Source organism: Bombina bombina, chromosome 4, assembly GCF_027579735.1.
Source record: "Bombina bombina isolate aBomBom1 chromosome 4, aBomBom1.pri, whole genome shotgun sequence".
In the NCBI taxonomy this organism is placed as follows: domain Eukaryota; kingdom Metazoa; phylum Chordata; class Amphibia; order Anura; family Bombinatoridae; genus Bombina; species Bombina bombina.
In genome coordinates this window covers 265,965,236-266,037,324 of record NC_069502.1, presented here as the reverse complement: position 1 = coordinate 266,037,324, position 72,089 = coordinate 265,965,236, and positions in this window count along the sequence as shown.

Genomic DNA, 72,089 nt, shown 5'->3' with positions numbered 1-72,089 from the left:
TTTTTTTTTTAAACATTTCTTAATACAGATTTTTTTTTAAGTCTTTTGTGGCAACATTTTTGGGTTTAAGTCTACTTTGCGGTTTAAGTCGACCGCTGTTACTGGTACCAGTTTATATTGGATCTTCTCCCTGAGCAACGGTTTCAATTGCTGCTTGTTTGACTTTTAGTTTCCCTGTTGTGTTTGTCTACAAGTGTGCCATAACTTTATACTAATAAGCTTCTTAAAATCTAACAATATAGGGGGAACTTTCAGGTGGAGTCCATCTTTGGACACAGTATTCTGTGCTGCTCCAGCTCTTCAGGTTCATCTGCACAAAATCTTTATTTTTTTCTAAACATCCAATGCTAGGTGTTGTAGATACAATTTCAGCACAGGATACCTCTCAGTTTGAACCCACTCTTGCTCATGAAGACAGCCCCAGTATTGCAGAGCTATATAAGAGGTTTAATGCTCCCACCCAACCACCCAGCAGAGCTCCTTTGGATCTTTGCTGTATCACAGCACCTGATGTGTTCTGCTCATTTACCTTCTGTCTTAGAGTCAAGAATCTAAAATCTCAACAGTTTTAAATGATTTCTGCAATGGCGACAACAATGGATTTGATTTTGACAGACCTGCGAGCAAGCCTTGAGGATCACTTTCAGGTCTTCAGGCGGGAAATAGAGGCCCTGCGTGTTCTGATCTTTCCTACTGCTGAGGCCGATGCTGCTGTGAATTCCCAGAACAGGGATGATCTGGCTCTGAAAAAACTGTTCAGCAGGACCTGTCCCCACAACACCCTATACTTTCCTCTGGCTCTTCAGCTGAGAATCTGCAGCAGGTGGTGGGGCCTGTCCCGTCCTTCCTTGGAGTGTGAGTTCAGTAGTTGGTGAAGTGCAGTGTTTGGAGGACTCCAAAATAACAAGAGTCCTATATTCAGCATTTAGCCAGCTTAGGTAAATACACCTACTCTGTCTACTCCTGTTTGTTCCTGTATTTTAAAGCTATAGCACAATAAAGAATTTAGATTTTACAAACGGACTGTCCGCACCTTTTGTATTACTCCTATATTCAGCACACATAAAGTCGACAGCAGGGAACTTGATGGTTGTGGCCCTTGGTTTCAGAGGATCTTTCCACGGGGCTGCACAATATACAGTAGATTTATTTCTCTTGGCTAAGTCTAAACCTTTATTTCACTCCTGCATTCTCTCTGAAAACCGGAGCTGGATGACTTTTTGAGACATAATCAGTGTGATGTGGGTTTAGTCCTCTCTTGACATTGACTAACATGATTTCTGCTCCCAGACAATTATCTGAAAACTGTATTTTGAGAATATTTACCCTTGATAATTATTGACCAGAGAGCTTGCATTAAATTATGCCCCTCTTGAAATAAACTATCTATGAATGCTCCAGATGGTGTTGGAAGGTGTTTACTCTATTTGGCAACCATGGGGAGACTATTATTCACAAGCCTAAATATTTGCTGATTACCTGAAAGCTATCATATTGCGTGAGGGCTAACTTTAGTGGCAGTTTGTGTTTTCTCAATATATATTGTATTTACTTTATAGTTGTTTGTATTTCTATGATGTTTTGGCTATTATTTCCTTATACCTTATTAGGTCATCAATGATTGCCAGTGAGCCTGATGTACTGCAATGCTGGGAGTATAGTCTGATGCTCATGACTTATTAGTAAAAAGCAATATAGTTTGATAACCCTGTGCTCCCCTAAATTTGGGTGTTCCAATAGAATGGGCAAAAGACAGAATTCCAATTATTTTAATTTCACCACAGAGCTAACTCTATAGTCCTCTAGATAAGCCTCATATAGATGTTTACACTATTGTTTTCAAGCTATGCCTTTTATGTTAAATATAGATGCACTGCCTTTAGCACTATGGTCTTGTGACTACATAGAGTTTAACTCTAAAAACTTTTCTGTACTTTTAAATTTATCTAAGTTACAGAATGTATTACAGGAGTGGATAGGCTGTCTCATGCTTCCTATGCCGGTCTCCTATAGCTTTGTTTAAAGGGACATGAAACCCACATTTATTAGTTCATGATTCCGATAGAGAATATATTTTTTTTAAAGTTTCCATTTTACTTCTATTATCAAATTTGCTTAGTTTATTATTATGTTATTTATAAAGCGCCAGCGGATTACGCAGCGCTATACAAAGAATAAAACATTACAGGGATACAGTAATACACAAACAGTAGGGGTGCATTACACTTGTAGGTGCAATCATTGAGTTGTACAAAAGGAGAGGAATGCCCTGCCCTTGAGCACAATCAGTAGTAGTTCTCTTAAATACAAAGTGGCCTACAGGTAGAGTGGCTCTGAAGCTTACAATTTCGTTTCTTGTTATTATTTGTTGAAGAGATATCTAGATAGGTAGTGTGCACGTGGGGCACTACATGACAGGAATAGCGCTGCCATCAAATGCTCAAGCAAATGTATAACATTGCAAAACTGCTGCAGATATGTGAAAACTCCTGAATGTACCTTCCAGCATTTCAACAAAGGATAACAAGAATACAAAGACAATTTGATAATAGAAGTAAATTAGAAAGTTGTTTAAAATTATATGCTCTATCTGAATCATGAAAGAAAAAAATTGGGTTTTATGTCCCTTTAAGGTTTTTGTGTCATTAAATATCTCTATTAAGCTGTCTTAGAGATAATGGATATTTCCTTCTTAATATGAGGAGAGTCTACAGCATCATTCCTTACTGTTGGGAAATACTGCACCTGGCCACCAGGAGGAGGCAAAGACACCCCAGCCAAAGGCTTAAATACTCCACCCAATTCCCTTATATCCCAGTCATTCTTTGCCTTTCGTCACAGGAGGTTGGCAGAGACGTGCCAGAAGATTCAGAGTAGTTCCTTATGGAGGGTATTAAGTAGTCTTGTCAGCCTCTCAGTGAGAGCATTGACGAATGTTAGAGTCTGGAGATGCAGGGAGAGTCTTTCTGCGAACGCATCAAGACTCATATTAACAGCTCCTAAGCAATCAGTGTTGACGAGTTTCACTGCCTGCTTCCATCACTCAAGTTCATATCAGGAACGATGCTACAAGACTGTCAAACTTGAGGGGCTGTGTTTCTGTTCCACGGCATAGATTCCGGTAAGATTGTTTCATTTTATGTACATATGATAACGCAAGAAGACAGGGTCACAGAGTGGCTCCTTTTATCTGTATGGAATCAAGGGTTAATATCTCCGGAGGGGGATTATTGAACAGTGGGGATTAATCACATAAGTTTATTTAATTATGCTGCAACATGTGTGAGGTGAGGCTCAGGCAGATATTGGAACGTACAGGGTTTTCACTTTCGTTTTTGGGAGCTGCGCAGCCTGAAAAGCATGGCACTTTTTTTTACTAGTGTAGCAGGGGCGGTCCTGCATTGTGCACCACGTGACCGGGTGTGGTCACACTTATTTCCTCTTTCTTGATAGTGCGGTTTACCGGAGAAGAAGTGTTTTTTTCTGGCCTGGGTCATAGGAGGTGGTGAGTGCCCCAGCCACTAGGGGTATAAAGGTGCTGTTAGAGGATTCTGATGCGTTAGTGGTTACTCCCTCTTTACCTAATTCTAATACCTGTCTATATTGTGAGGAGGCCACGGTATACCCGCCTGCTCAATTATGTTCCACAAGCCTTGATAAAGTAATCATGTTGAAGAAAGTTAATATGTTTGATACCACTGAGCCATCCACCTCTGAAGAGTCTCCGTCCCGTGTGGTGTGCACCCTACAAACATCTCCTAATACACATGCTGCTTCCTGTAGCACACCTAATCCTCCATCTGGAGGGGCCCTTTTACTGCCAGACTTTACTGAGCAGTTACAAATGGCAGTGTCTGCGGCCTTTAGTGCTTTACCTCGCCATGCTAAGTGCAAGCGAAAGGTCAAATATTGCTATCCTTCCCATTGGTCATCTACTAGCTTATTGGATTTATCTGATACAAGATTATCTGATGATGAAGGTGCCTCTGATACTTCAGAGGGTGCTCTTTCTGGGTCGGAATCTGCTGCCTCTAACCCTCCAGCTGCGGAGGAACCAGACTTTAGATTTAGGATTGAGCATTTAAGCTTTCTGCTGAAGGAAGTTTTGTCTACGTTAGAGGTTTCAGAGCCCAAATTGGCCGAGGAACCTTTGATTCTGATATTAGATAAGCTCTACGAGGACAGGGTTGTACCACAAACTTTCCTGGTTCCCATAAAGATGGCGAACATTATTAAGAATGAATGGGAAAGAATTGGTTCTTCTTTATCCCCTTGTTTCTTTAAAAAATTGTTCCCGGTCCCGGACTCTGAATTGTACTTGTGGGGTTCCATCTATATCCCGCACTTGCTAAACGCACTAGTATCCCACTTGAGGATAGTTCATCGTTTAAAGAGCCCATGGATAAGAAGATTTAAACTCTGTTAAGATATTTGTTTCAACCGGCAGCGGCTGTTGCTGCGGTTGATGGAGCGGCTACCTACTGGTGCGACTCCTTATCTGAATTGATCGAGGTGGAGGGTCCCCTCAACGTGATCCAGGAAAGAATTAAGGCCTTAAGGGTGGCTAATTCTTTTATTTGTGATGCAAATATGCAAATTATTTGCCTGATTGCCAAGGATTCAGGTTTTTCCGTTCATTTTTTCATTTTTATTTTTTGTAACTTAGTTCTTTTTTATTTTTTGTACTTTAGTTAGTTTATTTCATTGTAGTTATTTGTAGGTATTGTATTTAATTAATGTATTGATAGTGTAGTGTTAGGTTTAATTGTAGGTAATTGTAGGTATTTTATTTAATTAATTTAATGATAGTATAGTGTTAGGTTTAATTGTAACTTAGGTTAGGATTTATTTTACAGGTAATTTTGTAATTATTTTAACTATTTTAGCTATTAAATAGTTCTTAACTATTTAATAGCTATTGTACCTGGTTAAAATAAATACAAAGTTACCTGTAAAATAAATATTAATCCTAAAATAGCTATAATGTAATTATAATTTATATTGTAGCTATATTAGGATTTATTTTACAGGTAAGTATTTAGCTTTAAATAGGAATAATTTATTTAATAAGAGTTAATTAATTTCGTTAGATTTAAATTATATTTAAGTTAGGGGGGTGTTAGTGTTAGGGTTAGACTTAGCTTTAGGGGTTAATACATTTATTAGAATAGCGGTGAACTCCAGTCGGCAGATTAGGGGTTAATAATTGAAGTTAGGTGTCGGCGATGTTAGGGAGGGCAGATTAGGGGTTAATACTATTTATTATAGGGTTAGTGAGGCGGATTAGGGGTTAATAACTTTATTATGATAGCGGTGCGGTCCGCTCTGCAGATTAGGGGTTAATAAGTGTAGGCAGGTGGAGGCGACGTTGTGGGGGGCAGATTAGGGGTTAATAAATATAATATAGGGGTCGGCGGTGTTAGGGGCAGCAGATTAGGGGTACATAGGGATAATGTAAGTAGCGGCGGTTTACGGAGCGGCAGATTAGGGGTTAAAAATAATATGCAGGGGTCAGCGATAGCGGGGGCGGCAGAATAGGGCTTAATAAGTGTAAGGTTAGGGGTGTTTAGACTCGGGGTACATGTTAGGGTGTTAGGTGCAGACGTAGGAAGTGTTTCCCCATAGCAAACAATGGGGCTGCGTTAGGAGCTGAACGCAGCTTTTTTGCAGGTGTTAGGTTTTTTTTCAGCTCAAACAGCCCCATTGTTTCCTATGGGGGGAATCGTGCACGAGCACGTTTTTGAGGCTGGCCGCTTGTGTAAGCAACTCTGGTATCGAGAGTTGAAGCTGCGTTAAATATGCTCTACGCTCCTTTTTTGGAGCCTAACGCAGCCTTTATGTGGACTCTCAATACCAGAGTTATTTTTATGGTGCGGCCAGAAAAAAGCCGGCGTTAGCTTTTCGGGTCGTTACCGACAAAACTCTAAATCTAGCCGTAAACATCCTAAATTGGATGGGGCTATTTCTTCTTTAACTAAATGTTCTACTTTTTTTTCTTGAGGATAGTACCTCTTTTGAAGATTTTATGGATTTTGAAATCTTTTCATAGAAAGGCTTTTCAGCAAGCAGGTTTTCTTTTTAGGCCAGCAGTTAGTATTGAATAGCTGCAGCTTCTACTCTTTACTGTAAAGGTTTATCTGGCCAACTGTCTGAGGAATCTGCTGCTGAAGAGTTTTCTAATCAATTAAAACTCTTGAAAATAGCTAATGTTTAAGTTGTGATGCGGTTGTTGATATTATTAAGGTTAGTACTAAGGATATGGCTCTGGTAGTCTTGACTAGGAAGGTTTTGTGGTTAAAATCAGGTTCTGTCTCTTCCTTTTAAGGGGAAAGTATTGTTTGGGTCTGGTCAGGGCAAATGTTTTTCTATGGTCACTGTAGGGAAAAGAGCTTTTCTCCCTCATTATAAGAAGTCTAAGGGTTATCCTAGAGCTTAAGAGTCCACGAGCACCCATCCAATTTTTTTCTGGTGGAAGTTTAAGTATGCACCTCTCTTTTCCCTGCTCCTTTTTATTGCTCTTATTTTCTTTCCCTACTTTCTTCTTTTCTAGCTTGTCTATACGTCATACTAGTTTCTAGTAGTGGTATGGGTTTTAAGGGCCCCTGGATATTTGTGATCTTTGCCTCCTCCTAGTGGCCAGGAGTATAATTCCCAGGAGCAGTGGATCATGGTCTCTCACCACCATGAAAGAAATTAATTTATCAGCTAAGCATAAATTATATGTTCTGCAATCCGAAACATCTATCGCTTAGGGAATACCAAGCCCAAAATTCTATAAGATATTACCAAAGAATTCATCCATCATTGCCTTTAACAGAACATGTCTATCCATGCGCAATATATTCCGGGGCTCTCCAATATAGCCATGGACTGGGGTTCTGAATATCTAATCAATTCCATCATTAATATTTTGCTTCAGATTCATATGCTCAGATGTCCTCTGATTCTGGATCTTTTTGCCTCTCGTTTGAATTAACAGATTTGTCCCTTATTAACTTGGAAACTGGATCCAGAAGCTCAAGAAATAGACTTCTTTCTTGCGATTTTTTCCCCTTTTTCTTTTCCCTTACCTATTTTATATATTTTATTGTTGTTTATTATCAATTAATCAAATTATTTTTATATGATTTCCAAGCTCTAAAATCTTCAATCAAGGACTCTAATTTTTGAAAATCTTTTTCAAGACACAAGGATTCACCGCTTCAGGATTATTTAAAAGTTTTAACGGTTCGCTCCTGTTCTTACACATCTCCTTTCAACCTATCCATATTTTGTTCAAAACTTCTCATTTTGTGACTTTATTCTTGTATTTGTATTCTGTCTTTTGTTGGACTTTTCAGTTTTATTTCAAGGATTGCAACATTTTTTCTCTCTTAACCTTCAAAGGAAAAGAAGAGGTTGTGCAGCTTACTGGTCACTATGGTCAGTGTGACATCTATGATTGGTCACTCATATCTATGACCACTCAAACTCTATTTTCATTGGTGTCTATTTTATCATTGTTTTTTGGTTGTTTTATTAATATTGTTTATGTACGTTTAAATGCTCTCAGCACAGTAAAGAGAAAGGTTTAAGCAAAATATTTGCCTCTGCCTCTAATAAAATCAGTGGGTTAAAAGTATGTATAAAACACATATGCTCATATGCTCAATGGTATTAAAACCTTTCACTTAAATCAATCAAGGCATTTAAATTTAAACATACATAGCATAAGCCAAGGAATGCCTAACCATTAGGTATGTTTATAAGTGCAGATTATACATGAGGTGAGGGAAGAGAAAACTAAAATCTTCCAAAGAGTAATGTAGGTGAGGTAGATAGTTGTAGATAAATTTTACTGTGATGCGTTATGGAACTTGTAATAGGGAACTGCTCTAAAAGTCATTTAGGCCCAGATTACAAGTGGAACACTAAATATTGCTTTCATGAAAGCGATATTTACGCTCCACTGTGTAATACCAGCACATGCTAATGTGCGCTGGTATTACAAGTTCACAGCATTGCGGACTTCAGCACAGCGAAGGGGGTAAGTAGCGCAGCAATTTTAAATATATGTGACACATAAAAAGAAAACTCTGCTGAATTAAGATGCCTCCAAGGGGAGCAATGTTTTTCCTGCAATGTAGAAGGTCCAGACACCACTAGTGTCAAGGTTGTGTCGCGTTAGGTCCACAATAAACTTTAAAGGAAGTCAAAATATTAGTTGGTACAGCAGAGCTGCTGCAAGTCTGCGGCCCACCCGCGGGAAGTCCCAGCATGCAATTTTTAACAACTTTCTAATTTACTTCCGTTATCAAAATTTTCGTTATTCTCTTGGTATCTTTTTGAAAAGCAGGGACGTAAGCTCAGGAGCGTGTACATGTCTGGAGCAGTATATGGCAGCATTTTTGCAAGAATGTTATCCATTTGCCAGCACTATTTCCTACCGTGCAGTGCTCCAGACAACTAGGTAGATACCTCTTCAACAAAGAAAGCCATGAGAACAAAGCAAATTTGATAATAGAAGTAAATCAGAAACTTTTTTTTTTTTTACAAAAAATATGCTCTGTCTGAATCACATTAAAAATCTGTTTAATTTCATTTTTTCATCATTTATAGAATGGTTTTATGGTACCAGGGGAAGGGATTAAAAAATAGTATTGAAAATGTTCTTGTGAACTGCTGGAGCAATGCTGCCCCCTGCAGATTCAAGGCCAATCGGCCGCTAGCAGGGGGTGTCAATCAACCCGATCGTATTTAAGCTGGTTGATTTCTGTCCGCCGTCTCAGAGCAAGCGGACAAGTTATGGAGCAGCGGTCTTTAGACCGCTGCTTTATAACTTCTTCATAACTTCTGTTTCCAGCGAGCCAACAAGGGGCATCAAGCTCCATACAGAGCTTGATAAATATGCCCCTTAGAGAGTATTTAGGGCTAGATTACAAGGGGCTGGTTATTGCTCAAGCTCGCAGTAGCAATTAGCGCTTATAAAATAAACCAGAGATCAGATCTGTGGTTAATTTTATAAATATGCCACAAAATACAATGTAGTGTATTTATAAAAAAATTCAAAATTGTACCATTTTTATTTTTCAATAAAATAACTGCACTATTTTGGGGGTAAAGTTGGCGGGAGTGCCTTTACATTGTTGTCTATGGGGGAACTGTGTGTTCCCAGTAAATATTTATGCATATGCTTATATACATATATATTTATTTGTTAATATACACACATTAACACATACATATACATATAAGATCTGCTGCCATCGCTGCGCTACTTACCCCCTTTGCTGCGGTTAGGTTTTTTGCCTGTATATGATGGAATAAGAACGAGGCTCCCATTGGAGCCTATGAAATTGCACTCATTAGCTAGCACTGGTATTACTCAGTAGAGCGCTAATATCGCTTGCGTGCAAACGATATTTAGCGCTCCACTTGTAATCTAGCCCTTAATTTTATCATTACTTTTGAAAAAACATTCCGTACTATTTTAACACGTTTTTCTTACATTTAATACTCAATAGCTCATAGTTTATACCCACAGCCTAATATCTCTCATAGATTTCAAAATATCCAATTCGACATTTGAATATTGCGTTTAACAGTTAAAGGTTGCTTCTGTATTCTGTTGCATTTAATATTAAAAATGTATGGGAAATTTGAAGCTGAGAGTATTAAGCATCAATCACAAAAACTTATCAATATAGACTACTGAAAAATAGTTTTATTGTTGGTCTCTAGTAAAATATTTGTAAGGCTTCAAAGCTGTGTTGAGTTAGCTCCTTACATGTCTTACTGTAGCTATAAATTCCATTTCACTAAACAGTGTTTATAGTAAGTTTCACTTTTGACATCTATAAACAGTTCTACCATTTCAGTAAACAGTCTTGAAGTTAAAGGGATAGGAAAGTTAAAATTATATTATTCAAATAGAGCATGTAATTTTAAGACACTTTTTAATTCACTTCCATTTTCAAATGTGCTTCGTTCTCTTGGTATCCCTTGTTGAAAATTAATATGCACATATCCTACACTAGTCGGCGCCAGCTGCTGATTGGTGCCTGCACACATTTGTCTCTTTTGATTGGCTAACAAGATGTGTTCAGCTAGCTGCCAGCAATGCAATGCTGTTCATTCAGAAAAGAATAACAAGAGAACAAAGCAAATTTGATAATACAGAAAATTTTAAAGTTGTTTAAAATTGTATGTTCTATCCAAATCACCGATACATTTTTAAAGGCCGAAATAGCTGATTGTTTGTTGTTTTCTATCTTGTACATGAGACTGGCATTTGTTTGTTTTGTATGAGAAAGGCAAGGAGGTGATTGCTTTTGTTTTCTTGTCATTTTATGTTATGCATTTCAACATTATATTTAAACATATACCAGCTTATTGTTTAGACACACTTGAAAGTCCCTCTTAAAAGGACAGTCTAGTCAACATTTTCATTATTCAGATAGGACATGTAATTTTAATCAACTTTCCAATTTACTTTTATCATCAAATTAGCTTTTTTCTCTTGGTATTCTTAGTTGAAAATAAACCTAGGTAGGCTCATATGCTAATTTCTAAGCCCTTGAAGGCTGCCTCTAATCACATGCCTTTTAAATTGCTTTTCACAACAAAAGACTTGATAGTTCGCGTGAGTCATATAGATAACACTGTGTTCAGACACAGAAAGTTATTTAAGATTTAGCACAACACAATGCTAAATGCAAGTCAATAGATTATAAATAGTCAAAGTCATGTGATCAGGGGGCTTTCATGAAGGTTCTTAGATACAAGGTAATCACAGAGGTAAAAAGTATATTAAAGGGACAGTATACACTCATTTTCATATAACTGCATGTAATAGACACTACTATAAAGCATAGGATGCACAGACACTGATATAAAAATCCAGTATAAAACTGTTTAAAAACTCACTTAGAAGCTCTCAGTTTAGCTCTGTTGAAAAGGTAGCCCACTGCAAGTGGGAAATAAGACACTCCCCCCTCCCCCTTCTTTTGCATATGAAAAGACCCTTTACATAAACAGGAGCAAGCTGGAGTAGGTATCTGACGGTATTCTCATAACACTTTGGGGATTGGTTAGGAGTCTGAAAATCAGAGCAATGTTATTTAAAAATAAGCAAAACTATACATTTAAAAAAACAACAACTTTATGGGCTTTATAAAAAGATCATCTACAAAACATATATGCAAAGAAAAAAAATGAGTGTATAATGTCCCTTTACTATAACTGTGTTGGTTATGCAAAACTGGGGAATGGGTAATAATAGGATTATGTATCTTTTAAAACAATACAAATTCTATTGTAGACTGTCCCTTTAATATGTCTTACACTGTCCAAAATGCATCCTATATATACACAAATGTATTGTAGTTAATTGTACTTTTTTACAGAAAAACATATTTCTTAAAGCAGTAATTATGCATTGTTTTAACATTTAATTGTAGTTAAATAAAAAGAACATAAGTTTATATAGCATTTTTATTTTACAAAAGTATAAGCATAGTTATTGGCTATGTATTCCATCTATCTGTTTTAGAGGTCACACAAATGATTGATTTGATGATGATGATGATGATGGAGAACCAGCATGATACATATTAGTACCTATGTGCTGGGACCTCTGGTTTGTGACCATAATGTCTGTCATTGTTTTGTGTCACATTCACACCCCTTCTGTCTGGAATCATTGTGTCTGTTCAAGGGCTTTTCTTGTTTGCATTCATCTGTTCTGCCATAACAAGAAGCTTGCTGACTATTTTATTTAATCTTTTTTTCATTATTAATTGCTCAGCCCCACTGATTTTAGAGTAAAGCTGCCTACCTCTCTCACATTACACATTTTTTTTAATGTCTCTCTTTTTAAACCTTCTCTTTCTGTTCCTGCGAATGATGTGGAGGAATCCAGCCTGGATTCTTGTCTCCATTTGCTATATCTTATCAAGGGTTATGCTTCTAAATATAATTCTTGGGAGACAGTTTTCAACATTAATGTTTTTCCGCTCTTGCCAAGGCTTCATGATGATTATCCTGGGCCTGTTGGAATACTGTGTCTATAGAAGGGTCATTGTCAGGACCTACCTGTTGACACCTTGGCTGTTAGGACCTCTGGTTTATATTGTCAAATTGTTGTATCCTTTTTGCATTGCTTTCACCATGTTTGTGTCTATTTGTGTGCTTTGCCATGTTCTCATGCCTTTTGTCTTCATGTCCTTAATGCATCTAATAATGCTTATCCTGTGCTACACCCCCTGATTTTTTAGCTTCTCTTCTGAACAAAGTCCAAGTATCAGCACACACACAAATAATGTAAGTAACGTGCATAAAAAGCCAGTGCAACACCTTTAGACCCCCCTCACTGGATCCCAGTCAGCATACATAGAAAACAAAAAAGGTGGCACTCAGGTAAAAGACAATACCTTTATTAAAAAGGGCAACATTTCGGGGCACCTGACCCTTTCTCAAGCTTCTCTTAACATTTTGAACTTATGCGGCATACTCTGATCCTTGACTTGTCTGAGTGTGCTGCTTGTCCTGGTCCATGGCCTGTTGGAATTTAAGTTTTATAAACAAAAATGTTGCCACACTCCAAAAAGTCTTAAACATCTATGAGTAAGTGCCATGGTTGGGCGTGAAACGTGTAAGATGCTTTGTGGAACTCCTCTGTGTGTGTGTATGTATATATATATATATATATATTTTTTTTTTAAACATTTCTTAATACAGATTTTTTTTTAAGTCTTTTGTGGCAACATTTTTGGGTTTAAGTCTACTTTGCGGTTTAAGTCGACCGCTGTTACTGGTACCAGTTTATATTGGATCTTCTCCCTGAGCAACGGTTTCAATTGCTGCTTGTTTGACTTTTAGTTTCCCTGTTGTGTTTGTCTACAAGTGTGCCATAACTTTATACTAATAAGCTTCTTAAAATCTAACAATATAGGGGGAACTTTCAGGTGGAGTCCATCTTTGGACACAGTATTCTGTGCTGCTCCAGCTCTTCAGGTTCATCTGCACAAAATCTTTATTTTTTTCTAAACATCCAATGCTAGGTGTTGTAGATACAATTTCAGCACAGGATACCTCTCAGTTTGAACCCACTCTTGCTCATGAAGACAGCCCCAGTATTGCAGAGCTATATAAGAGGTTTAATGCTCCCACCCAACCACCCAGCAGAGCTCCTTTGGATCTTTGCTGTATCACAGCACCTGATGTGTTCTGCTCATTTACCTTCTGTCTTAGAGTCAAGAATCTAAAATCTCAACAGTTTTAAATGATTTCTGCAATGGCGACAACAATGGATTTGATTTTGACAGACCTGCGAGCAAGCCTTGAGGATCACTTTCAGGTCTTCAGGCGGGAAATAGAGGCCCTGCGTGTTCTGATCTTTCCTACTGCTGAGGCCGATGCTGCTGTGAATTCCCAGAACAGGGATGATCTGGCTCTGAAAAAACTGTTCAGCAGGACCTGTCCCCACAACACCCTATACTTTCCTCTGGCTCTTCAGCTGAGAATCTGCAGCAGGTGGTGGGGCCTGTCCCGTCCTTCCTTGGAGTGTGAGTTCAGTAGTTGGTGAAGTGCAGTGTTTGGAGGACTCCAAAATAACAAGAGTCCTATATTCAGCATTTAGCCAGCTTAGGTAAATACACCTACTCTGTCTACTCCTGTTTGTTCCTGTATTTTAAAGCTATAGCACAATAAAGAATTTAGATTTTACAAACGGACTGTCCGCACCTTTTGTATTACTCCTATATTCAGCACACATAAAGTCGACAGCAGGGAACTTGATGGTTGTGGCCCTTGGTTTCAGAGGATCTTTCCACGGGGCTGCACAATATACAGTAGATTTATTTCTCTTGGCTAAGTCTAAACCTTTATTTCACTCCTGCATTCTCTCTGAAAACCGGAGCTGGATGACTTTTTGAGACATAATCAGTGTGATGTGGGTTTAGTCTCTCTTGACATTGACTAACATGATTTCTGCTCCCAGACAATTATCTGAAAACTGTATTTTGAGAATATTTACCCTTGATAATTATTGACCAGAGAGCTTGCATTAAATTATGCCCCTCTTGAAATAAACTATCTATGAATGCTCCAGATGGTGTTGGAAGGTGTTTACTCTATTTGGCAACCATGGGGAGACTATTATTCACAAGCCTAAATATTTGCTGATTACCTGAAAGCTATCATATTGCGTGAGGGCTAACTTTAGTGGCAGTTTGTGTTTTCTCAATATATATTGTATTTACTTTATAGTTTTTTGTATTTCTATGATGTTTTGGCTATTATTTCCTTATACCTTATTAGGTCATCAATGATTGCCAGTGAGCCTGATGTACTGCAATGCTGGGAGTATAGTCTGATGCTCATGACTTATTAGTAAAAAGCAATATAGTTTGATAACCCTGTGCTCCCCTAAATTTGGGTGTTCCAATAGAATGGGCAAAAGACAGAATTCCAATTATTTTAATTTCACCACAGAGCTAACTCTATAGTCCTCTAGATAAGCCTCATATAGATGTTTACACTATTGTTTTCAAGCTATGCCTTTTATGTTAAATATAGATGCACTGCCTTTAGCACTATGGTCTTGTGACTACATAGAGTTTAACTCTAAAAACTTTTCTGTACTTTTAAATTTATCTAAGTTACAGAATGTATTACAGGAGTGGATAGGCTGTCTCATGCTTCCTATGCCGGTCTCCTATAGCTTTGTTTAAAGGGACATGAAACCCACATTTATTAGTTCATGATTCCGATAGAGAATATATTTTTTTTAAAGTTTCCATTTTACTTCTATTATCAAATTTGCTTAGTTTATTATTATGTTATTTATAAAGCGCCAGCGGATTACGCAGCGCTATACAAAGAATAAAACATTACAGGGATACAGTAATACACAAACAGTAGGGGTGCATTACACTTGTAGGTGCAATCATTGAGTTGTACAAAAGGAGAGGAATGCCCTGCCCTTGAGCACAATCAGTAGTAGTTCTCTTAAATACAAAGTGGCCTACAGGTAGAGTGGCTCTGAAGCTTACAATTTCGTTTCTTGTTATTATTTGTTGAAGAGATATCTAGATAGGTAGTGTGCACGTGGGGCACTACATGACAGGAATAGCGCTGCCATCAAATGCTCAAGCAAATGTATAACATTGCAAAACTGCTGCAGATATGTGAAAACTCCTGAATGTACCTTCCAGCATTTCAACAACGGATAACAAGAATACAAAGACAATTTGATAATAGAAGTAAATTAGAAAGTTGTTTAAAATTATATGCTCTATCTGAATCATGAAAGAAAAAAATTGGGTTTTATGTCCCTTTAAGGTTTTTGTGTCATTAAATATCTCTATTAAGCTGTCTTAGAGATAATGGATATTTCCTTCTTAATATGAGGAGAGTCTACAGCATCATTCCTTACTGTTGGGAAATACTGCACCTGGCCACCAGGAGGAGGCAAAGACACCCCAGCCAAAGGCTTAAATACTCCACCCACTTCCCTTATATCCCAGTCATTCTTTGCCTTTCGTCACAGGAGGTTGGCAGAGACGTGCCAGAAGATTCAGAGTAGTTCCTTATGGAGGGTATTAAGTAGTCTTGTCAGCCTCTCAGTGAGAGCATTGACGAATGTTAGAGTCTGGAGATGCAGGGAGAGTCTTTCTGCGAACGCATCAAGACTCATATTAACAGCTCCTAAGCAATCAGTGTTGACGAGTTTCACTGCCTGCTTCCATCACTCAAGTTCATATCAGGAACGATGCTACAAGACTGTCAAACTTGAGGGGCTGTGTTTCTGTTCCACGGCATAGATTCCGGTAAGATTGTTTCATTTTATGTACATATGATAACGCAAGAAGACAGGGTCACAGAGTGGCTCCTTTTATCTGTATGGAATCAAGGGTTAATATCTCCGGAGGGGGATTATTGAACAGTGGGGATTAATCACATAAGTTTATTTAATTATGCTGCAACATGTGTGAGGTGAGGCTCAGGCAGATATTGGAACGTACAGGGTTTTCACTTTCGTTTTTGGGAGCTGCGCAGCCTGAAAAGCATGGCACTTTTTTTTACTAGTGTAGCAGGGGCGGTCCTGCATTGTGCACCACGTGACCGGGTGTGGTCACACTTATTTCCTCTTTCTTGATAGTGCGGTTTACCGGAGAAGAAGTGTTTTTTTCTGGCCTGGGTCATAGGAGGTGGTGAGTGCCCCAGCCACTAGGGGTATAAAGGTGCTGTTAGAGGATTCTGATGCGTTAGTGGTTACTCCCTCTTTACCTAATTCTAATACCTGTCTATATTGTGAGGAGGCCACGGTATACCCGCCTGCTCAATTATGTTCCACAAGCCTTGATAAAGTAATCATGTTGAAGAAAGTTAATATGTTTGATACCACTGAGCCATCCACCTCTGAAGAGTCTCCGTCCCGTGTGGTGTGCACCCTACAAACATCTCCTAATACACATGCTGCTTCCTGTAGCACACCTAATCCTCCATCTGGAGGGGCCCTTTTACTGCCAGACTTTACTGAGCAGTTACAAATGGCAGTGTCTGCGGCCTTTAGTGCTTTACCTCGCCATGCTAAGTGCAAGCGAAAGGTCAAATATTGCTATCCTTCCCATTGGTCATCTACTAGCTTATTGGATTTATCTGATACAAGATTATCTGATGATGAAGGTGCCTCTGATACTTCAGAGGGTGCTCTTTCTGGGTCGGAATCTGCTGCCTCTAACCCTCCAGCTGCGGAGGAACCAGACTTTAGATTTAGGATTGAGCATTTAAGCTTTCTGCTGAAGGAAGTTTTGTCTACGTTAGAGGTTTCAGAGCCCAAATTGGCCGAGGAACCTTTGATTCTGATATTAGATAAGCTCTACGAGGACAGGGTTGTACCACAAACTTTCCTGGTTCCCATAAAGATGGCGAACATTATTAAGAATGAATGGGAAAGAATTGGTTCTTCTTTATCCCCTTGTTTCTTTAAAAAATTGTTCCCGGTCCCGGACTCTGAATTGTACTTGTGGGGTTCCATCTATATCCCGCACTTGCTAAACGCACTAGTATCCCACTTGAGGATAGTTCATCGTTTAAAGAGCCCATGGATAAGAAGATTTAAACTCTGTTAAGAAAGATGTTTCAACATACAAGATATTTGTTTCAACCGGCAGCGGCTGTTGCTGCGGTTGATGGAGCGGCTACCTACTGGTGCGACTCCTTATCTGAATTGATCGAGGTGGAGGGTCCCCTCAACGTGATCCAGGAAAGAATTAAGGCCTTAAGGGTGGCTAATTCTTTTATTTGTGATGCAAATATGCAAATTATTTGCCTGATTGCCAAGGATTCAGGTTTTTCCGTTCATTTTTTCATTTTTATTTTTTGTAACTTAGTTCTTTTTTATTTTTTGTACTTTTAGTTAGTTTATTTCATTGTAGTTATTTGTAGGTATTGTATTTAATTAATGTATTGATAGTGTAGTGTTAGGTTTAATTGTAGGTAATTGTAGGTATTTTATTTAATTAATTTAATGATAGTATAGTGTTAGGTTTAATTGTAACTTAGGTTAGGATTTATTTTACAGGTAATTTTGTAATTATTTTAACTATTTTAGCTATTAAATAGTTCTTAACTATTTAATAGCTATTGTACCTGGTTAAAATAAATACAAAGTTACCTGTAAAATAAATATTAATCCTAAAATAGCTATAATGTAATTATAATTTATATTGTAGCTATATTAGGATTTATTTTACAGGTAAGTATTTAGCTTTAAATAGGAATAATTTATTTAATAAGAGTTAATTAATTTCGTTAGATTTAAATTATATTTAAGTTAGGGGGGTGTTAGTGTTAGGGTTAGACTTAGCTTTAGGGGTTAATACATTTATTAGAATAGCGGTGAACTCCAGTCGGCAGATTAGGGGTTAATAATTGAAGTTAGGTGTCGGCGATGTTAGGGAGGGCAGATTAGGGGTTAATACTATTTATTATAGGGTTAGTGAGGCGGATTAGGGGTTAATAACTTTATTATGATAGCGGTGCGGTCCGCTCTGCAGATTAGGGGTTAATAAGTGTAGGCAGGTGGAGGCGACGTTGTGGGGGGCAGATTAGGGGTTAATAAATATAATATAGGGGTCTGCGGTGTTAGGGGCAGCAGATTAGGGGTACATAGGGATAATGTAAGTAGCGGCGGTTTACGGAGCGGCAGATTAGGGGTTAAAAATAATATGCAGGGGTCAGCGATAGCGGGGGCGGCAGAATAGGGCTTAATAAGTGTAAGGTTAGGGGTGTTTAGACTCGGGGTACATGTTAGGGTGTTAGGTGCAGACGTAGGAAGTGTTTCCCCATAGCAAACAATGGGGCTGCGTTAGGAGCTGAACGCAGCTTTTTTGCAGGTGTTAGGTTTTTTTTCAGCTCAAACAGCCCCATTGTTTCCTATGGGGGAATCGTGCACGAGCACGTTTTTGAGGCTGGCCGCTTGCGTAAGCAACTCTGGTATCGAGAGTTGAAGCTGCGTTAAATATGCTCTACGCTCCTTTTTTGGAGCCTAACGCAGCCTTTATGTGGACTCTCAATACCAGAGTTATTTTTATGGTGCGGCCAGAAAAAAGCCGGCGTTAGCTTTTCGGGTCGTTACCGACAAAACTCTAAATCTAGCCGTAAACATCCTAAATTGGATGGGGCTATTTCTTCTTTAACTAAATGTTCTACTTTTTTTTCTTGAGGATAGTACCTCTTTTGAAGATTTTATGGATTTTGAAATCTTTTCATAGAAAGGCTTTTCAGCAAGCAGGTTTTCTTTTTAGGCCAGCAGTTAGTATTGAATAGCTGCAGCTTCTACTCTTTACTGTAAAGGTTTATCTGGCCAACTGTCTGAGGAATCTGCTGCTGAAGAGTTTTCTAATCAATTAAAACTCTTGAAAATAGCTAATGTTTAAGTTGTGATGCGGTTGTTGATATTATTAAGGTTAGTACTAAGGATATGGCTCTGGTAGTCTTGACTAGGAAGGTTTTGTGGTTAAAATCAGGTTCTGTCTCTTCCTTTTAAGGGGAAAGTATTGTTTGGGTCTGGTCAGGGCAAATGTTTTTCTATGGTCACTGTAGGGAAAAGAGCTTTTCTCCCTCATTATAAGAAGTCTAAGGGTTATCCTAGAGCTTAAGAGTCCACGAGCACCCATCCAATTTTTTTCTGGTGGAAGTTTAAGTATGCACCTCTCTTTTCCCTGCTCCTTTTTATTGCTCTTATTTTCTTTCCCTACTTTCTTCTTTTCTAGCTTGTCTATACGTCATACTAGTTTCTAGTAGTGGTATGGGTTTTAAGGGCCCCTGGATATTTGTGATCTTTGCCTCCTCCTAGTGGCCAGGAGTATAATTCCCAGGAGCAGTGGATCATGGTCTCTCACCACCATGAAAGAAATTAATTTATCAGCTAAGCATAAATTATATGTTCTGCAATCCGAAACATCTATCGCTTAGGGAATACCAAGCCCAAAATTCTATAAGATATTACCAAAGAATTCATCCATCATTGCCTTTAACAGAACATGTCTATCCATGCGCAATATATTCCGGGGCTCTCCAATATAGCCATGGACTGGGGTTCTGAATATCTAATCAATTCCATCATTAATATTTTGCTTCAGATTGATATGCTCAGATGTCCTTTGATTCTGGATCTTTTTGCCTCTCGTTTGAATTAACAGATTTGTCCCTTATTCACTTGGAAACTGGATCCAGAAGCTCGAGAAATAGACTTCTTTCTTGCGATTTTTTCCCCTTTTTCTTTTCCCTTACCTATTTTATATATTTTATTGTTGTTTATTATCAATTAATCAAATTATTTTTATATGATTTCCAAGCTCTAAAATCTTCAATCAAGGATTCTAATTTTTGAAAATCTTTTTCAAGACACAAGGATTCACTGCTTCAGGATTATTTAAAAGTTTTAACGGTTCGCTCCTGTTCTTACACATCTCCTTTCAACCTATCCATATTTTGTTCAAAACTTCTCATTTTGTGACTTTATTCTTTTATTTGTATTCTGTCTTTTGTTGGACTTTTCAGTTTTATTTCAAGGATTGCAACATTTTTTCTCTCTTAACCTTCAAAGGAAAAGAAGAGGTTGTGCAGCTTACTGGTCACTATATGGTCAGTGTGACATCTATGATTGGTCACTCATATCTATGACCACTCAAACTCTATTTTCATTGGTGTCTATTTTATCATTGTTTTTTGGTTGTTTTATTAATATTGTTTATGTACGTTTAAATGCTCTCAGCACAGTAAATAGAAAGGTTTAAGCAAAATATTTGCCTCTGCCTCTAATAAAATCAGTGGGTTAAAAGTATGTATAAAACACATATGCTCATATGCTCAATGGTATTAAAACCTTTCACTTAAATCAATCAAGGCATTTAAATTTAAACATACATAGCATAAGCCAAGGAATGCCTAACCATTAGGTATGTTTATAAGTGCAGATTATACATGAGGTGAGGGAAGAGAAAACAAAAATCTTCCAAAGAGTAATGTAGGTGAGGTAGATGGTTGTAGATAAACTTTACTGTGATGCGTTATGGAACTTGTAATAGGGAACTGCTCTAAAAGTCATTTAGGCCCAGATTACAAGTGGAACACTAAATATTGCTTTCATGAAAGCGATATTTACGCTCCACTGTGTAATACCAGCACATGCTAATGTACGCTGGTATTACAAGTTCACAGCATTGCGGACTTCAGCACAGCGAAGGGGGTAAGTAGCGCAGCAATTTTAAATATATGTGACACATAAAAAGAAAACTCTGCTGAATTAAGATGCCTCCAAGGGGAGCAATGTTTTTCCTGCAATGTAGAAGGTCCAGACACCACTAGTGTCAAGGTTGTGTCGCGTTAGGTCCACAATAAACTTTAAAGGAAGTCAAAATATTAGTTGGTACAGCAGAGCTGCTGCCAGTCTGCGGCCCACCCGCGGGAAGTCCCAGCATGCAATTTTTAACAACTTTCTAATTTACTTCCGTTATCAAAATTTTCATTATTCTCTTGGTATCTTTTTGAAAAGCAGGGACGTAAGCTCAGGAGCGTGTACATGTCTGGAGCAGTATATGGCAGCATTTTTGCAAGAATGTTATCCATTTGCCAGCACTATTTCCTACCGTGCAGTGCTCCAGACAACTAGGTAGATACCTCTTCAACAAAGAAAGCCATGAGAACAAAGCAAATTTGATAATAGAAGTAAATCAGAAACTTTTTTTTTTTTTACAAAAAATATGCTCTGTCTGAATCACATTAAAAATCTGTTTAATTTCATTTTTTCATCATTTATAGAATGGTTTTATGGTACCAGGGGAAGGGATTAAAAAATAGTATTGAAAATGTTCTTGTGAACTGCTGGAGCAATGCTGCCCCCTGCAGATTCACGGCCAATCGGCCGCTAGCAGGGGGTGTCAATCAACCCGATCGTATTTAAGCTGGTTGATTTCTGTCCGCCGTCTCAGAGCAAGCGGACAAGTTATGGAGCAGCGGTCTTTAGACCGCTGCTTTATAACTTCTTCATAACTTCTGTTTCCAGCGAGCCAACAAGGGGCATCAAGCTCCATACAGAGCTTGATAAATATGCCCCTTAGAGAGTATTTAGGGCTAGATTACAAGGGGCTGGTTATTGCTCAAGCTCGCAGTAGCAATTAGCGCTTATAAAATAAACCAGAGATCAGATCTGTGGTTAATTTTATAAATATGCCACAAAATACAATGTAGTGTATTTATAAAAAAATTCAAAATTGTACCATTTTTATTTTTCAATAAAATAACTGCACTATTTTGGGGGTAAAGTTGGCGGGAGTGGTGTGTTAGAAAAAAACAAAACAGCACTGAAAAGTGCCTTTACATTGTTGTCTATGGGGGAACTGTGTGTTCCCAGTAAATATTTATGCATATGCTTATATACATATATATTTATTTGTTAATATACACACATTAACACATACATATACATATAAGATCTGCTGCCATCGCTGCGCTACTTACCCCCTTTGCTGCGGTTAGGTTTTTTGCCTGTGTATGATGGAATAAGAACGAGGCTCCCATTGGAGCCTATGAAATTGCACTCATTAGCTAGCACTGGTATTACTCAGTAGAGCGCTAATATCGCTTGCGTGCAAACGATATTTAGCGCTCCACTTGTAATCTAGCCCTTAATTTGATCATTACTTTTGAAAAAACATTCCGTACTATTTTAACACGTTTTTCTTACATTTAATACTCAATAGCTCATAGTTTATACCCACAGCCTAATATCTCTCATAGATTTCAAAATATCCAATTCGACATTTGAATATTGCGTTTAACAGTTAAAGGTTGCATTCTGTATTCTGTTGCATTTAATATTAAAAATGTATTGGAAATTTGAAGCTGAGAGTATTAAGCATCAATCACAAAAACTTATCAATATAGACTACTGAAAAATAGTTTTATTGTTGGTCTCTAGTAAAATATTTGTAAGGCTTCAAAGCTGTGTTGAGTTAGCTCCTTACATGTCTTACTGTAGCTATAAATTCCATTTCACTAAACAGTGTTTATAGTAAGTTTCACTTTTGACATCTATAAACAGTTCTACCATTTCAGTAAACAGTCTTGAAGTTAAAGGGATAGGAAAGTTAAAATTATATTATTCAAATAGAGCATGTAATTTTAAGACACTTTTTAATTCACTTCCATTTTCAAATGTGCTTCGTTCTCTTGGTATCCCTTGTTGAAAATTAATATGCACATATCCTACACTAGTCGGCGCCAGCTGCTGATTGGTGCCTGCACACATTTGTCTCTTTTGATTGGCTAACAAGATGTGTTCAGCTAGCTGCCAGCAATGCAATGCTGTTCATTCAGAAAAGAATAACAAGAGAACAAAGCAAATTTGATAATACAGAAAATTTTAAAGTTGTTTAAAATTGTATGTTCTATCCAAATCACCGATACATTTTTAAAGGCCGAAATAGCTGATTGTTTGTTGTTTTCTATCTTGTACATGAGACTGGCATTTGTTTGTTTTGTATGAGAAAGGCAAGGAGGTGATTGCTTTTGTTTTCTTGTCATTTTATGTTATGCATTTCAACATTATATTTAAACATATACCAGCTTATTGTTTAGACACACTTGAAAGTCCCTCTTAAAAGGACAGTCTAGTCAACATTTTCATTAATCAGATAGGACATGTAATTTTAATCAACTTTCCAATTTACTTTTATCATCAAATTAGCTTTTTTCTCTTGGTATTCTTAGTTGAAAATAAACCTAGGTAGGCTCATATGCTAATTTCTAAGCCCTTGAAGGCTGCCTCTAATCACATGCCTTTTAAATTGCTTTTCACAACAAAAGACTTGATAGTTCGCGTGAGTCATATAGATAACACTGTGTTCAGACACAGAAAGTTATTTAAGATTTAGCACAACACAATGCTAAATGCAAGTCAATAGATTATAAATAGTCAAAGTCATGTGATCAGGGGGCTTTCATGAAGGTTCTTAGATACAAGGTAATCACAGAGGTAAAAAGTATATTAAAGGGACAGTATACACTCATTTTCATATAACTGCATGTAATAGACACTACTATAAAGCATAGGATGCACAGACACTGATATAAAAATCCAGTATAAAACTGTTTAAAAACTCACTTAGAAGCTCTCAGTTTAGCTCTGTTGAAAAGGTAGCCCACTGCAAGTGGGAAATAAGACACTCCCCCCTCCCCCTTCTTTTGCATATGAAAAGACCCTTTACATAAACAGGAGCAAGCTGGAGTAGGTATCTGACGGTATTCTCATAACACTTTGGGGCTTGGTTAGGAGTCTGAAAATCAGAGCAATGTTATTTAAAAATAAGCAAAACTATACATTTAAAAAAACAACAACTTTATGGGCTTTATAAAAAGATCATCTACAAAACATATATGCAAAGAAAAAAAATGAGTGTATAATGTCCCTTTACTATAACTGTGTTGGTTATGCAAAACTGGGGAATGGGTAATAATAGGATTATGTATCTTTTAAAACAATACAAATTCTATTGTAGACTGTCCCTTTAATATGTCTTACACTGTCCAAAATGCATCCTATATATACACAAATGTATTGTAGTTAATTGTACTTTTTTACAGAAAAACATATTTCTTAAAGCAGTAATTATGCATTGTTTTAACATTTAATTGTAGTTAAATAAAAAGAACATAAGTTTATATAGCATTTTTATTTTACAAAAGTATAAGCATAGTTATTGGCTATGTATTCCATCTATCTGTTTTAGAGGTCACACAAATGATTGATTTGATGATGATGATGATGGAGAACCAGCGTGATACATATTAGTACCTATGTGCTGGGACCTCTGGTTTGTGACCATAATGTCTGTCATTGTTTTGTGTCACATTCACACCCCTTCTGTCTGGAATCATTGTGTCTGTTCAAGGGCTTTTCTTGTTTGCATTCATCTGTTCTGCCATAACAAGAAGCTTGCTGACTATTTTATTTAATCTTTTTTTCATTATTAATTGCTCAGCCCCACTGATTTTAGAGTAAAGCTGCCTACCTCTCTCACATTACACATTTTTTTTAATGTCTCTCTTTTTAAACCTTCTCTTTCTGTTCCTGCGAATGATGTGGAGGAATCCAGCCTGGATTCTTGTCTCCATTTGCTATATCTTATCAAGGGTTATGCTTCTAAATATAATTCTTGGGAGACAGTTTTCAACATTAATGTTTTTCCGCTCTTGCCAAGGCTTCATGATGATTATCCTGGGCCTGTTGGAATACTGTGTCTATAGAAGGGTCATTGTCAGGACCTACCTGATGACACCTTGGCTGTTAGGACCTCTGGTTTATATTGTCAAATTGTTGTATCCTTTTTGCATTGCTTTCACCATGTTTGTGTCTATTTGTGTGCTTTGCCATGTTCTCATGCCTTTTGTCTTCATGTCCTTAATGCATCTAATAATGCTTATCCTGTGCTACACCCCCTGATTTTTTAGCTTCTCTTCTGAACAAAGTCCAAGTATCAGCACACACACAAATAATGTAAGTAACGTGCATAAAAAGCCAGTGCAACACCTTTAGACCCCCCTCACTGGATCCCAGTCAGCATACATAGAAAACAAAAAAGGTGGCACTCAGGTAAAAGACAATACCTTTATTAAAAAGGGCAACATTTCGGGGCACCTGACCCTTTCTCAAGCTTCTCTTAACATTTTGAACTTATGCGGCATACTCTAATCCTTGACTTGTCTGAATGTGCTGCTTGTCCTGGTCCATGGCCTGTTTGAATTTAAGTTTTATAAACAAAAATGTTGCCACACTCCAAAAAGTCTTAAACATCTATGAGTAAGTGCCATGGTTGGGCGTGAAACGTGTAAGATGCTTTGTAGAACTCCTCTGTGTGTGTGTATATATATATATATATATATATATATTTTTTTTTTTATTTTTTTTTAAACATTTCTTAATACAGATTTTTTTTTAAGTCTTTTGTGGCAACATTTTTGGGTTTAAGTCTACTTTGCGGTTTAAGTCGACCGCTGTTACTGGTACCAGTTTATATTGGATCTTCTCCCTGAGCAACAGTTTCAATTGCTGCTTGTTTGACTTTTAGTTTCCCTGTTGTGTTTGTCTACAAGTGTGCCATAACTTTATACTAATAAGCTTCTTAAAATCTAACAATATAGGGGGAACTTTCAGGTGGAGTCCATCTTTGGACACAGTATTCTGTGCTGCTCCAGCTCTTCAGGTTCATCTGCACAAAATCTTTATTTTTTTCTAAACATCCAATGCTAGGTGTTGTAGATACAATTTCAGCACAGGATACTGCTCAGTTTGAACCCACTCTTGCTCATGAAGACAGCCCCAGTATTGCAGAGCTATATAAGAGGTTTAGTGCTCCCACCCAACCACCCAGCAGAGCTCCTTTGGATCTTTGCTGTATCACAGCACCTGATGTGTTCTGCTCATTTACCTTCTGTCTTAGAGTCAAGAATCTAAAATCTCAACAGTTTAAAATGATTTCTGCAATGGCGACAACAATGGATTTGATTTTGACAGTCCTGCGAGCAAGCCTTGAGGATCACTTTCAGGTCTTCAGGCGGGAAATAGAGGCCCTGCGTGTTCTGATCTTTCCTACTGCTGAGGCAGATGCTGCTGTGAATTCCCAGAACAGGGATGATCTGGCTCTGAAAAAACTGTTCAGCAGGACCTGTCCCCACAACACCCTATACTTTCCTCTGGCTCTTCAGCTGAGAATCTGCAGCAGGTGGTGGGGCCTGTCCCGTCCTTCCTTGGAGTGTGAGTTCAGTAGTTGGTGAAGTGCAGTGTTTGGAGGACTCCAAAATAACTCCTCCTATATTCAGCACACATAAAGTCGACAGCAGGGAACTTGATGGCTGTGGCCCTTGGTTTCAGAGGATCTTTCCACGGGGCTGCACAATATACAGTAGATTTATTTCTCTTGGCTAAGTCTAAACCTTTATTTCACTCCTGCATTCTCTCTGAAAACCGGAGCTGGATGACTTTTTGAGACATAATCAGTGTGATGTGGGTTTAGTCTCTCTTGACATTGACTAACATGATTTCTGCTCCCAGACAATTATCTGAAAACTGTATTTTGAGAATATTTACCCTTGATAATTATTGACCAGAGAGCTTGCATTAAATTATGCCCCTCTTGAAATAAACTATCTATGAATGCTCCAGATGGTGTTGGAAGGTGTTTACTCTATTTGGCAACCATGGGGAGACTATTATTCACAAGCCTAAATATTTGCTGATTACCTGAAAGCTATCATATTGCGTGAGGGCTAACTTTAGTGGCAGTTTGTGTTTTCTCAATATATATTGTATTTACTTTATAGTTGTTTGTATTTCTATGATGTTTTGGCTATTATTTCCTTATACCTTATTAGGTCATCAATGATTGCCAGTGAGCCTGATGTACTGCAATGCTGGGAGTATAGTCTGATGCTCATGACTTATTAGTAAAAAGCAATATAGTTTGATAACCCTGTGCTCCCCTAAATTTGGGTGTTCCAATAGAATGGGCAAAAGACAGAATTCCAATTATTTTAATTTCACCACAGAGCTAACTCTATAGTCCTCTAGATAAGCCTCATATAGATGTTTACACTATTGTTTTCAAGCTATGCCTTTTATGTTAAATATAGATGCCTTTAGCACTATGGTCTTGTGACTACATAGAGTTTAACTCTAAAAACTTTTCTGTACTTTTAAATTTATCTAAGTTACAGAATGTATTACAGGAGTGGATAGGCTGTTTCATGCTTCCTATGCCGGTCTCCTATAGCTTTGTTTAAAGGGACATGAAACCCACATTTATTAGTTCATGAATCCGATAGAGAATATTTTTTTTTAAAGTTTCCATTTTACTTCTATTATCAAATTTGCTTAGTTTATTATTATGTTATTTATAAAGCGCCAGCGGATTACGCAGCGCTATACAAAGAATAAAACATTACAGGGATACAGTAATACACAAACAAGTACAGTAGGGGTGCATTACACTTGTAGGTGCAATCATTGAGTTGTACAAAAGGAGAGGAATGCCCTGCCCTTGAGCACAATCAGTAGTAGTTCTCTTAAATACAAAGTGGCCTACAGGTAGAGTGGCTCTGAAGCTTACAATTTCGTTTCTTGTTATTATTTGTTGAAGAGATATCTAGATAGGTAGTGTGCACGTGGGGCACTACATGACAGGAATAGCGCTGCCATCAAATGCTCAAGCAAATGTATAACATTGCAAAACTGCTGCAGATATGTGAAAACTCCTGAATGTACCTTCCAGCATTTCAATAAAGGATAACAAGAATACAAAGACAATTTGATAATAGAAGTAAATTAGAAAGTTGTTTAAAATTATATGCTCTATCTGAATCATGAAAGAAAAAAATTGGGTTTTATGTCCCTTTAAGGTTTTTGTGTCATTAAATATCTCTATTAAGCTGTCTTAGAGATAATGGATGTTTCCTTCTTAATATGAGGAGAGTCTACAGCATCATTCCTTACTGTTGGGAAATACTGCACCTGGCCACCAGGAGGAGGCAAAGACACCCCAGCCAAAGGCTTAAATACTCCACCCACTTCCCTTATATCCCAGTCATTCTTTGCCTTTCGTCACAGGAGGTTGGCAGAGAAGTGCCAGAAGATTCAGAGTAGTTCCTTATGGAGGGTATTAAGTAGTCTTGTCAGCCTCTCAGTGAGAGCATTGACGAATGTTAGAGTCTGGAGATGCAGGGAGAGTCTTTCTGCGAACGCATCAAGACTCATATTAACAGCTCCTAAGCAATCAGTGTTGACGAGTTTCACTGCCTGCTTCCATCACTCAAGTTCATATCAGGAACGATGCTACAAGACTGTCAAACTTGAGAGGCTGTGTTTCTGTTCCACGGCATAGATTCCGGTAAGATTGTTTCATTTTATGTACATATGATAACGCAAGAAGACATGGTCACAGAGTGGCTCCTTTTATCTGTATGGAATCAAGGGTTAATATCTCCGGAGAGGGATTATTGAACAGTGGGGATTAATCACATAAGTTTATTTAATTATGCTGCAACATGTGTGAGATGAGGCTCAGGCAGATATTGGAACGTACAGGGTTTTCACTTTCGTTTTTGGGAGCTGCGCAGCCTGAAAAGCATGGCACTTTTTTTTACTAGTGTAGCAGGGGCGGTCCTGCATTGTGCACCACGTGACCGGGTGTGGTCACACTTATTTCCTCTTTCTTGATAGTGCGGTTTACCGGAGAAGAAGCGTTTTTTTCTGGCCTGGGTCATAGGAGGTGGTGAGTGCCCCAGCCACTAGGGGTATAAAGGTGCTGTTAGAGGATTCTGATGCGTTAGAGGTTACTCCCTCTTTACCTAAGTCTAATACCTGTCTATATTGTGAGGAGGCCACGGTATACCCGCCTGCTCAATTATGTTTCACAAGCCTTGATAAAGTAATCATGTTGAAGAAAGTTAATATGTTTGATACCACTGAGCCATCCACCTCTGAAGAGTCTCCGTCCCGTGTGGTGTGCACCCTACAAACATCTCCTAATACACATGCTGCTTCCTGTAGCACACCTAATCCTCCATCTGGAGGGGCCCTTTTACTGCCAGACTTTACTGAGCAGTTACAAATGGCAGTGTCTGCGGCCTTTAGTGCTTTACCTCGCCATGCTAAGTGCAAGCGAAAGGTCAAATATTGCTATCCTTCCCATTGGTCATCTACTAGCTTATTGGATTTATCTGATACAAGATTATCTGATGATGAAGGTGCCTCTGATACTTCAGAGGGTGCTCTTTCTGGGTCGGAATCTGCTGCCTCTAACCCTCCAGCTGCGGAGGAACCAGACTTTAGATTTAGGATTGAGCATTTAAGCTTTCTGCTAAAGGAAGTTTTGTCTACGTTAGAGGTTTCAGAGCCCAAATTGGCCGAGGAACCTTTGATTATGATATTAGATAAGCTCTACGAGGACAGGGTTGTACCACAAACTTTCCTGGTTCCCATAAAGATGGCGAACATTATTAAGAATGAATGGGAAAGAATTGGTTCTTCTTTATCCCCTTGTTTCTTTAAAAAATTGTTCCCGGTCCCGGACTCTGAATTGTACTTGTGGGGTTCCATCTATATCCCGCACTTGCTAAACGCACTAGTATCCCACTTGAGGATAGTTCATCGTTTAAAGAGCCCATGGATAAGAAGATTTAAACTCTGTTAATAAAGATGTTTCAACATACAAGATATTTGTTTCAACCGGCAGCGGCTGTTGCTGCGGTTGATGGAGCGGCTACCTACTGGTGCGACTCCTTATCTGAATTGATCGAGGTGGAGGGTCCCCTCGACGTGATCCAGGAAAGAATTAAGGCCTTAAGGGTGGCTAATTCTTTTATTTGTGATGCAAATATGCAAATTATTCGCCTGATTGCCAAGGATTCAGGTTTTTCCGTTCAAGCCCGCAAGGCACACTGGCTGAAGTCCTGGTCTGCGGACATGACTTTTAAGTCAAGACTTCATTCCCTCCCATTTAAGGGAAATATTCTATTTGGTCAAGGCCTGGAGTCTATTATCTCCATGGTTACTGGAGGCAAAGGTGCTTTTTTACCGCAGGATAAGAAGAACAAGCCTAAGGGACAAGGTCCTAATTTTCGTTCCTTTCGTTCAGATAAATCCCAACGTTAGCAGCCCAGAGCAATCCAAGGGGACTTGGAAGCCGGCTCAGTCCTGGAATAAATCCAAGCAGAGCAAGAAGCTCGCAGAGACAAAGTCGGCATGAAGGGGCGGCCCCAGATCCAGTTTTGGATCTTGTAGGGGGCAGACTGTTGCTCTTTTCAGTTGCTTGGTTTGGGGACGTGCAAGACCCGTGGGTCCTGGAGGTCATCGCTCAGGGATACAATATAGGTTTCATATCTCATCCACCCAGGGGCAGATTCCTCCTCTCAAACCTGTCTTCAAGGCCAGAAAAGAGAGAGGCCTTTCTGAGGTGCGTGAAGAATCTCTCCTCCCTAGGAGTCATTGCCCTGGTACCTCTTGCAGAAAGAGGTCTGGGGTACTATTCAAACCTTTTTGTGGACAGGATGGGAAAGGAGGGAACTTTCCTCTCGATTCTGGACCTAAAGGGCTTAAACAAATTCCTATCTGTCCCCTCGTTCAAGATGGAGACAATAAGGCCCATCCTTCCTTTAGTTGAGGAAGGACAGTACATGACCACTTTAGAGCTGAAGGATACTTACCTTCACGTTCCAATACACAAGGATCACTTCAAGTTCCTAAGGTTTGCGTTCCTAGACAAGCACTTCCAGTTTATTGCACTTCCGGTTGGTCTAGCTACTGCTCCAAGAGTTTTTACAAAGTTTCTAGGGGCTCTGCTTGCAGTGGCTAGAACCAGAGGTATAGCAGTAGCGCCATACTTGGACGATATTCTGGTTCAAGCACCATCCTGTCGTCTGGCAGAAGACCATTCGAGATCTCTTCTGTTTCGTTTTCGATCTCGTGGGTGGAAAATAAACTTATAAAAGAGTTCTCTTATTCCCAGTACCAGGGTGAAATTCCTGGGTACTATAATAGACTCCATATCTATGAGGATATTCCTTACAGATCAGAGACGTTACAAGCTAACTTCGCTTGTCTTGCCCTCCAGACCTCCTTGAGGCCCTCTGTGGCTCGGTGTATGAAAGCGATTGGTCTCATGGTGTCCAGCATGGCCATCATTCCCTTTGCCAGATTCCATCTCAGACCACTTCAGCTGAGCATGCTGAGACAGTGGAACGGCGATCATTCAGATCTGTCTCAACAGATTTCTCTGGACAACCGGTTGAGAGGATCGCTCTCCTGGTGGTTCTGTCCAGATCACCTGTCCCAAGGGACATCCTTCTTGAGACCATCCTGGGAGATTGTGACTACAGACGCAAGTCTCTCAGGATGGGGAGCTGTTTGGAGTGCCAGGATGGCACAGGGCCTGTGGACTCAAGAGGAATCCCTCCTCCCGATCAACATTTTGGAACTTCGAGCAATCTTCAATTCTCTGAAGGCTTGGCCTCTTCTGGGTTCGTCCCGGTTTATCAGATTCCAATCAGACAACATAACCTCAGTGGCTTACATCAACCATCAGGTGGGAACAAGGAACTCCCTAGCAATGAGGGAAGTATCTTGGATTCTGGAGTGGGGGAGACCCACAACTGCTCGCTGTCAGTGATCCACTTACTTATTCTGGTGTGAAGAGCGTGGTTTAGCCTGGCATAAGGTTAAGGCTGCTAGGATTCTTTCCTTTCTCCAGTAGGGTCTGAGGAAGGGCCTTTCTGCCAGTTCCCTGAGGGGACAGATTTTGTCCCTTTCTGCTTTGCTGCACAAGAGGCTCGCAGAGCTCCCTGATGTGCAATCTTTCGCTAAGGCTCTGATTAGTATCAGACCTGTGTTTAGATCTAATGCTCCACCTTGGAGTTTAAATCTTGTTCTTTCTTCAAATTGTTGTCTTTTTCTTTTGATTATTGCATTGGCACGCAGAGTTTCTAAAATGTCTGCCTCGCAATGTGAGCCTCCTTATCTGGTGTTCCACACCGATAAGGCTATCCTTCCTACCTGCTTGGGTTTTATACCTAAGGTGGTGTCTGATCGTAACATCAACCAGGAGATTGTGGTTCCTTCCTTATGTCCTATTCCTTCTTCTTCAAAGGAACATTTACTTCATAATCTGGATGTGGTTCGAGCTTTGAAGTTTTATCTTCAAGATACTAAGGATTTTAGGCAAACTTCTTCCTTGTTTGTTATCTATTCTGAGAAGCGTAAGGGTCTGAAGGCTTCTTTGACTTCCTTATCCTTTTGGTTGAGGAGTGTTATAAACTTAGCTTACGAGTCAGCAGGACTTAAACCTCCTCAGAGGGTTACGGCTCATTCCACTAGAGTGGTGGCTTCCTCTTGGGCCTTTAAAGACGAGGCCTCTATGGATCAGATTTGTAAGGCGCCTATCTGGTCCTCCATACATACTTTTTCAAAATTCTTCAAGTTTGACGTTTTTGTTTCGACTGAAGAAGCTTTTGGGAGAAAGGTTTTACAGGCTGTGGTGCCCTCAGATTATGGTCCGCCTTTTCCTTACCCCTCCCGTTATCATTCAGTGTCCTCTAGAGCTTGGGTATAGTTTTCCCAACAGTAAGGAATGATGATGTGGACTCTCCTCATATTAAGAAGGAAAACATAAATTATGCTTACCTGATAATTTAATTTCCTTCTGTATGAGTAGAGTCCACGGCACCTGCCCGTATACTCTGATGTGCGGACCAAAATGTGTTTTTCTCTTCCGGCACCATTTATACCTTGATATTTCTTCTACTGTCCATGGTTCTGAACCAAAAATGTGCTGGCTCCTTAGCTTAGATGCCTTCTTTTTCAAATAAAGATAGCAAGAGAACGAAGAAAAATTGATAGTAGAAGTAAATTAGAAAGTTGCTTAAAATTGCATGCTCTATCTGAATCATGAAAGAAAAAATTTGGGTTCAGTGTCCCTTTAAGCCTGGGTGTCTTTGCCTCCTGGTGGCCAGGTTCAGTATTGCCCAACAGTAAGGAATGATGCCATGGACTTTCCTCATACAGAAGGAAATGAAATTATCAGGTAAGCATAATTTATTTTTTTATATTCTTTATGCAAGTTACTTTGAGCCTTAATTATATTCTAGCAAATGTTTTTTATTGTATCTAATGATTTAGTTGAGATCCCTAGATATGTTGAGGTTTTGCCATCTTTCCAAAGGTTGTTAAAATGTAAAATGTACTTGTGTATGCCATACATCTCACCTTTTGTAATGTCATTTGTATCACATAATGTACAATATTTCTTAGTCACAAAATGAGGCTTAGCTGAATAAGAAAGTATAACCTTATATGCTGTACTTTTGCATCTAACCTTTAAGTTGAATATGATACAGCAATTGGTACATTTTCTAAACAGGTCAAAGCTTTAGCATTGAACCAAATGTTGTTAAACTGTACGGATGTAATCAATGCATCTCACATTTTGTATTGTCATTTGTATTTTTCTGTTTGTCTAATACCTCAAGAAAAATATATTAAAATTCATTCAAGTTTCTAATTATTTTAAGAACATATAGGAGGCATACGGGTAAGCTTAAATGGTTACGTGCCCAATACAAAGCATTTCAACGAAAGTACAATTGTAAACTAGAATGACTTAACTATTCTAAAGCGTCTTCCTCTAGACATGTGTAACGCTAAAAATTTTGTTTCGTTTTCATTAGTTAAATAAATAATTTTGTTTCTGCAAATTAGTTTAGTTAAGTTTAAAAAAAAAATTGTTTTGGCAAATTAGTTATGTTAAGTTAAATAACGTTAGTTTTTTCGAATCCATTCTTTATTCATATGCATTATTCTATTCTGGAGTTTAAAATAGAATAATGCATATAAATAAAGAATGGATCCGAAAAAATGATTTAACATAACTAATATGCCGCAGATTGCCAAAACAAAATTATTTAAAACCGACGCTGACACCCACATCGCCGACACTAAATAAAGCTATTAACCCCTAAACCCCCATCCCCCACTTTGCCAACACTAAATAAACCTATTAACCCCTAAACCGCTCCCCCACATCGCCGACACTAACTTAACCTATTAACCCCTAAACCGCTGTTCCCCGACATCGACGACACTAACTTAACCTATAAACCCCTAAGCCGCAGTTCCCCCCGACATCGCCGACACTAAACCGCAGTTCCCCCGACATCGCAGACATTAACAAAACCTATTAACCCCTTAACCACCGTACACCCACATCGCCAACACTAGCTAAAACACTAAACCTATTAACCCCTATTCCGTGTACACCCACAAAGCCAACACTAACTAAACCTACTAACCCCTAAACTGCCACCCCCTACATCGCAACAACCTAAATTAAACTATATTAACCCCTAAACCTAACACCCCCTAACTTTAACATAATTAAAATAGACAAATTAAAGTTACAATTATTAACTAACTACCTATTTAAAAATAAATACACTTACCTGTGAAATAAAAATAAAACCTAAGCTAGCTACAATATAACTATTTACTAACTACCTAGTTAAAATAAATACAAATTTACCTGTGAAATAAAAATAAATTCTAAGCTTACACTAATAAAGCCTAACATTACTAAAAATAATAAAACCTAACATTACTAAAAATAAAAAAACTAAGATTACTTAAAAATTAAAACTACAATTACAAAAAATAATAAACACTAAAATTAAAAAAAATTAAAAAACTGCCATTACAAAAAATAACAAACGGAATTATCCAAAACAATAACAAATTTTCCTATTCTAATAACAATTTAAAAAAAAAAAAAAACTCCCCAAAATAAAAAAAAACCCTAATCTATAATAAACTATCAAGGGCCCTTAAAAGGGCCTTTTGTAGGGCATTGCCCTAAAGTTAACAGCTCTTTTGCAAAAAAATAAAAACCAACACCCCCTAAAACCTAATCTACCCATTGCCCCGAAAAGGGCATTTGTATGGGCATTGCATTCAGCTATTTTTAGGCCCATTAAAAATATAAAATGCCTAATCTAAAAAAAACACCCCAAAAATAAAAAAAATTCCATTACAAAAAATAACAAACAAAATTATCCAAAATAATAAAAATGATTCCTATAATACCCCATTTAAAAAAACCAAAAATATCCCAAAATAAAAAATCCTAATCTATAATAAATTACCAATAGCCCTTAAAAGGGCCTTTTGTAGGGCATTGCCCTAAAGTTAACAGCTCTTTTGCTAAAAAATTACAACAAACACCCCCTAACATTACAAACTCCCCCCCACCCAAACCCACCTAACAAAAAAAACTAATCTACCCATTGCCCTGAAAAGGGCATTTGTATGGGCATTGCTCTTTAAAGGACAATCAGCTCTTTTTTCAGCCCATTAAAATAAAAAAGCCCTAATCTAAAAAAATAAATAAAAAAAATACCTAACACTAATCCCAAAATCGGTACTCACAGTTGCTGATGTCCGACCAAAGATCTTCATCCCAGCGGCAAAGCATTTTCATCCAGTTGGCTCCATCTTCATCTATCGCGGGACCTGCATCTTCTATCTTCTTCATCCCTGTGGACGCGGATCGGTCGGTGGATTTGTGGAGGTGGAGGTCCTCTTTATGCTATTGTCCGCCGCACACTGAGAATTTAATGCAAGGTACCCCTTTTATCTTGGGCTACCGTTGCATTCCTATTGGCTGAAAATTTCAAATCAGCCAATAGGAATGAGAGCTGCTTAAATCCTATTGACTGTTCAAATCAGCCAATAGAATTTAAGCAGCTCTCTTACCTATTGGCAGTAAAAGAGCTGAATGCCCCTTTTAGGGCAATGCTCATACAAATGCCCTTTTCAGGAGAATGAGTAGATTGTTTTTTTTTATTTTTTTATTTTGTGGGTTTGGGGGGGTGGGGGTTTGTAATGTTAAAGGGTGTTTGTTTTTGTTTTTTTGCAAAAGAGCTGTTAACTTTAGGGCAGTGCCCTACAAAAGGCCCTTTTAGGGCCCTTGGTAGTTTATTATAGATTAGGTTTTTTTTATTTTGGGGTGTATTTTTTATTTTTTTTAAAACGGGGTATTAGAAAAGGAATAATTTTTATTGTTTTGGATAATTTCGTTTATTTTTTTGTAACGGTAGTTTATTTTATTTTTTGTAATTTTAGTGTTTATTATTTTTTGTAATCTTAGGTTTTTTTATTTTTAGTAATGTTAGGTTTTATTTTTATTTCACAGGTAAGTTTGTATTTATTTTTAAATAGGTAGTTAATAATTGTAACTTTAATTTAGGTCTATTTTAATTGTTAAAGTTAGGGGGTATTAAGTTTAGGGGTAATATAGTTTAATTTAGGTTGTTGCGATGTGGGGGCAGCGGTTTAGGGTTTAATAGGTTTAGTTAGTGTTGGTGATGTGGGTGTACAGCGGTTTAGGGGTTAATAGGTTTATTTAGTGTTTTCGTTAGTGTTGATGATGTGGGTGCACGGCGGTTTAGGGGTTAATAGGTTTAGTTAGTGTCGGCAATGTTTGGGAACTGGGGTTTAGAAGTTAATAGGTTTAGTTAGTGTCAGCAATGTTTGGGAACTGGGGTTTAGAGGTTAATAGGTTTAGTTAGTGTGTGCGATGTCGAGGAACTGCGGTTTAGGGGTTTATAGGTTTAGTTAGTGTTAGCGAACTGCGGTTTAGGGGTTAATAGGTTTAGTTAGTGTCAGCGATGTTTGGGAATGGCAGTTTAGGGGTTAATAGGTTTAGTTAGTGTCAGCGATGTTTGGGAACTGGGGTTTAGAGGTTAATAGGTTTAGTGTCAGCGATGTTTGGGAACTGCAGTTTAGAGGTTAATAGGTTTAGTTAGTGTTGGCGATGTTTGGGAACTGCGGTTTAAGGGTTAATAGGTTTAGTTAGTGTCGGGGAACTGCAGTTTAGGGGTTAATAGGTGTAGTTAGTGTCTGCGATGTCGGTGAATAAGTTTAGTTAGTGTCGGCAATGTCGGGGAACTGCGGTTTAGATTAGAACAATGAAAAATCCTGAATATGAATAAAGAATGGATTAAAAAATTCGGAAACTGATTTATTCATTTTAGGAATTTTTCGGGATTTTAGTTATGGTGCAGATTTGGAAATTCGAATCTCCGAATCAGCCAAAATTCGGCTGAAAACTATATTTGGCCGAAACGAATTGCCCATGTCTATCTTCCTTCTAAAAGAGCCAAAGGCAATAGTGCTCCAGGGTTTTCCAACATCCTCAAAACAAAAATAAAAAAAATAAACGGTCTATATTAGCTCTTGATTGGTTGGTTTGAAATTGAGCTACAATTAATTTTTTCAGAAAGGTAAGGACATTTTCTTTACCCAGGTAGCCTTTTTAGGTTTAAAAAAGACAACACTGCATTTATTTTGCAACCGTAAATAACAATATATATTTTTTTTCTCTTACAATGATTTTATCAATTTTTATTCAGCCATTGATAAGTTATGTATTAAGGATGGAGTTTTTTAGACCAGTTTTATTTGGAGCATTTTACTATTGATTAAGATTGCCTGCTCATTTAAGTGGGGATTGTTTTTGCATTAATTAATTTGTGGTTAGGTACTTTGCCTATTAAAGGGACATGAAACCCCCAAAAAACTTTCATGATTCAGATAGAGAATACAATTTAAAACAACTTTCCAATTTACTTCTATTATTTAATTTGCTTCCTTCTCTTGTTATCATTTGCTGAAAGGTTTATCTAGGCAAGTTCATGAGCAGCAGAGAAACTAGGTTCTAGCTGTTGATTGGTGGCTGCATATATATATTGAATGCGATTGGCTCACCCATGTGTTCAGTTAGAAACGAGTAGTGCATTGCTGCTCCTTCAACAAATGACACCAAGAGAATGAAACAGATTAGATAATAGAAGTAAATTAGAAAGTTGTTTAAAATTGTATTCTCTGGGGCCTATTTATCAAAGGTCTTACGGACCTGATCCGACAGTGCGGATCAGGTCCGCAAGACCTCGCTGAATGCGGAGAGCAATACGCTCTCTGTATTCAGCATTGCACCAGCAGCTCACAAGAGCCGCTGGTGCAACTCCGCCCCCTGCAGACTCATGGCCAATCGGTTGCCTGCAGGGGGGTGTCAATCAACCCGATCGTACTCGATTGGGTTGATTTCCGGCGATTCCTGTCCGCCCCATCAGAGCAGGCGGACAGGGTTATGGAGAAGCGGTCTTCAGACCGCTGCTTCATAACTGCTGTTTCTGGCGAGTCTGAAGACTCGCCAGAAACACGGGCCCACAAGCTACATTCGGAGCTTGATAAATGGGCCCCTCTATCTGAATCATGACAGAAAAATGTTGGGTTTCATGTACCTTTAATATGATCTAACAAAGCATCTGCAATTGAAGGCTTAAAACACATTGGATTTTCTTATCATGTATCAGAATAAAAGTAGCATGATATTTAGCGCTTCTGCTCAAGCCCAGACACCGACAGAAGTAAACTTTTAACATGTGCGTATTTCAAGGTGAAAGTAAATGGATTGAACTAACTTTGGATATTGCAACTGCGTTAACTTTCCTATCCTCATAGACTTTAATGGAGTAGTGATAAAAAAACCTAACACTTATGACTCCAGGGCTAACCGAAACCGGTTTAGACCAAGTGACCTCAACCTGAAGATAGTTATTCAAATTTTACATTCCAGTGTTCTTCACATAGAATAAAAGATGTTTTTATTATTATTTTTAAATATATATTTATGACTATTCTGATTCATTTTTTTAAAAAATTTATATATCTATACATATATATCTATATGAATATATACAGTCAGATATATGTTTGCATCACTGGAGCAGCCACTTCAGGGATTATATGTCTGTGGCAAGTGTGAGCATATTGTCTCTTTAGAAACTCATATTGGAGTTCTGGAGGAATCAATTGCACCCTGCGTCATATTCAGACACTTGAAAAGCACATGGATATGACTGAGCAGGTTGTTCTAGCAGTGGGAATGGAGAGGATTCAAATAGGGAGACTCCCGGAAGTAGCTGGATCACAATCAGAGGGGGATGTAAAGGTAAGCGGTAGAGAGAGGCCAGTTCTGAGGTGGTACAACCCAACAGATTTGCCAGATTGAGTAAAGATGGGAATATCAGTTCAGGGGTGGAAATGCCAGATAGGGCTGTTCTGCCTATTATAGTGAACAGTCCTTCAATCATGGAAGAGGAGCATTCTATAGTGGGCGGTCCTTCAGACATGGTAGCGGGGCATACTATAGTGAACAGTCCTTTGGTCATGGAAGAGGGGCATACAAGTCTGGGCCTGAGTCAGATGTTGGTTGTAGGAGACTCCATTATTAGGAACGTTAATAGGGTAATTTGTCATCCAGACCCCTTAAATAACAGTTTGTTGTCTTCCAGGGGCTCGTGTTAGGCATATTGTAGAGTGTATTTATAGATTGTTAAAGGGATCTGGGTCTGATCCTGCAGTCTTGGTGCATATTGGCACTAATGAAGCAATCAGCGAGAGATGGAGTGTCCTAAAAAATGACTTCAGGGAGTTAGGTAAGCAAGCTTAAAGCAAGGACCTCCCAGGTAATATTTGTAATATTTTTTTGAGATATTACCAGTGACACGTGCTAACTCAGTAAGGCAGAAGGAGCTAAGGTCAGTTAATTGATGGTTAAAAACATGGTGTAAAATGAGGGGTTTGACATTTTAGAGCACTGGGCTGACTTTTTACTTGGGTACAATTTGTAGAGTAAAGATGGATTTCAACTGACATGGGTGCAGCTTTGTTGGAGAATCTTTTAAACTAGGCGGGGGGGGGTCAGTCCAAGCATAATAGAACAGACAGATCAGTCTGCAAATATGTCACACCTAAAATATCTCAAGGAAGGGATGACAGAAGGGTACACTTAGGAAATGTCACATTAGAAAGTTTGGAGGAAAGCACACCAAGTAACAGCAAACAGAACATGAAAATTAAATGTATGACAGCAAATGCAAGAAGCATGACGGGTACAATGGGGGAGCTGGAACTGTTAGTTGCCGAAGAGGAATATTATATTATCAGTATAACTGAAACTTGGTGGGATGATTCACATTACTGGGCAGTTAACATAGCGGGTTATACTTTATTTAGGAGGGCCAGGAGTAATAAAAGGGGTGGAGGAATCTGCATGTATATTAAACCTCACCTTAAACCTACAATAAGGGAAGATATTTATGATGATACAGGTGACAATGTAGAGACCCTGTGGGTTGAAATAAGGAGTGGGGGAAAATACTTAAAAAAATTTACTAGGAACATGCTACAAGCCCCCCAACATTAGCGATATGGATAAATACAAATAAATGGAATGAACTACACTTTATTTAACATATATGCAAAAGAGACATTACCATAGGTGAGATGCTGCAGCAAGTTAGGAGGAATGGATATAATTACTTCCAACCTCCTTTGACAATAACTTGCTGTCCAGCAACCATCTATAATTAAAAAGAATGCTACGATTGGCTATTAGAAGAATGGGGAAATTCACTTCCAAGGTTCTAGAGATCATTAGCCATATAATGTAACATCTCAAAGATAAAAAATGAGGGCTTGTGGGCCTGGTAAGTGTGTATCAACTTGTTAAATAATCAGTTAGGGATAAGGCTAATTGCAGGATTACAAGGGATCATACCCAAACACCTCGCACCAGTATTCACACTGACTGCAAAATAAGTTATGCGCTCGAGGGCGTCCTCCTACCTGCGTACTGCTTTGATCTAACAAAGTCAGCCGATTTCTAGCTATTGTCCCTAAGTAATAAGATATATACTTTCAAAACATTCATACAACACATTCATGGTTCAATACAGACAGATGGATTGTGGCTCAGTGGTCTTTAAATATCAGAGCTAAACAGTACATCCATGTCTGCTTAAGATATTGTGCTTGACGTTCAGTATGATGGATAAGGTTGTGTTACTATGTTGCCATGCAACGTGTGACTATGTTGCAATGTAAAACATAAGTAAGCAATGTGCAAAACGTAAGTAAGCACTATCTACTAGCCCCTTAATAGGGACTCAACATGAGGTCAAAAAGTCTAGCACATAGGATATCTTAGGCGGAACACCGACGCGTTTCCGTCACTATAGCGTGACTTCGTCCCTATGCCCTAGCGAAGTCACGCTATAGTGACGGAAACGCGTTGGTGGGCGGAGCCTGGTACTCAGCATGTTCGTAAAAACTTATACAGCATTTAACAGCGGTGTTATTATACACAATCCGCCTAAGATATCCTATGTGCTAGACTTTTTGACTTCATGTTGAGTCCCTATTAAGGGGCTAGTAGATAGTGCTTACTTACGTTTTGCACATTGCTTACTTATGTTTTACATTGCAACATAGTCACACCGTCACACGTTGTATGGCAACATAGTAACACAACATTATCCATCATACTGAACGTCAAGCACAATATCTTAAGCAGACATGGATGTACTGTTTAGCTCTGATATTTAAAGACCACTGAGCCACAATCCATCTGTCTGCATTGAACCATGAATGTGTTGTATGAATGTTTTGAAAGTATATATCTTATTACTTAGGGACAATAGCTAGAAATCGGCTGACTTTGTTTGATCAAAGCAGTACGCAGGTAGGAGGACGCCCTCGAGCGCATAACTTATTTTGCAGTCAGTGTGAATACTGGTGGGAGGTGTTTGGGTATGATCCCTTGTAATCCTGCAATTAGCCTTATCCCTAACTGATTATTTAACAAGTTGATACACGCTTACCAGTCCCACAAGCCCTCATTTTTTAACTTTGAGATGTTACATTATATGGCTAATGATCTCTAGAACCTTGGAAGTGAATTTTCCCATTCTTCTAATAGCCAATCGTAGCATCCTTTTTAATTATAGATGGTTGCTGGACAGCAAGTTATTGTCAAAGGAGGTTGGAAGTAATTATACCCATTCCTCCTAACTTGCTGCAGCATCTCACCTATGGCAATATCTCTTTTGCATCTATGTTAAATAAAGTGTAGTTCATTGCATTTATTTGTATATATTATAGTGTATAATTCTACACTTGGATTAAATGTCACAAATCCCCTCACCTTCCCTAACTACATTACTGATATGGATAAACTCAACTACTAATGCAAAGAGGTAAGGCTGCTAATAACAGTGCTGTAATTATGGGAGATTTTAACTACCCTAATATAAACTGGGCCAATGAAACTAGTAAAAGGGAGATTCATTTTTAAATGTTTTCAGGGATAACTTCCTGCCACAATTAATAGAGGAGCCAAATAGGAAGAAAACTATATTGGATTTAATGCTATCAAACAATACAGATATAATATCAAACATAGAAGTCAAAAAAACATTTGGGTAACAGTGATCATAACATAGTCACGTTTGAAATCACTTTCCATAAGCAGTGTCTTAAAGGTTTAAGTAAGACATTTTTTCCTAATTTCTTTTAACATATTTTTATTTAGCCACATTGGCTTGGATTTATTTCTTTTACTTTAATAACCATGTGGTTTGTGTTGATATGTATATTTATTCAACAAAGTTTTAAATGTTATCCATTTATCCTCTGTATTTTTATTAGAGAATACCCAATTTATGTTATTAATTGATTACCTTGCCCGCTAACCCGATATGCGCAAAAAGTTGAACTTACAATATCGTGCGAACAATAACCTATTGGGCCAAAAAAATGTAGGGGGAAAAACTAAAACCCCACTTGCGTGCAAACCCGATTGCATATTTTCAATGTTCTTCACATACAAGAATATGTTCTATTTATTAATAAATAGATATTTCTACATATAGCTGATGTTTTTTCTTGCATAAATATATATTTATACCTAAATATATATATGATTATACATATATATATATATATATATATATATATACACACACACAAAATACGGAAGGGGACTACACTCTCAGACCGGACCGGGAACACATCCCATGACCCGGCAACATGCTCACTGGCACTCACAAGAAGCTGTGCTGTCCCCAGAGTCACAGGCAGTTAACCCCAGACAGGTCTGGGTGCGAGAACCATGGGGAAATTACAAGACAAATTAATACAACACACAGAGGAAGTCCAGCACCACGTCCAGGTCCTTTCCAAAAACCTGGGACCATAAAACAGCCACACAATGCAAGCTCTCAATCCAACAAACTGGGAACAAGTGAAGGGTGCACAGGCTTATGTAATCACCCCAGACATATAAAAAACACGGAAGGGGGCTGCATTCTCAGATCAGATCGGTTACACATTCCATGACCCTGCAACATGCTCAGCCCTGGGTGCTCACTGGCACTCACAGGAAGCTGTGCTGTCCCCAGAGTCACAGCCAGTTAACCCCAGACAGGTCTGGGTGCAAGAACCTGTCTGGGGTTAAGGGAGGTGGTGGAACACATAGACAGCAGAATAGAAATAGATCGCAGAACTGCCACCTATATTTATGTAGAACATCCAGTAACTCCTGTGTTCCACCACCTCCCAAAGGTGCACAAGTCTCTCCAGTGTGTCAAAGGCCGCCCTATTGTTAGTGGCATAGGCTCTCTTTGAGCATTTGTCCCAGTAGCTTGACTCCATTCTGTACCCCTTCGTAGAGGCCTTACCTAGCTTCCTAAGAGACACCAAACAATTGGTTAAACTGGTAGAACATATAACATGGGAGGGTGCCTTATACAGATGGGTCACAATTGATGTGACAGCCCTCTACTCTTCCATCCCGCATGACAAAGGTTTGGAAGCCATTGACTTCTTTCTTAAAGGGACACTGTACCCATATTTTTTCTTTTGTAATTCAGAAAGAGCATGCAATTTTAAGCAACTTTCTAATTTACTCCTATTATCAATTTTTCTTCGTTCTCTTGCTATCATTATTTGAAAAAGAAGGCATCTAAGCTTTTTTTTTTTGGTTTCAGTACTCTGGACAGCACTTTTTTATTGGTGGATGAATTTATCCACCAATCAGCAAGGACAACCCAGATTGTTCACCAAAAATGGGCCGGCATTTAAACTTACATTCTTGCATTTCAAATAAAGATACCAAGAGAATGAAGAAAATTTGATAATAGGAGTAAATTAGAAAGTTGCTTAAAATTTTATGCTCAATCTGAATCACGAAAGAAAATTTTTGGGTACAGTGTCCCTTTAAGGATTGGTCCTTGTTCTCTCCGGATTTCCAGAAGTTTATTTTGAGAGTGACTTTTTTGTTGCGCTCTCATAATTTTTTTGAGTTTGAGGGGACTTTCTATCTCCAAAGATGTGGGACAGCTATGGGGGCCACATTTTCACCCTTTTATGCCAACCTCTTTATGGGGTGGTGGGAGCTGTCCCATATCTTTGGAGATATGTAGACAACTGATTTCCACAGCACCAAAAAATGATAGGAAAATTGTTAAATAAACTTAGCCTTTATTGTTCCATTTCAGCACTTGGCACACAGCAGCAAAAAAAAAGCGACGTTTCGGGCTGTCAACCCTTACTCATGCTTATTCAGAACACCTGTTAGCTGCTCCTTAAATACCATATGACATTAACCCTTAATACACCAAATAACATTGTGTTAACTAAACAACTACAAAATATCGCCACCTAGTGGTCAAAACTCATTATTCCTATAAAAATTGTTAAATACATAGTTAAAAACAATCTGCTGTTAGTAGTTACAATTTCCAGATATATATCTTATACATTCATCATATGATAATATTATTATCTTTGCTACAGTTTACTTATTTACAGTGAATACAATATTGTGTTGTATTACAAACTGAGAAAAATATCTTTTATTTCAAATTTTTAAATTCAAATTTTTACTCACAAGAATACTGTCATATCTATTTCTCTATTGATCCCTTTGGGAACTAAAGCATCTAACTTGTGTATCTAGAAGGATTCTTTCCTCTTTAGCTGAGTTTCCCTATTCCCACCCCTTCTATGGGGTTCAACACTGTCAATGACTTGCCACCTCAGTTGTGAGATATTGTGACCAGCTTCAATAAAGTGACAGGCTACCGGGGCTTTCATGTCCCCACATCTTATATTTGATCTGTGCTGACTGAGGCGATCACGTATTTTTCTAACTGTCTCGCCCAAGTAGATTTTGGAGCATGGACACTTAATAAGATAAATTACATGTGTAGACTCACATGTATAAAATTTGTTGATGTTAAACTTCTTACCTGTTTGGGGGTGTACAAACTCTCTACCCTTTATGACCGAATGGCAACTGGCACAGTTTAAACAAGGATAGGTGCCACATGATTTAGATGATATGTATGTCTGTTTTTTCACCTTGGCCCCAATGTCATTCTTTACCACTAGATCTTTAATATTGGGCACTCTCCTATATGCCATTAGTGGATAGTTTTGAAATTCAGTAATATCTATATTACAATTTTTTATAATATGCCAATGTTTTTTAAGGTATTGGGCAATTTCAGCACTATAAGGATTGTATTGTGTTACACACACTATTCTATCCTGTTTATTCCTAATTTTGTGCCTATTTTCACTGACACTATTGGCTTTTTGTTTCTCTCTTTCCACTAAGCTAGAAGGATAACCCCTTTGTACAAATCTCTCAGTCATCTCTCTAAGTCTTATCTCTTTCACATGGCTGTCACTTACTATTTTATGAACTCTGAGCATCTGGCTTTTAGGTAGGGAATTTTTCAAAGACTCATGATGGAAGCTATCATATTTAAGTAGGGAATTTCTATCTATACTCTTCCTGTACATGTCAATTTTTAAATTACCAGTCATGACATCCTTGTGCACTTCAGTATCCAAGAATACAATATTTGTCTCGCTAAAATTAAGTGTAAATTTCAGTCCCTGCACTGCACTATTCAACTGATCTACAAAAGCCAAAAGGGAACCAATGTCACCCCACCACACGCCAAACACGTCATCTATGAAGCGCCACCAGGCTGCCCCATACTTTAAGAATAAAGCATTTTCATAGACAAATTTGTCTTCAAAACAACTCATGAACATGTTGGCGTATGATGGGGCAACATTGGACCCCATGGCTGTCCCCTTCAACTGCAAGTACCATGTTTCACCAAATAAAAAATAATTGCAATACAATACCACTCTAAGCAGATCTTCAATAAATTTCAATTGTATGTAGCTATATTTATTGGTTTTAGTCATAGTGGTCATAACAGCTCCAATTCCACTTTCATGCTTGATGGATGTGTATAAGCTACAAACATCAAGTGAAAAAAGTATATACTTTGTGTCATTTAGCGGCAAATCTTTAAGCTTCAAAATGAAGTCACTAGAGTCTTTAATGTAAGAAGTTGCTTTCATAACTTCAGGCTGTAAGATTTTATCAAGATATACCGCTATATGACTAAATACAGATTGTATACCAGCAACTATTGGACGACCAGGTGGTCTATGGGGGTCTTTATGTACCTTTGGTACTGTGTATATAATTGGGTTTTTTGGCCACTCAATGTATAGATATTTAGCCAATTTTTTATCTATAACACCCTTAGTAAGAGCCTTGTCAATTATACCCTTAATTTCTTTTTGTATATTAATGAGTGGGTTACAAGGGAGAACCAAATATGTATCTTTATCTTTCAATTGATTAGTGAGTTCACTAATGTAGTAGTCCTTGTCTAGGACAACTATGGCTCCTCCCTTGTCTGCCCCCCTCACCACTATATCTTTTTTGCATAAAGTAGAAATAGCTCCACTCTGAGCTTTGGTAACATTATGTTTAAACTTCCATGATTTCTTTTTGATCTTACATTCTAAGTGTTTCAAATCATTTTTCACCAATTGCATGTATGTTTCAATGCTATTATTATAACCTGGTGGAGTAAAACTGCTTTTATGATATAGTCCAGTTGCTTTAAGAGTCAGTGTATCTTTGTCCAGATTCTCAATAGCATTAACTGCTTTAGACTTGTTATTAAAAAAGGACTTAAGTCTCAATGTCCTAAAGAATCTGTACAAATCCTTTTCCAACTCAAAAAAGTCCACATCTTTAGCTGGGCAAAATGACAAACCCTTATTTAGTAACTGGTACTCACTGTCCGTTAAACTGGAGGTGGAGATGTTAATTATTGATGATTCCTCATTCACTTCTTCTGTTTCTTTGCCCTCCTTGGACGACTGAATTGCCCCTTGCCTCCGTTTGTGTTTCCGGCCTCCTCTGTGCCCTGTTTGGTGTTTGTTTCGTCGCTGGATTCTAAAAAACTTGATCCGGTAGAGCTGTCTGTTCCACTCGAGCTCCTCTGATCATGTCTGGCTTGGCTCTGTGATGTGTAGTTGCGGCCGGTTCTCATTTTCTGTGAGGTATCCCTCCGCCGCCAGGATCGATTCTCACCCCTCCAACGATAGACGTTTCCTTGGGCATAATCCAGTTCATCACGCTGAAACTTCTGTCGTTTGCCATCTTGTAAGTCCTTCTTCAAAGCAGTAATTTTGTCATCTATATCTTTAATTTTTTTGCTGTATTCTTCTGTAGATAGAACTTGTCTGAGCTCCTCCTGTTTCGCTTCCACTATGACCTGTTGTCTGTCAATTTCTTTCTGTAGTGTCTCTACTGTTAGTACAATTAGGTCATAGGAGCATTTGTTCAGTATAGCTTCAAATTTTTGACAATATTCGATGTTATCCTTTAGTAATGTAGGTCGGGTACTCATGCGTAACCCTCTGGGGATTCTTTTAACTCTATAGTATTCTGCAAGAGTTATGCTGTGCAGTTCCCAAATCATATTTCTCTTTTTCAATTTTTCATATTCTTGACTGGTAACTTCCACTGGTGCATCCTTGAGGAAATCCCTAGATCCTCTCACAAGGGTAGTGATACGAGCAGCATCCATCTCTGTATAAGTAAACATTGAAGTGCCATCCGTTTTAGTGCTTGTTTCAATTTTGTTAATTGTTTAGTTCCTAGTGGTGTTTGCAGGTCTGTCTTGCAGTAAAATATGTCAAACAGTTCCCAAGTGACAGACAGCACACACCTGATGCTCGTGGTAGAGGGCCACTGCACACACCTCTCTGTAATATGTAGACAACTGATTTCCACAGCACCAAAAAATGATAGGAAAATTGTTAAATAAACTTAGCCTTTATTGTTCCATTTCAGCACTTGGCACACAGCAGCAAAAAAAGCGACGTTTCGGGCTGTCAACCCTTACTCATGCTTATTCAGAACACCTGTTAGCTGCTCCTTAAATACCATATGACATTAACCCTTAATACACCAAATAACATTGTGTTAACTAAACAACTACAAAATATCGCCACCTAGTGGTCAAAACTCATTATTCCTATAAAAATTGTTAAATACATAGTTAAAAACAATCTGCTGTTAGTAGTTACAATTTCCAGATATATATCTTATACATATTACAGAGAGGTGTGTGCAGTGGCCCTCTACCACGAGCATCAGGTGTGTGCTGTCTGTCACTTGGGAACTGTTTGACATATCTTTGGAGATGGTAACCCCCACAGAGACAATATTGTCTTTTACCGTTGTTACATCGACGATCTGATCCTGATTTGGAAGGGCAATGTGGAGGAGCTCAGTGACTTTATTGACAGGATTAATGACAATGAATTGGGTCTCAGATTCACCTATGAATCTCATCATAGGGATATTAACTTTCTTGATTTGGTACTCAGTGGTACCTCTAATAACAACATAAAAACCAATCTGTACAGAAAACCCATATCTGGCAATTTGTTACTTCATGCCAAGAGCTGTCACCCTAAGCATGTGCCCTACGCAATTGCGAAAGGGCAACTTATACGGGTGAAGAGGAATTGTTCGGATATGGGTGATTGCCAGACCCAGATGAGGCATGTAACACGACGTTTGAGACAAAGGGGGTACCCTAACAAGGTGGTCAGGAAAGCTAACAGGGAGGTTTCATCTATGACTAGGTACAGCTTACTCCTAGACAAAAAGCAAACTGGGGTTACTTTTGTCACCGACTACAGCTCCCAATATGAGGAAATATGCAAAATAGTGAAACATCACTTCAGAATGTTAGTTGCAGATGACAGACTAATTGATTGTGTACAGGCAGGAGTCAGATGTTCCTATCGTAGGAATAAGACATTAGGAAATCTGTACCCCACTGTACTAAAAAAGCTAATTCAACAGGGTAGTGCATGGCTCAGTAGTAAAGGGTCATACAGATGTGGCAGTTCCAGATGTGGGGCCTGTGACTACCTTATTGTTTCAGATGTATTTCGTTCCACTACTACTGTTCAAACATACAGTATAAACTTCTGCCTGAACTGCACCTCTACCTACATTATCTATTGTATCACCTGCACCAGGTGTGGGAAACAGTATGTAGGTCTCACTACAAGAGACATAAGATCTAGAATTACTGAATATTTGTCCACTATTCGTGTAGATAAGGCCAGTACTCCCATAGTGCAACATTTTTCTCAGCAACATAACAAAGACCTTTCATGTGTTTCATGTCAACCAATAGATATGATACCTCACCCAAAAAGAGGGGGCGATAGAGATATCATTCTACATAAAAGAGAAATGCTGTGGATTTTCAAATTAAAGACTAGGGTACCCCAGGGACTCAATTCTGAGTTCGATTTGATTAACTACTGGGAATAATGTTCTAACTAGGATGTGGGTGATATACTTATGCACACATTATCTGTATCATTTATTTAATATACAGTACTTGAGAGACCACACACATGTTCTCCTATATCTCTTTAATCCTGAAGATATTGTACTTCTGGTCTTTAGTAGTTTGTTCTGACTTTCTCTACACCTACTTACATATACATACTTTATGTATCTAACATTGTCGATTAAATTCTTACTTTAATATACTTGATGTTCTATACATACCCTCTATGGTGTCTAGCCCTATCAAAAGTCTTAGTGTTTGAACTCCCAAGCTCTGTACCTCTATTCCTAAGTCTAGGATTTTCCTGTAAGCAGCCTTTAATTATGTATGTGTCATAAGGTTATCATTATTGAAAATATACATTTTATCTCTGCATAGTGAAGTGTCTACTAGACTTTTTTGTGTGCATCTTTGTAACCATGTACTCTCCATATTTCATTGGCATATAGGTTTCTATATATATATATATATATACAGAAAAAAATGTATTTACAAAAACAAATCTAAATCATTATCCCTGTTTAAACCAATTGGATGTAGAGTGCTCAGATGAATATCCACCATACCTCTCTTTTTTTTAAAAGAAGTTCCCTGTTGCCCCCTCTCCTGAGTTTTGGGATGTGATCTATCACCTGGAACCTTAACTGGCTGACTGTATGTCCTGCCATGGTAAAATGGGCAGACACTGGCAATGTCATGTCTTTATTTCCGATACTGGATTTGTGGGCACTAATCCTGTCCTTTACGGGGCGGATAGTTTCCACTACAAAACCATGCCCACACTGACATTTAAGGAGATATATCACTTCCCTTTAATCATTGCATTGCATTGTGCACATCCTAGGCATGGGTAAGTGCCTTTCTTAGGACCTTCAGGATATAAGGTTAAATCAGATGACACATTTTTAGATTGGGGTTACCCAAAGGAGATGGTTACACAGTGTAAACAGGAATTCCTTAATAGAATTGTGTCATCTAAGGAACAGGATGTAAATAAGAATAGGTTAATTTCTTTCATGTAATTGTCCATGAGCTAGTGACGTATGGGATATACAATCCTACCAGGAGGGGCAAAGTTTCCCAAACCTTAAAATGCCTATAAATACACCCCTCACCCCACCCACAATTCAGTTTTACAAACTTTGCCTCCTATGGAGGTGGTGAAGTAAGTTTGTGCTAAGATTTCTACGTTGATATGCGCTTCTCAGCATTTTGAAACCCGATTCCTCTCAGAGTACAGTGAATGTCAGAGGGATGTGAATAGGGAGAGGGATGTGAATAGGGAGTATCACCTATTAAATGCAATGGTTTTCTATTTCATAGGTTCTCTGTTATCAGTCGTAGAGATTCATTTCCTATCTCCCTTTTCGGATCGGGTCTATTTCATAGGTTCTCTGTTATCGGTCGTAGAGATTAATTTCCTATCTCCCTTTTCAGATCGACAATATACTCTCATATTCCATTAACTCTACTGATAACCGTTTCAGTACTGGTTTGGCTATCTGCTATATGTGGATGGGTGTCTTTGGTAAGTATGTTTTCATTTACTTAAGACACTCTCAGCTATGGTTTGGCACTTTTTGTATTTATATAAAGTTCTAAATATATGTATTGTACTTATATTTGCCATGATTCAGGTTTCAGTATATTTCCTTTTGCAAACTGTCAGTTTCATATCTGGGAAATGCATTTTTTTAGGAAAATTTATTTCTTACCTGGGGTATAGTTTTTTTGCAGTTGACTGTCATTTTAAATTCTCGGGCAGAATTAGGCTCGCAAGGGCGCAAAATGCCAAACTATATTGCGTCATTTTTGGGGTGAAGTTACGTTTGTTGATGCAAATTCGTCATTTCCGGCGTCTTTGTCGACGCTGAGTCCTTTCACAAGGTTGCGTCTTCAATGACGCGAGTGTGTCATTTCCGGATGTTGTTAGCACCAAAAAAAATTCTCTGTTTGTGCGTCATTCTTGGCGCCAAATATTTTCATAATTTAAACCCCATTCCTATATGCCTCTTGCCTTTTTTCTCTTATCAGAGGGCTATGCTGTTGCATTTTTTTCCCCTTTCCTGAAACTGCCATATAAGGAAATTGATAATTTTGCTTTATATGTTGTTTTTTCTCTTACATTTTGGAATATCTCTCAATCTGTTCCTGTCTCAGAAAACACTGTTGGAATCCTGCTGACTGATAACAGTTCTACCAAAGCTAAGTACATTTGTTGTAATCTTATGGAGATTATATCTCCAGCTGTGGTTTGTAATAAGTTGTCATGATAAACTTTTACAAGCAGAGAATGTGTCCATCAGTAATAATACATTGGCTGTTGCTGTTCTTTTAACATCTAATGTACAAGATATACCTGTGAATTTATAAGAATTTTTTGCTGATTCTATTCTGAAGGCTTTGTCTGCCATCCCGCCTTCTAATAAATGTAAAAGTCTTTTTAAACTTCTCATAAAGTTGATGAAATTTCAAATGACCGACAACATACTGAATTATCCTCCTCTGATGAGGATCTATCTGATTCAGAAGATCCTTCCTCAGATATTGACACTAACACATTTACTTATTTATTTATTTAAATGGAGTACATTTGTTCTTCGTTAAAGAAGTGTTGATTATATTGGATATTGAGGAGACTAGTCCTCTTGATTTTAAAGCTAGTAAACGTTTAAATTCTGTTTATAAACCTCCTGTTTGTATTTCAGAGGTTTTTTTTTTAGTTCCTGATGCTATTTCTGATATGATTTCTAAGGAATGGAATAGTCCTGGTACTTCTTTTATTCCTTCTTTAAGGTTTAAAAAATTGTATCCTTTGCCAGCAATTAGATTGGAGTTTTGGGAAAAGATCCCCAAAGTTGATGGGGCTATCTCTACTCTTGCTAAACGTACTACTATTCCTACGGAAGATAGTATATCTAAGGAAAGCTTATTTATTTTCAGGTCTTCTTCTTAGGCCTGTAATTTCTTTGGCTGATGTTGCAGCTGCTTCAACTTTTTGGTTGGAAACTTTAGCGCAGCAATTATCGAATCATGATTTGTCTAGCATTGTTAACTTGATTCAACATGCTAATAATTTCATTTGTGATGCCATTTTTTGATATCATCACAATTTATGTTATTTTAGCTAGAAGAGCTTTGTGGCTTAAATCTTGGAATGCTGATATGACTTCTAAGTCCAGATTGCTATTTCTTTCCTTCCAAGGTAATAAATTATTTGGTTCAGTTGGATTCAATATTTTCAACTGTCACTGGGGGGGAAGGGAGTTTTTTTGCCTCAAGATAAGATCTAAGGGTAAATTTAAAGCTTCTAGCCATTTTTGTTCTTAAATAAGGAACAGAAACCTAATTCTTCCCCAAGGAATCTGTTTCCAATTGGAAGCCTTCTTCAAATTGGAATAAATCCAAGCCATTTAAGAGATCAAAGCCAGCCTCTAAATACCCATAAAGATGCGGCTCTTATTCCAGCTCAGCTGGTAGGGGGCAGATTAAGATTTTTCTAAGATGTTTGGATCAATTTGGTCCAAAATCATTGGATTCAGAATATTGCCTCTCAGGGGTAAAGAATAGGATTCAGAGTAAGACCGCCTGTGAGAAGATTTTTTTCTCTCACGCATTCCAGCAAACTCAGTAAAGGCTCAGGCTTTCCTGAAGTGTGTTTCAGACCTGGAGTTATCTGGGGTAATCATGCCAGTTCCGTTTCAGGAACAAGGTCTGGGGTTTTATTCAAATCTATTCATTGTCCGAAAGAAGTAATTTCATTCAGACCAGTTTTGGATCTAAAATTTTTTAATCGATATGTAAGAGTACCAACTTTCAAAATGGTGACTATAAGGTCTATTCTGATTTTTGTTCAGTAAGGGCTTTATATGCCCACAATAGACTTACAGGATGCATATCTTCATATTCCGATTCATCCAGATTGCTTTCAATTTCTGAGATTCTCTTTTTTAGACAAGCATTACCAATTTGTTGCTCTTCCTTTTTGGCCTAGCGACAGCCCTTGGAATCTTTTCAAAGGTTCTTGGTGTCCTACTCTCTGTTATCAGAGAGCGGGGTGTTGCGGTGTTTCCTTATTTGAAAGATATCTTGGTACTTGCTCAGTCTTTACGTTCTCCAGAATCTCACATGAATTAACTACTGTTGTTTCTTCAAAGACATGGTTGGAGGATCAATTTACCAAAAAGTTTGATTCCTCAGACAAGGGTTACCTTTTTAGGTTTCCAGATAGATTCAGTGTCCATGACTCTGTCTCTAACAGACAAGAGACAATTTTAATTGGTTTCAGCTTGTTGGAACCTTCAGTCTCTAATATTCCCTTCAGTAGCTATGTGCATGGAAGTTTTAGGTCTCATGACTGCAGCATCTGACGTGATTCTCTTTGCTCGTTTTTATATGAGACCTCTCCAGCTTTGTATGCTGAATCAATGGTGCAGGTATTATACAAGGATATCACAATTAATATCCTTAAATCCCAATGTTCGACTATCTCTGACTTGGTGGTTAGATCACCATCGTATAGTTCTAGGGGCCTCTTTGGTTCATCCAACCTGGACTGTGATCACAACAGATGCAAGTCTTTTCAGGTTGGGGAGCTGTTTGGGGATCTCTGATAGCACAAGGGGTTTGGAAAGCTCAAGAGGCGAGATTACCAATCAATATTTTGGAACTCCGTGCAATTTTCAGGGCTCTTCAGGCTTGGCCTCTGTTGAAGAGAGAACCGTTAATTTGTTTTCAGACAGACTATCACAGCTGTGGCATATGTCAATTATCAAGGTGGAACTCGCAGTCCCCTAGCTATGATAGAAGTATCTCGAATACTTTCTTAAGAAAAATCCAGGTGTAGACAATTGAGAAGCAGATTATCTCAGTCGTCAGACTTTACATCCGGGGGAGAGGTCTCTCCATCTATATGTGTTTTCTCAGATTGTTCAGATTTGGGGTTTTCCAGAAATAGATCTGATGGCTTCTCATCTAAACAAGAAACTTCCTAGGTACCTGTCCAGGTCTTCCTGTAGATTTAGTTTTAGGTTTTACTACTTGTTCAGTAGATGGATCTTGTGCACCTTTCAGAATACCCCTAACCTCTGTTGGTTGTTCTTCGCCACTAGTGGCCGTGCCATCATCCCCAGATTCCCCCTCAGTGTCTGAAAAGGTGACCTGTGTCTGTCTTCTACTTCTTCAATTTCTATGGCTAAGTGCCTTTCTTAGGGGTGGTCAAATAATTAGTACCTCTGAATTTATTACTTCCTACATCTGCACGTACTAGCGTGTCTTTAAGATTTTTTACCCTTTTAAATGACTGTACAGGTGGCATTTGAAATTCAATAACATTAGGCAGGGATTTACTGAGTAGGTACCAATGTTTTTTTAAAGAACTGATGTAATTCTATCACTATATTCATTCTGTACATAAAAACAGAATTTATGTAAGAACTTACCTGATAAATTAATTTCTTTCATATTGGCAAGAGTCCATGAGCTAGTGACGTATGGGATATACTTATTTATTTATTTAAATGGAGTACATTTGTTCTTCTTTAAAGAAGTGTTGATTATATTGGATATTGAGGAGACTAGTCCTCTTGATTTTAAAGCTAGTAAACATTTAAATTCTGTTTATAAACCTCCTGTTTGTATTTCAGAGGGTTTTTTTTCAGTTCCTGATGCTATTTCTGATATGATTTCTAAGGAATGGAATAGGCCTGGTACTTCTTTTATTCCTTCTTTAAGGTTTAAAAAATTGTATCCTTTGCCAGCAATTAGATTGGAGTTTTGGGAAAAGATCCCCAAAGTTGATGGGGCTATCTCTACTCTTGCTAAACGTACTACTATTCCTACGGAAGATAGTATTTCTTTTTAAGATCCTTTAGATAGGAAACTTGAATCTTATCTAAGGAAAGCTTATTTATTTTCAGGTCTTCTTCTTAGGCCTGTAATTTCTTTGGCTGATGTTGCAGCTGCTTCAACTTTTTGGTTGGAAACTTTAGCGCAACAATTATCGAATCATGATTTGTCTAGCATTGTTAACTTGATTCAACATGCTAATAATTTCATTTGTGATGCCATTTTTTGATATCATCACAATTTATGTTATTTTAGCTAGAAGAGCTTTGTGGCTTAAATCTTGGAATGCTGATATGACTTCTAAGTCCAGATTGCTATTTCTTTCCTTCCAAGGTAATAAATTATTTGGTTCAGTTAGATTCAATATTTTCAACTGTCACTGGGGGAAAGGGAGTTTTTTTGCCTCAAGATAAGATCTAAGGGTAAATTTAAAGCTTCTAGCCGTTTTTGTTCTTAAATAAGGAACAGAAACCTAATTCTTCCCCAAGGAATCTGTTTCCAATTGGAAACCTTCCTCAAATTGGAATAAATCCAAGCCATTTAAGAGATCAAAGCCAGCCTCTAAATCCCCATAAAGATGCGGCTCTTCTTCCAGCTCAGCTGGTAGGGGGCAGATTAAGATTTTTCTAAGATGTTTGGATCAATTTGGTCCGAAATCATTGGATTCAGAATATTGCCTCTCAGGGGTAAAAAATAGGATTCAGAGTAAGACCGCCTGTGAGAAGATTTTTTTCTCTCACGCATTCCAGCAAACTCAGTAAAGGCTCAGGCTTTCCTGAAGTGTGTTTCAGACCTGGAGTTATCTGGGGTAATCATGCCAGTTCCGTTTCAGGAACAAGGTCTGGGGTTTTATTCAAATCTATTCATTGTCCGAAAGAAGTAATTTCATTCAGACCAGTTTTGGATCTAAAATTTTTTAATCGATATGTAAGAGTACCAACTTTCAAAATGGTGACTATAAGGTCTATTCTGCTTTTTGTTCAGTAAGGGCTTTATATGCCAACAATAGACTTACAGGATGCATATCTTCATATTCCGATTCATCCAGATTGCTTTCAATTTCTGAGATTCTCTTTTTTACACAAGCATTACCAATTTGTTGCTCTTCCTTTTTGGCCTAGCGACAGCCCTTGGAATCTTTTCAAAGGTTCTTGGTGTCCTACTCTCTGTTATCAGAGAGCGGGGTGTTGCAGTGTTTTCTTATTTGAAAGATATCTTGGTACTTGCTCAGTCTTTACGTTCTCCAGAATCTCACATGAATTAACTACTGTTGTTTATTCAAAGACATGGTTGGAGGATCAATTTACCAAAAAGTTTGATTCCTCAGACAAGGGTTACCTTTTTAGGTTTCCAGATAGATTCAGTGTCCATGACTCTGTCTCTAACAGACAAGAGACAATTTTAATTGGTTTCAGCTTGTTGGAACCTTCAGTCTCTAATATTCCCTTCAGTAGCTATGTGCATGGAAGTTTTAGGTCTCATGACTGCAGCATCGGACGTGATTCTCTTTGCTCATTTTTATATGAGACCTCTCCAGATTTGTATACTGAATCAATGGTGCAGGGATTATACAAGGATATCACAATTAATATCCTTAAATCCCAATGTTCGACTATCTCTGACTTGGTGGTTAGATCACCATCGTATAGTTCTAGGGGCCTCTTTGGTTCATCCAACCTGGACTGTGATCACAACAGATGCAAGTCTTTTCAGGTTGGGGAGCTGTTTGGGGATCTCTGACAGCACAAGGGGTTTGGAAATCTCAAGAGGCGAGATTACCAATCAATATTTTGGAACTCAGTGCAATTTTCAAGGCTCTTCAGGCTTGGCCTCTGTTGAAGAGAGAACCGTTAATTTGTTTTCAGACAAAGCTTATTTATATTCTGGCCATCTTCTCAGGCCTGCCATTTTTATTGCTGATGTTGCAGCTGCATCAACTTTTTGGTTGGAAAGTTTAGCATAACAGGAAATGTATTCTGATTTGTCTAGCATTGTTCGTTTGCTTCAACATGCTAATCATTTTATCTGTGATGCCATTTTTGATATCATCAAAATTGATGTTAAATCTATGTCTTTAGCTATTTTAGCTAGAAGAGCTTTGTGGCTCAAATATTGGAATGCTGACATGGTATCTAAGTCTAGATTACTATCTCTTTCTTTCCAAGGCAATAAGTTATTTGGTTCTCAGTTGGATTTGATTATTTCAACTGTCACTGGAGGGAAGGGAGTTTTTTGCCTAAGGCGAATTAGTGGACGCTGACTTTAGAGTTTAAAATCGTGGAAATATCATTTGTATTATATACACCTGATAAAACGGTCGTGCCTGACCGAGAAACGTTGTGTTAAAATAAAGTCTTTTATTGTATTAGACTTTTATCCACAATATTTTTTAAACACTTTTTATCACTTTGTTGCCAATATCTCCCCTTGGAGGGTGAATCACACTACCAGTGTGGCCAATTGCTGCTGATTTCGAGCCTGTGAAGGGGTATTCATTGTATATTGCAGTGAATATTGAGAGAGGTGAGGCTGCCACTAGGCTATCTGATTGGTTCCTAAGCCTCTACAACATCCCATCGACAATTCGCTGGAGCAAAGCAGACCCGGTATTTTGAGAGAGAAAGTTGTCTGGATGACTTTAAGAGTCCAGAAGGCTTCTGTGACACTTCTCAAGTGTCTTGGATCCTGTAAGTAGAACTTTACTTGCGCTATAGGGGTTTCTGTATGTTAATGATCATGCACTATGGTGGCGCCTTCTTTCTTATTTTCCTAAATCTAAAGCTTCTAACCGTTTTCATTCCTTTCGACAAAATTAGGAACAGAAACCTAATCCTTCCCCCAAAGAATCTGTTTCCAATTGGAAACCTTCTTCAAGTTGGAGTAAATCCAAGCTGTTTAAGAAACCAAAGCCAGCCCCCAAGTCTGCATAAAGGTGCGGCCCTCACTCCTGCTCAGCTGGTGGGGGGCAGATTAAAATTCTTTCAAAGCATTTGGGCAGATTCTGTCCAAAATCAATGGATTCAGAGTATTGTCTCTCAAGGGTACCGAATAGGATTCAGAGTAAAATCTCCTGTGAGATTTCTTCTCTCACGCATTCCAGCAAATCCAGTAAAGGCTCAGGCTTTTCTGAAGTGTGTTTCAGACCTGGAGCTTTCAGGGGTAATCATTCCAGTTCCGTTTCAGGAACAGGGTCTGGGGTTTTATTCAAATCTATTCATTGTCCTAAAGAAAGAAAATTCATTCAGGCCAGTTCTGGATCTGAAAATTTTGAATCATTTTGTAAGAGTGCCAACTTTCAAAATGGTGACTATAAGGACTATTCTGCCTTTTGTTCAGCAAGGGCATTATATGTCCACAATAGACTTACAGGATGCATATCTTCAGATTCCGATTCATCCAGATCACTATCAGTTTCTGAGATTCTCTTTTCTAGACAAGCATTATTAATTTGTCACTCTTCCATTTGGCCTAGCGACAGCTCCAAGAATCTTTTCAAAGGTTCTCGGTGCCCTACTCTCTGTAATCAGAGAATGGGGTATTGCGGTGTTTCCTTATTTGGACAAGGTTTAGGTTTCCAGATAGATTCAGTGTCCATGACTCTGTCTTTAACAGACAAGAGACAATTAAAATTGGTCTCAGCTTGTCGGAACCTTTAGTTTCAATCATTCCCTTCAGTGTCTATGTGCATGGAAGTTTTAGGTCTCATGACTGCAGCATCGGACAGGATCCCTTTTGCTCGTTTTCATATGAGACTTCTCCAGCTTTGTATGCTGAACCAATGGTGCAGGGATTATACAAAAATATCGCAATTAATATCCTCAAATACCAATGTTAGAATATCTCTGACTTGGTGGTTAGATCACCATCATATAGTTCAAGGGACCTCTTTTGTTCGTCCAACCTGGACTGTGATTACAACAGATGCAAGTCTTTCAGGTTGGGGAGCTGTCTGGGGATCTGTGACAGCACAAAGGGCTTGGAAATCTCAAGAGGCGAGATTACCAATCAATATTTTAGAACTCCTAACCCCTAATCTGCCCTCCCTAACATCGCCGACACCTAACTTCAAGTATTAACCCCTAATCTGCCGACTGGAGCTCACCGCTATTCTAATAAATGTATTAACCCCTAAAGCTAAGTCTAACCCTAACACTAACACCCCCCTAAGTTAAATATAATTTAAATCTAACGAAATTAATTAACTCTTATTAAATAAATTATTCCTATTTAAAGCTAAATACTTACCTGTAAAATAAATCCTAATATAGCTACAATATAAATTATAATTATATTATAGCTATTTTAGGATTTATATTTATTTTACAGGCAACTTTGTATTTATTTTAACCAGGTACAATAGCTATTAAATAGTTAAGAACTATTTAATAGCTAAAATAGTTAAAATAATTACAAAATTACCTGTAAAATAAATCCTAACCTAAGTTACAATTAAACCTAACACTACACTATCAATAAATTAATTAAATAAAATACCTACAATTACCTACAATTAAACCTAACACTACACTATCAATAAATTAATTAAATACAATATCTACAAATAAATACAATGAAATAAACTAACTAAAGTACAAAAAATAAAAAAGAACTAAGTTACAAAAAATAAAAAAATATTTACAAACATCAGAAAAATATTACAACAATTTTAAACTAATTACACCTACTCTAAGCCCCCTAATAAAATAACAAAGCCCCCCAAAATAAAAAATGCCCTACCCTATTCTAAATTAAAAATGTTCAAAGCTCTTTTACCTTACCAGCCCTGAACAGGGCCCTTTGCGGGGCATGCCCCAAAGAATTCAGCTCTTTTGCCTGTAAAAAAAACACATACAATAACCCCCCCCCCAACTTAGTTCTTTTTTATCTTTTGTACTTTAGTTAGTTTATTTCATTGTATTTATTTGTAGATATTGTATTTAATTAATTTATTGATAGTGTAGTGTTAGGTTTAATTGTAGGTAATTGTAGGTATTTTATTTAATTAATTTATTGATAGTGTAGTGTTAGGTTTAATTGTAACTTAGGTTAGGATTTATTTTACAGGTAATTTTGTAATTATTTTAGCTATTAAATAGTTCTTCACTATTTAATAGCTATTGTACCTGGTTAAAATAAATACAAAGTTGCCTGTAAAATAAATATAAATCCTAAAATAGCTATATTATAATTATAATTTATATTGTAGCTATATTAGGATTTATTTTACAGGTAAGTATTTTGCTTTAAATAGGAATTATTTATTTAATAAGAGTTAATTAATTTCGTTAGATTTAAATTATATTTAACTTAGGGGGGTGTTAGTGTTGGGGTTAGACTTAGCTTTAGGGGTTAATACATTTATTAGAGTAGCGGTGAGCTCCGATCGGCAGATTAGGGTTTAATACTTGAAGTTAGGTGTCGGCGATGTTAGGGAGGGCAGATTAGGGGTTAATACTATTTATTATAGGGTTATTGAGGCGGGAGTGAGGCGGATTAGGGGTTAATAACTTTATTATAGTAGCTGTGCGGTCCGCTCGGCAGATTAGGGGTTAATAAGTGTAGGCAGGTGGAGGCGACGTTGAGGGGGGCAGATTAGGGGTTAATAAATATAATATAGGGGTCGGCGGTGTTAGAGGCAGCAGATTAGGGGTACATAGCTATAATGTAGCTGGCGGCGGCGTGCGGACGGCAGATTAGCGGTTAATAATAATAATATGCAGGGGTCAGCGATAGCGGGGGCGGCAGATTAGGGGTTAATAAATATAATATAGGGGTCGGCGGTGTTAGGGGCAGCAGATTAGAGGTACATAAGTATAACGTAGGTGGCGGTCGGCAGATTAGGGGTTAAAAAATTTTAATCGAGTGGCGGCGATGTGGGGGGACCTCGGTTTAGGGGTACATAGGTAGTTTATGGGTGTTAGTGTACTTTAGAGCACAGTAGTTAAGAGCTTTATGAACCGGCGTTAGCCCAGAAAGCTCTTAACTACTGACTTTTTTCTGCGGCTGGAGTTTTGTCGTTAGAATTCTAACACTCACTTCAGACACGACTCTATATACCGGAGTTAGAAAGATCCCATTGAAAAGATAGGATACGCAATTGACGTAAGGGGATCTGTGGTATGGAAAAGTCGCGGCTGGAAAGTGAGCGTTAGACCCTTTCCTGACTGACTCCAAATACCGGCGGTAGCCTAAATCCAGCGTTAGGAGCCTCTAACGCTGGTTTTCACGGCTACCGCCAAACTTTAAATCTAGGCCTCTGTTTTATTTCACAGAAAGATTGCTAAACTTTGTGATATTCACTGTTTTGTACAGGCTTTGGTCCGTATCAAGCCTGTCATTAAATCAATCTCTCCTCCTTGAAATCTTAATTTGGTTTTGAAGGCTTTACAGGCTCCTCCTTTTGAGCCTATGCATTCTTTGGATATTAAACTACTTTCTTGGAAAGTGTTGTTCCTTTTGGCCATCTCTTCTGCTAGAAGAGTTTCTGAATTATCTGCTCTTTCTTGTGAATCTCCTTTTCTGATTTTCCATCAGGATAAGGCAGTTTTGCGGACTTCATTTAAATTTTTACCTAAGGTTGTGAATTCTAACAACATTAATAGAGAAATTGTTGTCCCTTCTTTATGTCCTAATCCTAAGAATTCTTTGGAGAGATCCTTACATTCTATGGATGTGGTAAGAGCTTTGAAATATTATGTTGAAGCTACTAAAGATTTCAGGAAGACTTCTAGTCTATTTGTTATCTTTTCTGGTTCTAGGAAAGGTCAGAAGGCTTCTGCCATTTCCTTGGCATCTTGGTTAAAGCTTTTGATTCAACAGGCTTATTTGGAGTCGGGTCAGGCCCCGCCTCAGAGAATTAAAGCTCATTCTACTAGATCAGTCTCCACTTCATGGACTTTTAAGAATGAAGCTTCAGTTGATCAGATTTGCAAAGCAGCAACTTGGTCTTCTTTGCATACATTTACTAAATTCTATCGTTTTGATGTATTTGCTTCTTCGGAAGCAGTTTTTGGTAGAAATGTTTTTCAGGCAATTGTTTCAGTTTGATTCATCTGCTTATGTTTGAGTTTTTTTCTTTTCATTATGAGAATAAAAAACTTATATTTTGGTTTGTGTATTTATTTTTTTTCAGCAAACAAATGGCTGTTATTATTTTATCCCTCCCTCTCTAGTGACTCTTCTGTGGAGTTCTACATCTTGGGTATTGCTATCGCATACGTCACTAGCTCATGGACTCTTGCCAATTACATGAAAGAAAACATAATTTATGTAAGAACTTACCTGATAAATTTATTTATTTCATATTGGCAAGAGTCCATGAGACCCACCCTTTTTATGGTGGTTATGTTGTTTTTGTATAAAGCACAATTAATTCCAAATTCCTTTGTTGATACTTTTTTCTCCTTTCTTTATCACCCCACTTCTTGGCTATTCGTTAAACTGAATTGTGGGTGTTGTGAGGGGTGTATTTATAGGCATTTTGAGGTTTGGGAAACTTTGCCCCTCCTGGTAGGATTGTATATCCCATACGTCACTAGCTCAATGACTCTTGCCAATATGAAAGAAATTAATTTACCAGGTAAGTTCTTACATAAATTATGTTTTCTTTTCAATAAATCTATCCTTTAAATAAATATATTTTCCTCTTGATACAGCACCTTAGTCCCTTTAAAATGCTTTAAAGACATGTTTTTTGTAATTGGAAACTTTATGTGCTAAAGTAAATATTTATACCTACAGGTTTAATTTTTTTATACCACTTTATTCTATATAAATTTCAATATTCTCATGACTTTATTACCATATAAGGCTATTCCAGTCAAATATTACATTTATTGATAAAGGTTAACCTTTTCCCTCTTCCAAATATAAATTAGATTATTTATGAATCTACAATAGACACCCATATTAATCTCCCAGCCATGCTCACTATATAAAAATAGGTGACACAAAATAGGTGCTCATAGCAAGAGCTACTAATCTGTAAATGATACTCATGGCACCTGGCAAAAGGTGCGCTAGTTTTTGTTCCGATAAACACATCCAATCAGCTGTTGGTTATTGTCCTTAATAAGTTTTTTTGGTGATTTTTTAAAGTTGGTGTCTTTGAGAGAATTTGTATTACTTTATTCTTCTTGACTAAAATATGTCAATCATATCTGATGGTCCCTTTAAAGGTATATGAAACCCAATTTTTTTATGTCAGAATTCAGAGCTAGTATTTAATTTTAAACAACTTTCCAATGTACTTCTTTTATCTATGAGATAGCTGCTGATTGGTGGCTGCACACATATGCCTCTCTTTTTTTGGCCTACTGATGTGCTCGGCTTGCTTCCAGTAGTGTATTGATGCTCGTTCAATAAAGGATACCAAAAGAATTAAGCACAATTGAAAATAGAAGCAAATTGAAATGTTGTTTACAAATGTATGCTCTATCTGAATCATAAAATAATTGTTTGGGGTTTCATGTTCCTTTAGCTTTTCTTTTCAGCCTTTTCAATAAAAATTATCCCCAACTAAATTCCATGGGGAAGCAATTGCCCTGTTTCCCCCTCCCTCTGAAAGCCCATGTGTATGGGTCCTACTGCCCCGCTCATTTATATATATGTTTAAGTTAGACTTTAGATAATATATATGTTCCCTACAACCCCTCATGCCAGCATTAGCCCCACATAAAGACTCAAATCATAGGCATGACCACCATAACCTTCAGTAGCCATATCCTGCACACTGCTGCACCAGAGACTGATGATCAAAGATTCTTCTGCTTGGAGAGAAAACGTAGTGCAGAATTCACAGGGGCTAAACTCACTGAATGTTCAAAGAAAAAGTGTGGAACTCTCCAGCACTGTGAGATCTCTCCCAATTTTGTATCTGAAGGAGAGACAAGCCCAGTGCAATACAGTACTGCATGATATGAGAGTTTTGTTACACTTTATGCATTGTATTTAATATTGCACTTCAGATTGTGATCCTTTCAGTATTATTACAGTCAAGCTTTGCACTTTCTATTTTATATTTTAATACATTTAGATTTAGATCCAGCAGTGATTTTACAAATTCTGATTATTTTTTGAAAGTTTCTGTGTTACTTTAACAAATCCCCAAAAATAAACAACTTTATTTCCTTTAAAACAGATGCATAAATACAACGGTACACCATAGATGGATTGCAGCCTCCACTGCTGACACATTTCAGCTATACACCATACTCCTAGCTGCTTACTAAAACACATACATAGTCCACTATTTAAAACCACAAATGCAATCCTATTGGTCCATATCGTAATTGTATTAGATATATGACCTAACTTCCTTTTTTTATTCATTGTGTGCACAGCTAATCTTAAAACAATTAAAAATCCTGTGCTCAAAAGACAAAACTTAAACATAAATAAATATATGTGGATATACATGTAATAATATTAAACTTTGACCTTTTCCTTTCTGTCAATTTCTCCTATATGCAAAAGGTAAAAAAAAGGGGGTTAGGAATTAATGTTCCCTTCTTTCTATCAATTATAAGTATTCAATACTTGCTTCATATTCTATTTTTATATAACAAAATAATAATAATACATGAATAATTAGACAGTTAAACTACCTAGTCATATATGTGCAGTATTTAAAACATTTATAATACAGAATTAACAGAGTAGCCATTGATTGCTTGAATATTTAGCCACTTCTAACCACTATCCATATATCTTTTGTTGTTTCTATTTATATTCTTTCCCATTTTGCTTTTTGCAGATTTATTTAACTGAAAGATTCCTAAAAGTAGACATTTTCTCTACTGTACAAGAGAAAAATAACTCCAGATGATACAATAGATGCATTCTCTTATAGATTGAAAAATGTACTTGCTATTTCATTCTAACACTCTAACAGAAAGTTACCAAATAAGTCATATTCTGAATTGAGCCCATTTGGCATTCTGGTTATTAATTTGAAAATCCAAAATACCTCTGTTTTTGCCAGCAGTCTGTCCCTGCCACCACCCTTTTTCAGCCAAGTTATCTTCTAGCAGCTAAGAGTATGGCGTATACCTGAAACACGTCAGCTGAAATCAATCTCTGGTGTACCCGTTGTACCTATGCATCTGTTTTAATCAAAGGAAATAAAGTTGTTTATTTTTACAAATACTAGTACTTCTCATTGGTGAATACTACTGACAAGGCTGTGGAGTGTAGCATGGTTTCCAAAGCATATTTGCCCCAGATGGTTGGTGATCCATAGAGAGGAAGAGCTGAGAAAGTCTGCAGTTCCAGCATTCTGAAAGAGGATGGTGAAACGCTAAGCCACTTCTTGTGATTGTATTGTGATCTGCTGTATATTGGAGCTCCCAGCACACAGGAAAAGTAAGTGGAAGAAACATTGGGTCTATCAACCAAAACTGAAATAAGAGAGTTATTTTCAGTTAACATTATGCATGATTGTCTCCCATCTGAGGATCAGAATGGACTGGGTAGTCTCTGCATTTTATTTACTATTGTGATATCATACTTACTTCAATTATTTCTCCTTGCACATGATGGCATATTTGCAAAAGCAAGTTAAGTGAAAACAATTTAGTTTAATTTGTAATTGATGCAAACTGAGCATTTATTTCAGCCCTAGGTGTTTTCCAGTTATCTTCTGTTTCCCCTGTAAAGATTTTGTATCCCATAGGGCTTCATTAATTTCTATGGAAGGCATCTCTTATCTTTCTGGGACTTAAAGATTCTGTTCTTTTTCTTATAGAATTCAATGAGTGGCCACTGTACTATAATTGCTTACCAAACTAGAGAATCTTTGCTTATCAGGCCCATAGACAGTCATGAAGTTATCTGGGAAGCTGAAGCTTTCAGATTTTCAGTTTTATTTTAAAAGAAGAAATATAAAGTACAATGCACTTTGTAAAATATTCACATAAATATACAAAGTATGATCCTAATTTGTTAAAATTACACAGAAACTGGGAAAGAATAATTAAAATTTGTAAAATCACAATCCTAAATATACTGCTGTACACAAAATAAAATACAAAATAGGAAGTGCAAAGTTTAAATGTAATAAAACTCTGAAGTATAAAGTAATATAAAATAAAAAGTGTAAATGCAGCAGAACTGGCATGTCATGCAGTGCTATACTGCACCAGGCGTGTCTTTCGTTCCCATAGAGAAATGCAGGGAACAGCCATTGAAGAAGTATAGCAAAATCTGCCTTTTAAGAATTTCACTAGGGATCTCGCAGTGCTGGAAGAGAGGTTTATATCATCAGGCCCTTGAAGAGAGGAAAATTCACTGGAGCACTCACAAGACCTCTTACTCTACCTGGTGAGCCAGTCACATCCTGTAGTTTGAGGCCTGCAGGCAGGTTTCCCTAATGTGACAGGTGGCTTGTGGCAAGCCCCAATTGTTGATGGTCCAGTGTAGCTATTCTAATAAAATGATTGGACCTTCCTGCCCTGCATAGTTTACTCTGCATGGATCCTATCAATTGTCTTACACTACCATCATTCATCAATGCTATTAAACTAATTACATATAAAGTATATTAAAAGAACAATTTGGTTTCCGGTGAGAAGTCGGAGCTGAAGTTCATGCTGCTCCATGTCGGCGTCTAGCCGTTGAAAGTAATCCAAGCCTTCATTCTTTGCCCCATTTCTGCTGGACTTTGGGGGCCAGTAGCTAGGCATAATAACGCCAGCTGGAAAGGAAACCTATAAGGCTGTATGTGCCTGCGGGTGAAACCGCTGCTGAGCAATTGTCCAAGAAGAAAAAGCCAACAAACATGTATTAAGTTGTTGCTGATATCTTATATTGAGGCTAAAAAATTTACCTGCTAGACTCCCTGTTTGCTCCTGTGGCCGGAGTTCCGTCTGAGGTGAGGAGGAGCTCAAGATCCGCGAGAGGTGGATGGTCGGAGTGGTGGAGGTGTTGCCTCGGAGTAGTAGCGTCGACGGAAGACGCGGCTTTTCCTGTTACTGGATTACGGATGCGCTGAGGAAGCGAGAGCGGTGGCTACGCGGAGGGATCCGGAAATCGCGCTCTCCTGGAGCAGTAGAGTCAAGGTGCCGATTGTAGCAGCTGGGTCAAGTACTCTGTGGCCAGTTAAGGTGATGGCACAGGTCTCCCAGGAATAGTGCTGCTGTACAAGGGTATTCCCGCCGAGGCTTCCCGGCCCAGAGGAGGTAGCGTTTCATCGCAAGTATTGGTGGGTCATTTCTTGTTCCATATTGATTGTCCATGGCACTAACTGTCTCTTGAACAACTTGTGTTTTGGCGATCTTTGGGTGTCCCCGGCCCGCTGAAGGAGGTGGGTGACTGGAAAGTCTGCCTGAAGTGACTCTGTGACATTTCCATACTTTGTAGGGGATACTGGAGGACTTCCCATTAAAGTTTAAAACTCTGCTTGCTGATAAAGTTGAGGTTTTGTAACAGCCCAGCAGGGCATTTGTTTATTTAAACATAGCCAGAGACTTGGTCTAAACAGGTTAAGTCCTGACTGACATTGGTTGACACTACAGCTGGGCATAAAAGTTTCTTCCAGGCCGAGGGGATCAGGCTTGTTTAAAGAAAGGAAAAGAAGGGAGAGAAAAAAAAAAAAAAAAGGAGAGAGACAAAGCTTATGACGATTGTTTTATTTCTATAGTGGTAACATCAAGTAGTCTGCTGATCTAATTGTATGTTTAGATATATTTCCTCAGGTTAAGATTTCTATAGAAAGGATCATTTTGAGGGGTACTTATTGGTTATCGCTTTGAATATTGTTATTTGCTGAGTTTGATCATAGAAGAGTGGGTATCAACAGGTTGTTTTAAGATTGGAGTCCAAATTAAAAAAATGTTTCTATGTATATATAGGTCACAGACCTTAAGCACTATACACTGATGGTATTTTCACATTTTTGAGTAAAGGCATTATCATAAGGATAATGGAGTAGTGGTCACATAGAACACAAAAAAGGAAAAAAAAAAGATAAGAGGGGTAGTAATAAGGGGGAAGAAGAGAGGAAAAGTGGAGAAAGAGAAGGGCACGAAGGGGGAAAAAAAAAGAGAGAAAAAAAAAATATCTATACATCACGAATTAATAATTTAGTTTTTTTTATTATTTTCATTTTTTGCACAGGAGTTTGTTTTCTTAGTTCACTTAACACGAGGTTTTTTTTTTAAAGTTCACTACATGGAAAAATTTGTAACACTTGGGAAAAATAATTCACCCAAAATGCCAGTGAAATCTAGGGGAAAAAAAAAAATAATAAATTGGGTGACTCCAATCCAGATATATCAGCAGACAGTGTATCAGCTCTTATTGATACCCAGGTACTAATCGGGCAACTTACTGCTATTTTTTCCCCTCAATTTGAGGAAATTAAAAAAGAATTGGGAACTATCTCTACAGAGATGATGACACTTTCTGCTGAGGTCAAGTTATTCTATGTAAGAATGGGGGAAGCGGAGAGTAGAATCTCCTCAGTTGAAGATAGGCTGACTATTCAAGAAAATGTAATTCAATCACAGCAGGTCAAACTAAATAATATGCAATTGCGCCTGGAGGATCTTGAAGATCGCTCCAGGCGGAATAACATAAGGATTATTGGTTTACCGGAATCTCCGGAGTTTGACGACCTCATTAAATTTACCTCTACCATGCTCCCTCAGGCTATTGGTTTACCAGCTCACGTCCTCCCCTTAGCAATTGAAAGGGCGCACAGAGTCGGCCCTAGGAGAAACTCTACTTCAGGGTCGCTTAAACCTAGGATGTGTGTCTTTAAGGTACTCAAATTTCAGGATAAGTTGGAGATTCTGAAGCTTTTTAAAAAAGCTGATACCCTGAGATTTGGGAACAGCAAGATTTTGCTGTTTCAAGACTTCTCCGCCGAGACATCTCCACGGAGAAGAATGATGGCACCTTTTTGCTCACAGTTAATCGGTAAAGGGATAAGAGCAAGTTTATTCTATCCGGCTAAAATTATAGTTGAAAATAAAGGGTCTAAATTTATATTCAACGAAGTCTCAGAAATCCAAGAATTTATGAAAAGCTTAGAAATCTAAGTTAATTTAGAAAGACAGTAGGTAGTATGGAGGTGTGGAAGATAGCGCATGTATATGAGATTTATATAACATGTTTGGTTTTTTTATTTCTTATCAAATATTATTTGATTTTTAGCACAGATATGTTTAGTCTATGTTTTTTGTTGTGTATTAATCCACAAAGAGTCAGGAATCTGTCTCTAGAGAGAGCTATTGTAATCTGTGTTATGTTATCTTTTAAAGTCTGTTTTTTTTCCTTGTTTTTTTTTTTTTTCTCCCCCCCCCCCCCCCCCGCTGTTGCCCTCCCGCATTTTCTCGGGTCTATATACATTTAAGTCGGGATGAGGGAAGTAGGATTTAAAATCTTATCTTGGAACGTGGGAGGGATCTCCTCCCAGAGTAAACGTAAACTAGTTATTAAAACACTAGCTAAAGAGAAACCGGGGTTAGTATTCCTACAAGAAACCCACCTAGATGGGGCAGAAGCAGCTAAGCTTAGAATAAAATGGGTTGGTAAAGTAATCTCTTCCTCCGGCCCCCATAAACAACGAGGAGTTGCAGTTTTATTGCATAAAGATTTAGAATACAAAATTATTAATGTAGAGATAGATCCCGCAGCTAGATATATCTTGCTTCAAGTAATGATTAATAGTGTAAAATATATTTTTTGTAATATATATGCCCCTAATAAGTTCTCATCTCAATTTTGGGAGCTGATCCAGAACAAAATATTCCCATATCAAAGGGAAAATCTTATTTTATGTGGAGACTTTAATATGACGATATGTCCAGAATTAGATTGTTTCTCAAATAAGAATGCTGCAGAATATAAGAGAAATACGAAGTATTTTAAAAAATTCTGTAATAAATTTAGCTTGATTGATATTTGGCGAATACAGAATCCACAAACACGAGCTTTCACGTGTGAGTCAAAGGCTCATAGGACATTCTCAAGGATCGATCTTTTCTTAATATCAGAATCATTGTCGGTATATCCAGTTAGCGCTGGGATTGGTGAGTTTATGGTATCCGATCACGCTATCATTTTGTTGACAATTACAGGAGTAGGAGAGGCTAGGGTTAGTGCACCATTCTTTTCTTTTCCCCGATTCTTATATATTAGTCCTAGGTTTATATCCAGGATGAGAATTATATGGAATGACTATGTGCTATGTAATTCTGACTACAAGAATAAATTAGAGATTTATTGGGAGGCAGCCAAGGCAGTAATGCGTGGAGAGATTATCGCCTATATGAGTAGATGCTCCAAAAAGAGGAAGGAGCAGGAACTTCAATTAGCTAACAATGTTAAGATGGCCTATAGCAAGGTTAATCTTGATCCCTCCCCGATGAATTGGTCTGTATATTTGGAGGCCAGAAAGGAAAGGGAGGTGTTCTTAAAGCAAAAATCTCAAGAAGAAGAGATGAGGCTTAGCTTAAAGTATAAGAGTTTCCATGGTTGTTCCGCAAAACACCTGGCGCGTATAATTAAGAACAGGATTTTTTTTTTTTTTATTGCAGTCATTAAGAATGGGGAAAATCGTTTTTTTAAATCAACAGATATTAGCCAAGTGTTCCATAGCTATTACAAGCAACTGTATGCGTCGGTTCCTGTAAATCAGTATAATCAAAATATTTTTTGGTCGAAGGTTAGTACTCCCAAGATTCAAACGGAAGAGTTGGCAGCGCTAAATCAACCAGTAAATAAAGAGGAGATTTGTAAAGTTGATGGCCTTAAATTAAATAAAGCGGCAGGCCCAGACGGGCTGCCCGCTGAATTTTATAAATCGCTAAAAGATGAATTAGCTCCGTTTTTAGTGGAATTATTTAATAATTATTATCTGTGCGATAATATTATATCGGGAAGGTTTGTAGAGGCAAACATTTCACTCATACTTAAAAAAGGAAAAAACCCTGAAGATCCGGCTTCTTATAGGCCTATATCAGTGCTTAACACTGATTATAAAATAATGGCCGGTATTATTGCAGCTAGGCTTGGCCGATGTATACAGAATGTGCTCCACCCAGATCAGACAGGATTTATGTCATCTAGAAGTTCATCTAAGAATATTCGTAAGTTAATTGCATTCCTTGATTATGCGTGGAATTCAGAGCAGGATATTAATAATTCGGTAACTTGCGATTCAGCAGTTCTGACTCTGGACACTGTTAAGGCGTTTGATTCTATCGTCTGGGAGCATCTATTTCGATCGTTAATTAATTTTGGATTTGCTGGTAATTTTATTCAATATATCAACAAAGTTTATTCAAAACCTAGATCATTTTTGTTGGTAAATGGTATCCGGTCACAAGAGATTATTTGCAACGTGGCACTAGGCAGGGCTGTCCGCTGTCCCCCCTTCTTTTTAATCTAGCGATAGAACCTTTGGCAATTCGATTCCGAGATATTCTAACTGGTATATCACTCGGCGCTAATCGTTTAAAGTCTCTGCTATATGCAGATGATATTCTGCTATTTGTGGACAACGTACATCTAACTATTCCAGTAATTATACAAATACTTGCTGA